This window comes from Amphiprion ocellaris, chromosome 7, assembly GCF_022539595.1.
Source record: "Amphiprion ocellaris isolate individual 3 ecotype Okinawa chromosome 7, ASM2253959v1, whole genome shotgun sequence".
Classification (NCBI taxonomy): domain Eukaryota; kingdom Metazoa; phylum Chordata; class Actinopteri; family Pomacentridae; genus Amphiprion; species Amphiprion ocellaris.
In genome coordinates this window covers 36280172-36342337 of record NC_072772.1, presented here as the reverse complement: position 1 = coordinate 36342337, position 62166 = coordinate 36280172, and the positions used below count along the sequence as shown (strand labels likewise).

Genomic DNA, 62166 nt, shown 5'->3' with positions numbered 1-62166 from the left:
GAACGAAAATTGTAGAATTGTAAAACACACACTAAACACACACACACACACACACACACACACACACACACACACACACACACACACACACACACACACACACACACACACACGCACACACACACACACACTGTAACACACACTGATCTGATCTTTGTGTTTGAAAAGCTTTAATTGTTCACATGTGCGTGCGTGGAGTTTACCGTGTTTTAATGAAGTTTAATATTAATTTTTTTATCATTTATGTTGTCATATCTTAAATCTGTCTCTCAGTTTTGATAAAATCTCAGCACTACATGATGCAACAGCTGCAGAATTTCATTTATTATGCAAAAAAATGTTTTTAAGAGTTTAAACTGTATTTTAAATCATTTTGCAGATTTTCCTTGTTTTCTTTTGGTAAAATCAGTCAAAAAAGGTGTTTATTTATACATTAACCGTAAAATATTAATAATTTCTGTTTTGCAAGTGATTTTTCTCACATTTTTTCAGATGTTCTATCTTAATTTTATTGTTATTTCTATATTAAAAGGATTTTATTCTGTGAAATTACAGTTTTTCCTATTTTTAATGTGAATTGCAGATTTTTTGCTATTTTTTATTGTAAATTTGAATATTTACTGTATTTTAGTTGAGACTTTGTCATAATATGTGAGCTTTAATTATATTTCTGTTATTTAAAAGTGTTTAAATTAGAAGCAATAAGATCAGATTATTTTGGATATTTTCTATCTGTGTTGATGTTTAAAGCAGAAAGCTGTAAATTTAAAGCGACTTTTAGTGTGTTCATTTGTATTTTTGTGGCGTAAAATGTTCAGATTTCTGCACTTTTATGTACTTTTTTGACATTTTAAGCTGTAAATGCTGCAAAATCCTATAAAAGTCCATTAATTTGGGTGAATGCGTGTTTCTTACAGAGAATTCTGTTGGATTTTACAACAGAAATTGGACTTTGTCGTGTAAATGTGGGTTAAATCTGAACTGGTTGTGTTTTCCAGGTGTGTTTGACGTGTTTTGGAGTCGCTGGTCGGCCGGTGTGAGTCAGTGTGTGTCGGTGTGGCCGTGGGGAGGCAGTAAAAGGAGCGTTTGGCCGCAGCTCCTGTCGCCTGACAGTTTGTTCTATTGCCCCGCTCTAATTGCCCCCTCGGCGGTGAAAGCGAATCAAAGCGGGGCCCCTGTTACCCTTCCGTGCCCTCCACCTCCCCCTCCCGCCCCGCTGAGGCTCCACGCTGTAAGAAATGTCTCGTTTTCCTCCGCAGCCCCCGGTTCTCAAACCGTTTTTCTTCGTGTCTGAACTCGTTCCTGCGGACGAACCGTCGGCTTTAAACTCTTTGATCTCTTTCGGTTTGAGCTGCAGCAGGAACCCTGGAGGAGGAGGAGGTTCTTCAGGTTGATATTTCTTGCAGCGCCCCCTCCCCTCCCCTCCACTCCCCTCCTCCTCCTCCTCCCTCTCCCTCTTCCGCGCCTCCCCCTCCTCCTCCTCCCGGTATAAAGCGGTGTGACCGCAGCTGCAGCAGTCCAGACTTCAGCGGCTGAGCGGAGTTTTCCTCCCTGTTGGTTCATTTTTCTGATCGGCAGAGCGCTGACACACGCACGCACACACACACCGATCTCACTCCTCTCCAGGGGCGTTATTTTCCTCCCCTCATTTCTTCAGGTGTCGCCCTCCGTTTCCTTTTTGGATCCGTTTGGATTTTACGCACAGATCCGGACCCGCGGCGCACCGAGCCCTGGACGCTCCGACATGGCGCGTTTGTTCCTGCCGTGTCTCCTGCTGCTCGTAGCGGCGCAGACGGTGAGTAGCTCCGCCAGCAGCGGAGTCCCTTCATCTGTTCACTCCAGAAGCGCGCTGGTTTATTCTAATGTGGTGGGTTACGGGGGGACGCGTGCGTAAAAGCGCACGACTTTTACGCACGGCTCCAAATCTTTCCGTGTCCTCGTAAACCAAATAAATGTCTCTTTTTATGCTTTTACTGCATCTATATGGCCTCTAAATACATATTTTAATTTTTTTTAACTTTCTCAGATATCTGGTAAAACATGCAGACTAGAGATTTATAAATCAGAATTCTGTTTGTAAAATAAACCGTTTTCCAGGAATAAACGGACTATTTTTATTATTATCGTGCGTATTTGTGCACGTTCTTCACCACCTCCGTGTACTCAGCTTCCCTCCCGGTGTCTCACCCCCCCCTCAGGCCCTCTCCTCCGGGGTGTTCGAGCTGAAGATCGACTCCTTCACCAGCTCGCGCGGCATCTGTCGCTTCCAGTCGCAGGACTGCCAGATCTTTTTCCGCGTGTGCCTCAAGCACTCGCAGCACGTCATCAACCCGGAGCCGCCGTGCACGTACGGCACTGCGCTCACGGAGATCTTCGGCGCGGACTCCAACTCCATCTCCGGGAGCGCGCCCATCAGGGTGCCCTTTCACTTCAAGTGGCCGGTAAGTGGCGGAAATCACACGGAGGGTTTAACGGCGCGCTTCACATTAACGTGACAAAAGCGCGTGGGTTTCCTTTAAGTTCCTCAATCAGTCAACAAAAGTCAGTCTGACTATTCACCTGCGGCACATCTGTCCATGAAATATGCAGCGGTTCCTGCGTGCTGTTGATTCTTGACGCATAAATAAGTCAAATAAAACCAAAACGTGTCTTTAAACGCGTCTCTCTGGTTCCTTTCAGGGCACTTTCTCTCTGATCATTGAAGCCTGGAACGCCGAGTCTTCAGGTCTGGAGTCTACAGGTAAAAGTGCTGCAGTTCTGCTGCTTCACCGCCAGGCGGCGACAGCAGGAACACATGGACACTGAGGTCACTGAGCTTCATGCTGGGCTTCACACATGTGGACGTGGAGGCTCAGTTCTGAACTTTAGGAACATTTCAGCCCAAAATAATTAAAAACTTGTCATTTATCTTTATTCTAACAGTCCTTGTTGAGCTCCACAGGTGAATACGATGCAGGAAAATGATCAAATCTCTGCGTTTTTTCAGATTCTTCACCCATCTTTCCCTTCCTCTCTCCTCCAGAGAACCAGAACAACCTGATCAGCCGCCTGGCGACCCGCCGGAAGCTCATGGTGGGGGAGGAGTGGTCCCAGGATGTGGGCTTTGGGAACCAGAGCGAGCTGCGCTACTCCTACCATGTGGTGTGCAACGAGTTCTACCACGGGGAGGCGTGTTCGGCCTACTGCCGGCCCCGAAACGACACCTTCGGACACTACACTTGTGACGACGACGGGAACCGGCACTGTCTGGAGGGCTGGAGGGGCGAGTACTGCTCGGACCGTGAGTTCTGAACCCGACACTGCAGAACAAATGCTTGAATGTTCAAATAAAGTCAAAGCTCAAGCATTTTACTGAACAAAAACGCACCATGGTGCTTCTTTAATGTCATTTTATGGAGTTAATTACTGTTTCCTGCAGTATTCCTTTAATATTTCTATAACAGTTTCATCTGGGGAGGATTTTAGGCTAAAATCAGTGTACAAAAGTGCAGGTTATTCTGTTAAAAATGTGGCCCAAACGTCTCCAAAACAGGAGCTCCCAGTGTTTTCTTACAGTCGTCTCCTCCTCCTCCTCTGTTCTCCCTCCATTTTTTATCCCAACGTTTCTTCAGATTGAGGAGGAGGAGGTGAAGAAAAGCAACCTTTGGCGCTTCTTTTTTTTTTGTCCTTGAAATTGTTAAGTCAAGCAGTTGTCAACGCCACCACGGCCCCCCCAGCCCCAATAAAAAGAAAAGATCTCAGAGCTTATGTCGTTTCCAGCTTCCAGAGTGTGTGTTGGCTCCAAGGGCTGCTCTCCTTTTGTTTTGAGCCCCAACAATGGGCCCCTGGTGGCCCCCGGGCCGCCTGCTTTAACAGGGACACGCGCTGCAGCTTAATGTGCGCTGCGTTGCGTGAAAGGAGACGGCATGTGTTGCTTTTGTTGTGCGGACCAGCTGCTTCGTCCTGCACTTAACAAGCACTTGTAGGGGAGGAGTGTGTGTGTGTGTGTGTGTGTGTGTGTGTGGTTGTAAAACTATCCTTGTGAGAGCCACTGTGGGGGTTTAGACCATTGGATTGAGGATATTTTGGACCAATTTTGACTTTTTCACCATTTTAGAGACACATTTGAGGATTCAGATTGGATATAAGGGTCCAAGTTTGGGTTCGGGTTGATGGCTGATGTTGCAAAAAACAGAAACTGACTTTGTGAGACCCGACAGCTTTTTCTGGGTGCCAAAATCCTGCAAACATCAGATTGAGGACATTTTGGACATTTTGGGTCGATTTTGACTTTTTCACCATTTTAGCGACACAGTTGCCACGTTTACATGAGACCTTTAATTCCTCTTTAATTCGGAATTAAACTTAATTCCACTTTAAAATCTCCTTGTAAACACTTAATTCTGAATTAAAAAGTTAATTTTGAATAAACTAAACTCCGAATAAACTACCTGGTTTATTCCGATGTTAATTCCGAATAAACTAATTCCTGTGTACGTTCTATTCATGTATACAGTTAATTCCGCTTTAGTTAATCCCGGTCATTCTGCGCATGCTTGGCTCCTCACGTAGCGATGACGTAGCGATGACGTAGCGATGACGTAGCGATGACGTAGCGATGACGTAGCGATGACGTAGCGATGACGTAGTGACGTACACAGCTTGGTCGTCTGCCTCCTTCTCCGGTATTCTCTCTTATCCTTCTCAAGTGACGCAACAGAAGTAGTACGCCATTGTCGAGTTGCTGTTTCAAAACGACAATAAAAAGCAAAGCGTAAAGCGTGCTTATTAGTTGTTCCTCCATGTTGTTGGGGAAAAGAAATGCCGCGGCAAATGGAGTTTGTTTTCTTCCGGTAAACAGGGATACGTCACGTCCACTCCCTGTCCAATCAGAATCCTTTCCAACGCTGAAGCGTTAAAGCGGAATTACGGAAGGGGATAAATGTGCGGTCCATGTAAACCTTAATTCAGAATTAATATTTCCATGTAAACGCAATGCACAAAACTTTAATTCCGAATGAGGTAATTCTGAATTAATAATTCTGAATTAAAAAACTTCAAGTAAACGTGGCCATTTAATGGTCCAGATTAGATTTAGGGCTCTAGGTTTGGGTTTGGGGTCCAGGTTTGGGTTCAGGTTGATCGTTGATGTTGCAAAAAAAGAAGAAGCAGAAACTGACTCTATGAGGTCTGACAGCTTTTTCTAAGAGCTATCGGATTGAGGACATTTTGGGCTGAATTTGACTATTTCACCATTTTGGAGACACATTTAATCGTCTAGATTGTATTTAAGGGTCCAGACTTGGTTTTGGTTTTCCAGGTTTGGTTTCAGGTTGGTCATCAGTGATGGTTGATGTTGCAAAATGGCAGAGACTGACTCGACTTGTGAGGTTCAACAGCTTCTTCTGGGAACCAAATCCTGCAGACGAATGTTCCGGTTTGAGGTTCAGGACAGAAAATGCATCGTCCTGGTGGACGTCCTCACAAAGATAGAGGGTCAAGAAGACTGTGTGTGTGTGTGTGTGTGTGTGTGTGTGGTTGTAAAACTATCCTTGTGAGAGCCACTGTGGAGGTTTGGACCATTGGATTGAGGATATTATGCACCAATTTTGACTTTTTCACCATTTTAGAGACACATTTGAGGGTCCAGATTGGATTTGAGGGTCCAGGTTTGGGTTTGGGTTGGTCATCAGTGATGCTTGATGTTGCAAAAAAAAAAAACAGAAACTGACTCAACTTGTGAGGTTCAACAGCTTCTTCTGGGAACCAAAATCCTGCAGACGAATGTTCAGGTTTGAGGTTCAGGACAGAAAATGCATCGTCCTGGTGGACGTCCTCACAAAGATAGAGGGTCAAGAAGACTGTGTGTGTGTGTGTGGTTGTAAAACTATCCTTGTGAGAGTGACTGTGGGGGTTTAGACCATCAGAGAGAAGACATTTTGGACATTTTGGGCCGATTCTGAATTTTTCACCATTTGAGAGACACATTGAAGGCTTTAGATTGGATTTAAGGGTCCAGGTTTGGGTTCAGGGTCCAGGTTTGAGTTCAAGTTGAGGGTTGATGTTGCAAGAAACCAGACATTTTACTCTATTTCTGAGGTTCGACAGCTTTTTCTAGGACCCATTGGATTGAGGACATTTTGGGCTGATTCTGAATTTTTCATCATTGTAGAGACACATTTAAGGGTCTAGATTGGATTTATGGCTCCAGGTTTGGGTTCAGGATCCAGCTTTGGGTTCAGGGTCTAGGTTTGGGTTCAGGTTGATGCTTGATGTTGCAGAAGAACAGACACTCTACTGTACTTGTGAAGTCCAACAGCTTCTTCTGGGAACCAAAATCCTGCAGATGAATGTTCAGGTTTTTAGGTTCAGGACAGAAAATGCATCGTCCTGGTGGACGTCCTCACAAAGATAGGAGTTCAAGAAGAGTGTGTGTGCATGTGTCCGTACACGTGCATGCCTGTGTGTGTGTGTGTGTGTGTGTGTGTGTGTGTGTGTGTGTGTGTGTGTGTGTGTGTCTGGCCCACAGTGGGGGGAGGAGGAGGTTTGTATTGTGATTCGAATGAAGAACTTGAGACTCCCTCGGACTAATATCCTCCTCTCTCTCCTCCTCCCCCCTCCTCCCCCCTCCTCCCCCTCCTCCCATCAGCCATCTGTGCGGTGGGCTGCAGCGAGGAGCACGGCTACTGCGAGTCGCCCGGCGAGTGCGCATGTCGGCAGGGCTGGCAGGGCGAGCACTGCGAAGAATGCGCCCGCCACCCAGGCTGCCTGCACGGAACCTGCCAGCAGCCCTGGCAGTGCCACTGCAAGGAGGGCTGGGGAGGCCTGTACTGCGACCAAGGTGGGTCACACCTGAGGGTCACACACCTGGAGGGCCGGACAGGTGACCCGCCGGGTCGTTCACGGCTTCACCTGCTGGATTTCTGCCACAGTTTGCAGAAAAAAGAAGCTTACCAGTCCAAACGAACACACATGCTAATACCTGTTAGCATCCTCAGCTGCTGTGTGGAGCGACTGGCAGCATGAGATTAATTAAAATGTTAATTAGAAGCTTGATCACTGACTACAAGTAACCATCTGTTTATGCAGTCTGCTCATTTTCAGTTTATTTCAGTTAAAATCAACTTGCATTAATCTTTCACACTACGTTAATGCTGCACGGAAATCAAAATATATGCATAAACTAAGTAATAATTGTCAAAAAATTTGTCAAACTTTGTCCAAAATGATTTCAAAAATGTCCAAACTTACTAAAAAATGTCCAAAATTACAAGAAAATGTCAAAAATTACTAAAAAAATGTCAAAAATTACTAAAAATGTGTCCAAGATTATAAAAAATGTCCAAAATTACTTGAAATTTGTCTAAAAATGAGTAAAAATTGCCTTTTGTTTTTAAGTTTTTCATTCGTGAGCTCAATCTTACTCAACATCTCAGCAGTTAGAGCTTCAAACCAGCAAAGTTCTAGTCTGCAAATCTACTTTTAATGTAGATAATTCAACATTTAACCAATGTGGCATCAATTAGCAGCTAATAAACATCAGAATTCAGCACCTTCAGCTGCTCAGAAGGTATTTAAAGCTTTGACAATGTAGAAATTGGTTAATTTTGTCTTTCTAATGTGACCCCAAACCAGACTACATCCCCCCAGTGTTCCTCCTCTACCGGTAAAGTGTTTTTATTTAAATGCTCTAAGTTCTAACTTTATGAACAGTAGTAAAAGCAGGAGTCAAAATAAGGAAGTGAAAGGATAAAAGCAGAACTAAGGTCATGTGCAGGTCAAGACTTTTGCAGCTGCTTGGTGGAAGAAGAAAAGATTATGAACGGAACATGCAAAACTGAAATTTCTAGGTTTTTTGATTCAATTAATTCGGTGAATTTCACTTAAACGTAAAGTTGTTTATCATCTGCGTATATGGAAATATGATCAAACACCACCAGAAACGCTGCATATTGACTTTAATCACTGGGGTGATGTGCAGAACTTTAAAATATTAAATATAAATGCCACTTTCTAGACTCAGCAGACCCTCAGTGTCACCTTCACACTGATGTTTCTAGAATCAGGTGAGAATTTTATGCAACATTCGACCCAAAATCGAAGGAAGCAACTTTGACGATAATATAATTTTTGAAATGTTCCTGTCAGTTTTTGTCACTTTACATTAAGTGCCTTCTCCTTATTCTGGAGTCCTGAAAGAATCCTTAGCTGTTTCATTTCTAACATATAAAACCTAATAAACACATTATTTATCCTGCCAGATGTTCCGCGGTGTTCCTCAGGACTCTATACTCAGTCCTCTTACATTTTTCTTTTTTTCTTCCCTATTGACTTGAGGTATGTTTCTTCCATTGATTATGTTGTTTTTTGTTATTTTTTATTCTTTCTGGGGATTTTATTTGATAGTAACAGTGGAGAAGAACAAGGAATGTGATGTGAAAAGACCAAAGCAACAACTCAGTATGCATTTAACCATTCATCATATTAGTTAAGCAGAAATGTCAGTTTATATCATGGTTAGATTCAGTTGTGAACACAGTAGCAGCTGCTCAGAGCCTTTATATGATCTGGAAACAACCATTTGTGGACTTTTGCAATGTGAACAAACTCTTAAATGTCAGTCAGTTTCTTGTTCTGATTTACATCTTCTGTTTACTTACTCATGGAGGAAAGTTTGAAAGAGTCTCCAGATGTTAAAGGTGTTCTGTGTTTGCAGTTTGTTGGTTAAAAAATAAGCCTTTAACAGTTGGTAAATTACAATTCTACCATTTCACTACACAGATGCCTTTATCTGTGCATCTGAGAGTAGAAACAACTAATTATGATGTGAATCCTTACATTTTCCTTTCAGCTCAGTCACGGCAGCTTCATCTGCCACAAAAGCATTTTATACACTAAAACTATTTTATACACAAAATAGATCTGGGTTTAAATTCCCAGAGCCTTTTCCGTTTGTCTACATTACAAACGGTCTGAATAAAGGCAAAAAATATCCCCAAAAACAAAGAGACACACACAAGAAGCTTCCATATATGTTTAATTTGTTTTTTATGAACCTCCACCAAACTCAGTCTTTCATTTTTAGGTTCTTGTGACAGAATTTGATGTTTTTCAGCGTCGTATCTCTTCACTATTAAGATTTTTGCAAGAAAATTATTTCTAGCATCCAGTGAACTTTTCTTACCTGCAGAACATGTTTAATTATCAAGATTTCAACCTTGATGATCCAACACAAACCAGAACATGGCAGGAAGAAGCTGTAATATCTCAGAATCTGATTCTAACCTCCGTTCTCCTGTTTGCTCCTGCAGACCTGAACTACTGCACCAACCATAAGCCCTGCCAGAACGGGGCCTCCTGCACCAACACCGGTCAGGGCAGCTACACCTGCACCTGCCGGCCTGGGTTCACCGGCAAGAACTGCGAGATCGAGACCAACGAGTGCGACAGCAACCCCTGCAAGAACGGCGGCAGCTGCAAAGTGAGTACGGCAACGAATCGTCCTGCAGGACCTCGGAGCTCATCTCCAGGTGGTCGTTGAGCTGTAACTGGTGTTCCTCCTGCAGGATCTGGAGAACGACTACTCGTGCGCCTGTCCTCAAGGCTTCTACGGGAAGAACTGCGAGATCAGCGCCATGAAATGTGCAGACGGGCCATGTTTCAACAGAGGAACATGCGTGGAAAAGTCCACTGGTGGCTACACCTGCAGATGTCCGGCCACCTACACCGGATCCAACTGTGAGAAGAGGGTCGACAGATGCAGCAGCAACCCCTGCGCTAACGGTATAACAATGCTAAAATAACCATCTGCAGATTAGACTCAGGCTTCAGCTTCCTCACAGCATCACGCTTTATTACTATTAAGTGATAAAAAGTGTGAATATTAATTAACACAAGCTCATTTGAGGTGATTTTGTAGAACATTTATTCCATCTGCTGCAGCAAAACGACAAAACCTGCGTTGGGTTTGGTGCAGAATTAAGAGGAAATCTGTGAAATGTGTATGTTAGTGTGAGGGATAACCTCTTTAACCTCCTACGACCTGCCGTCTGCGTACGTCGGTAACACAGCTTTGGTTGTTTGCACCATAATACTTCATTCAAAGTGTGACCAACAGACAAAACAGACATTCCTACTGTGGAGGAGTAACACAAAACATGAAGCAAATTGTCAGAGTTTTTGGATATGCTGCATACTTTTTGCTAATTTTTCTTCCTCCATGTCCATTTTCAGAAGTTGAAACAGACAAAGTACCGTTCAAATTTTGGGATCACTCAGAAATGTCCTCATTTTTAAAAGAAAAGCAGTTTTTTTCCATCAAGATATCATTAAATGAATGATAAATCCAGTGTAGACATAGTTAATGTGGTAAATGACTATTGTAGCTGGAAACAGCTGATTTTTAATGGAATATCTCCATAGAGGTACAGAGGAACATTTCCAGCAACCATCACTCCTGTGTTCTAATGCTACATTGTGTTAGCTAATGGTGTTGAAAGGCTCATTGATGATTAGAAAACCCTTGTGCAGTTATGTTAGCACATGGATAAAAGTGGGAGTTTTCATGGAGAACATGGAATTGTCTGGATGACCCCAAACTTTTGAACTTTAGTGTAAATAAGCAAACAGCGACAATGAAAAATGTTGAGGCTGCAAATTAAAGGGACTTGCACTTGGTTCCACGATGATGTGTTGATTGTGTTCTGAGGGAACTCAGACCCAGTGGTCACATATGTGGATGTCATTGTTTAGATAATATCTGGTTGTTATATTTATTGGTTACTCCTTACCCCAAAGAAATAGAAGAACTCTAAAATTCCAGCCCAACCAAAGCTCAGGTCTCAGGAGGTTGAATCATCTTTGGTTGATATTCTGTCGCTGAAACAGGAAAAATAGTCTTTTAAGATGCATTTTTACAAGAACCTACTATCTTTTTTATCTAAATTTTTTTTACCCCTGCGGTTGTTGCTTTGGCCTAAAATGCCCCGAGGACAACATGAAGCAGGTTATTAAAATACCCTCCAGATTCCATTTGACTGCATTTTCACTTCAGTCTGATTTTTTTTTTGTGAATATTCAAAACAGAGACTCGTTCATGCGATCAGCTGTTGATGTGTCTGCAGCAGCTGCACTCGAGGCTTTTTTCCAGGAATGAGAAAACTAGATGCTTGATGACATGCTTCCGACCGCAGCTGACGTTTTAGTTTCTAGAATAGCAGCAGATTACCAGTGGAGGAAACACCGTTTTAGATGTGAGTTAACAGAAGGAGGAATGACGCAGCGTTTTCAGGTGTCTGGATTCTGTTATCTGAGCTTAAACGACCTCTACAGAGTCGAGGCTTTTGTTGCTGTTTGTTTGAAGTGTCTCTCCGCCTTCAGTCCATTCCACCTGCATATATTTGAAGTTTTTCTTGCTTCTTTTCTGTCCCCTGTCGGTTGTTTTCCTGCAGCCCAGTTTGCTCTGCGATGAACTTATCTGCACACCCAAAGGCTAGATCCTCCTGCAGTTAATCATTTATGTAAATGCTGGTGTAAAACCATCAAACTGTTTACAAGAACACAGCGAGATGATGATTAAATGATGCCACGGGAGAGTTTTATGACCTGACCTCACTGCAGCTCTCTAACCTGGATTCAGTCTTTCTTTTATGGCTCCTCAGATCATAGAAACCTCCAGAAAGGTTGCAGCTGTGTTTCTTTGGAGTCAGGTTTGCTATAAATGTTGAGGTTTACGTTGAATTAGCTGCATCAGATTGACGAATGAGTAGGTGTGTATCATCTGCATATATAGAAACATATTGAATCTCTTAAAGGAGATTCTGGTTAAAGAGGACAAACAGAATCGGATTTGTTTTTTGATGCTTTCGGACATTTTTAGCCTCAACTGGAGCAGCCGACCTTAAAAAAACACGACTTTTTAGTTTGACTCCTGACCTTCTAACTCATAATTAATTATTAAACGAAGCAGGCCTGCTGGTCACTTCTTATTCCATCTACAACATAAATATAAAAAGACAATGCTGGTGTTGGAGCAGATCCATGAGTTAATGGCCTTAATGTCAGCAAGCAGAAACTCAACTGTTTTCTCCAAAACAGTGGAAGTTTCCAGTAAAAGTTCATGTAGAGACACGACCGCGTTGTAGGTTTTCACAGCAGGTTTTTGTCTTTTTCAGACAATTTTAAAACAGTTTTAAGCCCCGTCTTTGAGATTCCTGTAGCACGTTTGTGTGCAACCAAACCATCTGGAAGCACTTTTAAAATCCAAACATGACAATGAAGAAGCTGAAGAATCCAGGTCACAAACATTTACAGTGTAGATATGATTCATTCGTTCGCTGCTGCTGCTGCACGAGTCGATTGTTTACAGGATTTAATAGCAATAAAAGGAGCTCGTAACTTCATCCTGCTTTAGTTTTCTTTCTGCATGCAGATTTAAACCTCAGAGGAAGCGTTTCAGATGTAATCAAACATGAATCCGACAGTCAGCTGTGACCTGGATCATCCTGTGAATCACTATTTGTTGTTTTCACCGTGTACACGAGTATTAAAGCAGCTGGAGTTTGTGTTGCAGGTGACAAAGTTTATCATTAAAGGGACATTACACCAGATTTGAGGTTATTATTCACATGTGAGCACAGATTTTGATGCAAAATGATGATGAGTGGTTTTAAGATAACAAAGCTGTATTTGGTGCTCATGATGTAAAGGTGAAGTCCTTCCAGTGATAACGCACAAAAGTCTTCTTGTGCTCTTTGTAGATTTAAGCCCTAAAAACTCATCTGTGTGTCAAACTGTCATATTTTGCCGTATTTTTCATGAAAATGCCTTAAAATGTGCAGATCTATGAATTTCTCTCCACGCACTTCTTCCAACTGGCTGCAGATCGAGCACACCAGCTCACCAAAACACTGACCAAAACTGATTCTGATGGATAATAATGACACTGAAAGCTCCTAACTGGAAGCAGATTGGCTCTTTAATTTGTTACAAGTCTGAATCTGTGTTTTTTGCAATTCTACGGCATGTTATTTGTTTTCTAGCATTAAAAAAAAACACACAAACATGATTTTTATAGTATTTGTGTGTCAGAAGGCAGATAAACTCCCGTATCGTCACGCAGCAGCTCCTGAACATGTCTTATCATATCTTCGTCCTGGTTGTGGTAAACAAACCTACCTGGTTGCCGTGGTCGGTTGGTCAGGAATCCGTTTCTGGCAGCGTCTCTGCTGGATGGAGCCGACAGCATTGCGTTGATCCACGGCTCATTTCTTTTTGGAAATGTGCACAACAAGAAGTTGCGAGACGATTGTAAAAGTGGCTCGTTGCACGCAAGTGTTTGCAAACCCCAGAGTGTGTTTGTGAAGCGTCAGACTGGACTTTCTTCACATTTAACTGGAAAACATGCAACAAACTCATCCCCAGTTTGTTGATTTTCCTGCTTTAGCTTTAAATTCGAAACTTGCTGCAGAGATAACTCGTCATAAAACAACAAATAAACAAAATGCTGTCCTTGATAATTCAGTGTTTGGCAGCAGCTCGTGAACGCACCATGCAGGACGGATAAAATGTTTACAGTTAGAAAGACTTCTGAAAAATGACCAAACGGAACTGTGTGAAGCTTGGTAGAGAAGTGAAGTGTGATTGAAGGTAGATCAGGTTAAATTCTGGTGCACATCTGCGATGACAGACCTTGGTTTGGAAATAAACCAGAGCGTGTTTGCTGTGTGTTTTTCTGCAGCCAGTTTCAAGTCTCTGCAAGTTGATTTTCACATCGCTGTGGCATGAAGTGCAAACACTCTCACAGGACGGAGGATAGAACTGATTTCAGTGAAGCTATTCTTAAAAATCTGGGATGTTTGTGACACCGTCGAGTTTGGAAACTCTGCTAATCAGCATCTGCAAATCTTATCGGGAAGTGACGATGCTTGTCGGGGGAAATAGGATATGCCAAGATTCTCAGGGTTTGTTGAGCAACAAGTGTTTCCCAGTCGGGTCGAACCGAGAGGAGACGCCTAATCAGGATCAGACGGCTCCACCGGCGCATCTGGCATTGCAAGACATCGCAAAACAAAACCCTATCTGCAAATATTACAATTAACTCCGGCGCTGCGGAGCCTTCAGTCCTCCCTCAGGTCCTCATTAGCGTGCAGAAACGGCTGCCGGCTTATCTTCAATCTGCCGTCATTCCTGAGCCTCAGTCAGCCTGACGGACGGGAAGCATCTCGGCTAAAGCGCCGCTCTGTTTGCGGTGTTGCAACATGAGCAGCCAAATATGGAGCTGTTTTCAGGAACCCTGAGTGAAGCCAGAGATCCAGTTTAAACGTCAGTCGCTGCAGCTCCCATCTCCTCTTCTTTCCAATAAACCTTTAGGCCGATTCGGTGCAGCAGCTTTAATAATCTTAACTAAGTGATCTGTTTTCTGAAGATTTCCACAGCTTTCATTTCAGAAAAATTCACCGTTCGTGTCGCACATATGGCTTCTTCTCTCCGGCGATGGAAAACAAGCATGTTTCTAATCACACCCACGACTCTGCTGATGAGTGGCATCTGTTGTGAGGTGATGCTGTAATAAACAAGTTTTTTGTTGTTTTTTTTCCCCTGCCGTCCAGATGGAGTCTTGTGCTGTGACCTCTTTCTTCTCTCGGCAAGATTAAAAAGTGTTCAAGAGCTGTTTGGTGTTTTTGTGACACATTTCAACCTCATTTTTTCTCCTTAATGTGATATTTAGCTTTTATTTTAGCTCATCTGGGTTTGAAAAACTCATTTTCAGCTCTTAATTTTGGTGTTTTCAGACTAAAAGCTCTGCATCTGATAGATTGATATGAGACTTTTTCAGGTTCTGGTGTCCCTCAGGGCTCTGTCCTGGGTCCTCTGTCTTTTAGTTAGTTTGTTTTTTCCATTTTTTTAGTGTTTCACCACAATATTAAGTATTTTCAGAGCCTCTTTAATGCATGTATGTTTTAAAAATACAGCAGTGTGTTATCTATGTTCTCATTTCAACACTTGTTTTGACATCGTTTCTCCTACTCAGTTCTTGAGTCCAGATTCTGAAGTTGCCTGTGAGGCAAAGCTGAGGGCATCATAAACCAAAGAAAAGCAAGATTTACTCAGATTACAAACTTTTCTACCCTCCTAAATGACATTTTCTTTTGCTTTCTACGATCCAGGTTATAGATTAGAGCTTAAATATGACACATCTTTTGTTCGTGTTAACTGTGTTATTGGCTAAAACCTTTCCTGTCTTTTCTCCTTGCAGGTGCTCAGTGTTTGGACCTCGGTAACCGGGTCATGTGCCGCTGCCAGCCGGGTTTCTCGGGTTCCCGTTGCGAGACCAACATCGACGACTGCTCCAGCAACCCGTGTCGCAACGCCGGCACCTGCGTGGACGGCGTCAATGACTTCAGCTGCACCTGCACCCTTGGCTTCACCAGCAAGGACTGCTCAGTGCGAACCAGCGCCTGCGACCAGTTCCCCTGCGACAACGGCGGGACCTGCTTCACCCACTTCACTGGGCCGGTGTGCCAGTGTCCGCCGGGCTTCATGGGCGCCCGCTGCGAGTACCCGGTCGCTGCATCGACGGCGAAACCGCCGAGGAGCGACGACTCCCCCCCTGCGCTGATCGCAGCCGTCGCTCTCGGTTTGGTGACGCTGTCGCTGCTGCTGTGCGCCGCCGTCCACATCCTGCGGCAGCTCCGGCGGAGTCGGGAGCTGGCGGCAATCGCCTCGTCAGTGAAGAACGACCTGGAGACGGTGAACAACCGCAACGCCGTGATTGGAGGAGGAGGGCCGAACAACGGTGGCTTACCTGGAGCGCCGCTGGGCAGCCTGAAGGAGAAGGAGGCGCTGCTCATCCCCGGAGGTCACCTCAAAGTGTCCAACAAGGATGCGGCGCTGGTGGACAAGGGCGGCGACAACGTGTCCATGTTTAAAAACAAAATGGCCGACTGCAACCTGGCAAAGGAGGAGCAGCGTCTGGACAAGAACAAGTTCGACCTGTAAGGATTTGATGGTGTGATGGTTATCTGTGTTTGTTTTCATGCTTTCTGAACTTCGCTTTTCCTTCTTGTGTAGTGTGAAGACGAGTCGTAGCAGGTTTGTCGTGTTACCCGAGCGGCCGGCGTCTTTCACAAACTGTTTCTGTCTCGGTGTTTGACGCTGCCATGACCGACCTTCTCTCTCTTCTCTCTAACAGTAAGAAATGTGACTCTTCCATCATCGTCCCTCCTCTCAGTTTTGCTAAGGACAGTCTGTATCACTCAGTGTTCATCATTCCGGAGCAGATGGAGCAGTGTGTGTTCGCTACTGAGGTGAGTCTTTATTAACTCACCAGAATCACCTGAAGCTAATCACAGTTTGTTATATCATCTTTTATTACTGTGTGGATGGAGGTTGCAGAGGTCGAAATATGTTCAAGGTCCAAAAGTCTGAACACATAAAAGGTTTCTTTAAACTCCTGTTGTGTGTTAAAGACACTGAATTTTTTGACTTTTTGACTTTTTTTCGTTAAACTTATTCAAGTTTTTCCCAATAAACAGCTTTGATGGCTGTAGGAACAGAGCTATTTCTGCACATCTATACCAAAGAACTGGATATCAGCACTTCTGAAGAACTTGAATCGGTGAAACTAAACACTTGAAATCACTTCGAAAGTACAATAATTTAAACGGATGCTGAATTGGTTTTTCAACCCTTTAAGACCAGACGCAACACGAGCATGTACAACATCCAACAGTAATAAAGCACTTAAATGTCAAATGATTCTGAATTACATCACAAGTCAACTGTTTTATTACTTGTAAGTTGAACAGAGGAATATTTGCTGTTTAGATTAGTAAAAATACAGACTCAACAGTGACTCAATGCAAAAAAAGTCCTTTCGTTTTGAGATTCAAATTAAATTCGTACATCTAAGTTTATATTTGATGACAGACTCAATCTACAAATTTCTAGACAAATGTTCTGTCATTCTTTAGAGACTATTGTTTGTAGCTGGATGAGTTATGTTGCTCTGCCTTTATCTTTAAAATACCACTAAGGTGTTCTGTTGGATTCAAGTCACGATACGTACATACGATACATACTTCGGTCGTTTCACTTTATTCTTTGTAATTATCATGTTGGAATATTCCTCTTCTTCCAGCTTCTGCACACTGGGACTCATCTTATCAGCCGGTATTTCATCCACAGATATTCACGGTGTATCTATAAATGTCATCAACACCTTTTACACTCATGCAGCCCCAGATCATCACATTCCCACCTTTGTTCTTCACTGTCAGGACTATGCATCCACTGTGGTAGTCCTGGTCAGGTTCTCACCAAACATCTGGACTCCATCTGAGCCCAACTCATTGATCTTCATCTGACCACAGAATGTTCTCCAGCATCCATCAGGCTTCTTCTCATGTTCTTCAGCAAACTTTCATCTGGAAGTTCTGAGCAGCAACCAGGTTTAGTTCTTGTCCTCCATCCATAGAGGTTGATGTTCTGAAGGATCCTTCACACTGTCTGAGCTTCACACTAACTCTGGTTTCCACTGAGAACTCCTGAGCCAAGTCTGAAGCAGCTGCCTTCTCTTTTTACAGCTAGCTTGTGAAAGTAGTTCTGTCCGTGGGGTCATTTGAGGAGCCCTGATTAGTGGTACTATGACTCCTTCTAGACCTCCTGATTAGTGGTACTATGACTCTTTCAATACCTCCTGATTAGTGGTACTATGACTCCTTCTAGACCTCCTGATTAGTGGTACTATGACTCCTTCTAGACCTCCTGATTAGTGGTACTATGACTCCTTCTAGACCTCCTGATTAGTGGTACTATGACTCCTTCTAGACCTCCTGATTAGTGGTACTATGACTCCTTCTATACCTACAGCTCTGAATAGTGGTACTATGACTCCTTCTATAACTGTAGCTCTGATTAGTGATACTATGACTCCTTCTATACCTGTAGCTCTGATTATTGGTACTATGACTCCTTCTATACACTACCATTCAAAAGTTTGGGGTCACCCATACCATTCCATGTTTTCTATGAAAACTCCCACTTTTATCCATGTGTTAACATAACTGCACAAGGGTTTTCTAATCATCAATGAGCCTTTCAACACCATTAGCTAACACAATGTAGCATTAGAACACAGGAGTGATGGTTACTGGAAATGTTCCTCTGTACCCCTATGGAGATATTCCATTAAAAATCAGCCGTTTCCAGCTACAATAGTCATTTACCACATTAACAATGTCTACACTGGATTTATCATTCATTTAATGTTATCTTCATGGAAAAAATGCTTTTCTTTTAAAAATAAGGACATTTCTAAGGGACCCCAAACTTTTGAACGGTGGTGTACCTGCAACTCTGATTAGTGGCACTATGGCTCCTTCTATACAAACAGTTCTGATTAGTGGTACTAAAGGCACTTTTCCACTAGCACCTACTCGGTTTGACTCAACTCGACTCGGTTTAGGTTGTTTTCCATTAGAACTGTGTACCACCTCATCGTGGGTGGAGTCGTCATAGCTACGGCGGCCCGGAAGTTCCTTAACGTCATTTGTGTGCGACGCAAACGCAACACAACAATGGAGGACATAGAGGCGATGGTATAATTGTTGCTCGGTCGATGGCTTTTTGTCATATTCAAAGTAAAAGAAGTTCCGTAAGAGCAATGTGCACCGTCGCTGTTGCCAGTTTTTTTTTTTAAAAATGGCGGGTTTATTTTTGTGAAGGAGTCGCTCTCGTGTGTCATCACTCCCTGTCCAATCAGTGGCCTGAACTCTGTAGACGTCACATTATCGGCTCCACTCAGCTCGCTTGGAACCCCGGCCGAGTAGGTACTAAAATAGTAGCTGGTACCAGGTACTACGTCCTAATGGAAAACATCACAAACCGAGTAGAGTCGAGCCGAGTAGATGCTAGTGGAAAAATACCATATGACTCCTCCAATACCTCCTGATTAGTGGTACTATGACTCCTTCTATACCTGCAGCTCTGATTAGTGGTACTATGACTCCTTCTATACCTGCAGCTCTGATTAGTGGTACTATGACTCCTTCTATACCTCCTGATTAGTGGTACTATGACTCCTTCTAGACCTCCTGATTAGTGGTACTATGACTCCTTTTATACTTCCTGATTAGTGCTACTATGACTCCCTCTAAACCTCCTGATTAGTGGTACTATGACTCCTTCTAGACCTCCCGATTAGTGCTACTATGACTCCTTCTAAACCTCCTGATTAGTGCTACTATGACTCCTTCTAAACCTCCTGATTAGTGGTACTATGACTCCTTCTAAACCTCCTGATTAGTGGTACTATGACTCCTTCTATACCTCCTGATTAGTGGTGCTATGACTCCTTCTTTGCCTCCTGATTAGTGGTACTATGACTCCTTCTATACCTCCTGATTAGTAGTACTATGACTCCTTCTAGACCTCCTGATTAGTGGTACTATGACTCCTTCTATACCTCCTGATTAGTGGTGCTATGACTCCTTCTTTGCCTCCTGATTAGTGGTACTATGACTCCTTCTATACCTCCTGGTTAGTAGTACTATGACTCCTTCTAGACCTCCTGATTAGTGGTACTATGACTCCTTCTATACCTCCTGATTAGTGGTGCTATGACGCCTTCTTTGCCTCCTGATTAGTGGTACTATGACTCCTTCTAGACCTCCTGGTTAGTAGTACTATGACTCCTTCTACACTTCCTGATTAGTGGTACTATGACTCCTTCTAGACCTCCTGATTCCTGCTGACTCTGTGCTTCACTGGTTTTTAGTTGCTCACTGATCTTCCTGGATCCTTTTCCATCTTTGTGAAGCTTCACACTTACACTTTTCACTTCCTCTGTTGAATTATTACTCCACCAAGGAATGGCGGAGTTATGTGACGATCGGCGTACGTTTGTCTGTGAGTCTGTGAATCTGTGAATCTGTGAATCTGTCTGTCTGTCTGTCTGTCTGTGTGAAACATTACTCAAAAACGGAGCAACAGATTTGGATGAAATTTTCAGCGAAGATCAGAAATGACACAAGGACCAAGTGATTAGATTTTGGCAGTGATGCAGCTTATAGTCTGGATCTACAGCTTTGTTAAAGATTTCCCGTTGGGAGATATAGCAGCCGGCACAATGTCGCTGTAACCATGAAGTGAACACTGTGTCAGTTACCTGCTGACGATCACATGATTGCATCCTACTACAAACTGACTGTGATTTATCAGCTGGAAATCATACAAGGAACAAATGATTAAACTGTGGGCTGTTTCTGAGTCCCATCAATTCCTGCCATCCGCTACATATTTAGGTCACGTATGTAGCAAACCCCAGCCAGACACGTTAAGTTCAGCCGTCAGCCTTATTTTGAACACAAAGCCACCTTCCTGTCCTTCACTCATTCCTTCACAGTAAGAGCTTGTCTCCATTCCAGCTGCTTCTAAGTTTAGACACATCCTTTGCTAGACAGCAACACCTGGAACCGTTTTCTTTCATCTTTATTTAAATTTTCTGACTTTTCGGCAGCGTCTTCGTCATCTCAAGAAACCGCTTCTTAGATAAACACTTCCCGTACTGCTGGAATGGTGACAAAATAAAAGCCCGCAACATTAAAAATATGCCTTCAAAATAAAAGCATGGAGGGAACGGTTATTTTAACAGCAGCAAAACAAAGGTTTGCCAAAAGTGATGAACTGATCAACAGACTTTTATAAGAGTAATTTACGCGCAATTTGGTATCCATACATAACATGCACATGCATAACACATGCCTGTGCTCAGCACAAGGTCATTTTTTATTAAAGATTTCATCCGTCGGAAATGATATGTTGACTGAGCAGCCTTGGAGGAGTACTGAGCTCTCTGAGTGCTTTTCTAGTTTTCCATTTGGAGCCATGGTGTAAGCATGCAGATAGACACAGTTCATAGGTGCAGAACTGAGAAAGCTCTGCTGTACACAGCTCATTTTAGAACCATATTCATGCTGTTAGGCTGATAGGAAATCACAAGTAAACTCAGTTTAGTTTCAGTATCACAGGTGCATTCACTTTTATTGCACCAAGTTTCTACTTTGGGGGCCTGAATACTCAATACTGTTGTTATCTAGTATTTGTTTGTGATTGTTCATACAAGGAAATACTCTACCGTTCAACATAGGAATAATGAAATTATTGGGAGGTGATTTTTTTGTGAATCATTTGACATTTATGTAATATTGCACAGGGTTGTACTCACTATTTCATAAAACACATGTATATGCCTTGAAGACTGCATGCAGCATATGTGTGTATACCTCTTTAGGACTGGGTACAACTACAATACATCCACGTATGCCGCTTCACCACTAGATGCACATATGTCTGTGTGTGTGTATCCCTTTAAGACCACGTGGAATAATATGTGTAGAAATCTTTTCAAGATACGAATGTGTAAAACTGGATATGTCTCTTTCAGACTGCAACACAGGTGTGAATATACACTAAGATTTAAAAGGTTGGAGTCACTTAGAACTGCTGTTATTTTTGAAAAAAAAAATTAAATTTGAGATAACATTAAATGAATCATAAATAAATTCTAGACATAGCTAATGTGGAAAATGACTATTCTAGTTGGAAACAGCTGATTTTTAATTAAATATCTCCATAGGGGTACAGAGGAACATTTCCAGCAACCATCACTCCTGTGTTCTAATGCTACATTGTGTTAGCTAATGGTGTTGAAAGGCTCATTGATGATTAGAAAACCCTTGTACAGTTATGTTAGCACATGGATAAAAGTGGGAGTTTTCATAGAACACATGGAATTATCTGGGTGACCCCACACTCTTGAACGGTAGTGTATCTTTAAGACAGGATGCAACTCGTGTCACTGCAACATGCGGCTGTACATCCTGATAAGACAAGGTGCTATGTATTTGTGTGTATCCCTTTAAGACTTGGTGAAACTGCAACATTTGCATGTATGTCCTTTTAAGAGGAGTTGCTTTATGTACATGTATATCCCTTTAAGACAAGCTGCAACATGTGTTCATGGCCTTTTAAGACTTGGTTCAACAGATACGTATCCCTTTAAAACTGGGTGCAACTGCAGCATATGGGCATATATCATTTTAAGACTAGGTGCAACATATGTGCAGATATCCCTTTAGGAATTGGGTGCAAGAAATGTATGTTTAGCAACACCTTATAAAGACTTGTGACAACACGTGCACATGTATTTAGACAGGATGTAACTGCAAAATGCCAATTTTGGATTGGACTCAGGGAATTTTGACCAAGCTATTCAATGAATCATGAAGGGAAGGGACTGTTGTTGCACAGTGGAAGAAACATTTCAGGGAGTTGTTAAACCTGATCAATGAATCCTGTGGAGGAGGTTCAGGTTTAGCCTTGGCTTTGTCCTTGGCAGTGACTGTTGAGGTACCCAAGAGGCTCCTTGGTGGCAAGGCGCCAGGTGTGGACGAGATCCGCCTTGAGATGCTGACGGCTCGGTTGAGACACTGTTAAGCCGTCTTGGTTGAAACATCTTTTCAGTGTTGCTCAGTGGTCAAGGACGGTGGTGGTTCCCATGTTTCAAAAAGTTATCGGATTCCAGAGGAGTAATTTGAATTCCATCCTGGCTGTGGAACAAGTCGGAGTTGCTAAGGAGGTGATGGGCGTTTGACCAGAGAGTTCAGAGGTGTTTTGTGGAAGGCCTGCAATCATGTTTCCCAAGGAACCCTGTGGAAGTATTTCGGTACCGGCGCCAATCCTGCAGTCTATCCAGTCTTTGTACTAATATTTGAGAGCTGATTGTATTCTCAGCACCAAGTCAAACACATTTCTGGTGGGTGTTGAACTCCATTAAGTTTGTCTCCAACGCTGTTTGTGATATTCATGGACGTATCTCCAGGTGCAGCTGGGGTGAGGACAGTGTCGGGTTTGGGAACCTAAGAGTCTCTGCTTTTTGCTATTGGCTTCATCAGACCGTCAGCAGATGTTTGCAGCTAAGGTCATGGATTTTGCCCTCTAGGTTGGAGGTGAGTTACTGACCCAAATAAAGGAGTTCAAATATCTTGAGACGGATTGGTGCAGCATCAGCAGCGATACATGCTGAAGAAGGAATTCAACTGGACCTGGAAGGCAAGGCTTTTTGTTTTTGTGGGTTTTTTTTATCCAGCAATCTACTTTCCAGCCATCACCTACGATCGTGGACCGGAAGAATGAGATACAAGCAGCCAAAATGAGTTTTCTTCATAAGGGGGCTGGGCTCAACCTTGAAGTTAGGTTGAGGAGCCTGAACGTCAGGAGGAAGGCTGGAGGTCCAGCTGATGTGGTTTGAGCATCTAATTACACTATATAGCTCATCTAGCCTGGGAACACATCAGGATCCTGCAGGGGATACTGGAAGACATTGCTGGAAGTCCTGTGGCCACCAAGACCCGATTCTGGATAAGTGGAAGAAAATGAATAGATATTGTAGTCGTACCCAGTTTTAAAGAGATATACATGCGTACAGTATGATGTATGGTGTTTAAAAGGCTTAAAGAGATGATATGTTAGTTAATGTGATGTCTTAACTGTAAGAAATTCTGCATTTCAGAAGATTTCATCTATATGGAAAACAGATCAAATGTTTGGAAATTTATCTCTCAGATGTAGTTTCTAGCTTTTTAATATGTAATATTCTTTATCATGTTAATGATTTCACTTTCAGACCTATTAGTGTTGTATATTTGACTACATACACTACCATTCAAAAGTTTGGGGTCACCCAGACAATTCCATGTTTTCCATGAAAACTCCCACTTTAATTCATGTGCTAACATAACTGCACAAGGGTTTTCTAATCATCAATGAGCCTTTCAACACCATTAGCTAACACAATGTAGCATTAGAACACAGGAGTGATGGTTGCTGGAAATGTTCCTCTGTACCTCTATGGAGATACTCCATTAAAAATCAGCTGTTTCCAGCTACAATAGTCATTTACCACATTAACAATGTCTACACTGGATTTATCATTCGTTTAATGTTATCGTCATGGCTGTTTATTGCATTGTCATGGATAAAACAGCTTTTCTTTCACAAATAAGGACATTTCTAAGTGACCCCAAACTTTTGAAAGGTAGTGTATCTACAGCTCTGATTAGTGGTGCTATGGCTTCTTCTATATCTCCTGTTCTGATTAGTGTACATGTAATTTCTCAGTGTTTTAAGAAACAATCAGTAATTCTTAACCAGTTCAGATTGTTTGGAGTAGCTTTAATGAAATGAGATGATGTTTGACAGCTCTTTTGTGTCTAAATGTATAAAAGTTGAATGAATGATAGATTTATTCATGAAAAGTGAACTTCGTATTTTTTTTCAAAATTACAGGAAATACACAATTCTCAGGGAGTAAAGGAGTGCATTATGATAAACAAAACTTTATACACATTTTACTTTAGAATTCACTGTTTTTGTTGACATTAATTCAGTTTTTTGACTCCATTTTGGTTTAAAGTTTAGCATTTGTTAATTACCAAACTTTCCAAATTTAAACTTTACACTACACATTAAACTTTGAAAAGTGCTGCTGAAACTCTTAAATTCTACTTTGATTAGGCTGTTTTCTCTATGAAATGTCTACATATGCTGACGATTAACTGCTGTTTCTCTGTGTCGTTCTCAGGTATAACCTCGAGTTTTCAGACCGCCAGCGGAGAAACTCTTTCGCTGGAGGCCTGAAACCTTTTCTCTCCAGGACAGAAGTCCCAGAGGATCTATTCTACACACATGTTTTTATTTAATATTTATTACTGCTGCTCAACGGAAAGAAACAAAAGAGAAATGACTTGTGTTTTTATTCTGCTTTGATACTGACAATGTTCAGATGACAATGAGGAGGAGGAAAGACTGAATGTCCGGCATCATTTGCACTATTTATCATTTTTTTAATACTTTAAATCTTAATATAATTTTCTGCCTGTCTGTCCTATTTTAACCTTCTTTGGATGAAACAAGACGTGAATTGTCCACCAATCGGAAAGACCGGTGCCTTAGCTACGCTCCCTAATCACCGTGGCAACGTTTTCACTATCAATTTCCCAACAAGACGTCAATCAGATCTCCAGAGGACCTGCCTATGGGAGACAGGAGTTTTTATTTTAGGTCAAACAACGTGAACTTTTTCTTGGATAATGTGTCGGAAAGCTGAACTGGATATTTCGTGAGTGACTTTTTATCATCTTGCCATCTGATTTGTTGTGTTTTTTTTGTTTTTTGTTTTTTTCACACTGTGGCCTGTAGGAAGAAGAACGTCAGCATTACAATCACCGTCCAAACCTACAAAACTCTGAAGTGCCTCTTTTTTATACGAATCAGCAGAAAGACCTAAAGCATCAGCATTCAGAACTTCTACTGGAAGAAAGGGAGACTTTTTATTTGTAGAATTTCGAGCCTAGAAATCCAATTTAAAACCAGGAAGGAGCCTTTCTCCAGGAGTTTAAATCCCCCATTTACCTTTTGTGGTCTTTCTTATTCCCAGATTTGAACCTAAATGAGGTTTCAGGTGAAACAGGAAGAACTTCCGTCAACAATCAGCTGTTTTCACTTCAGGAATCTGGATTTTTTTCTTCCTGCCACCGCCGCTTGTTGTACAAATCTATTTTTCTATGAATCACAAAGCTGCAGACTTGCTTCCTCTCCGCTGCCTTTATCAACCACTGCTGTCCCAGCAAGTAAACAGGTAAATAATAAATAATAAACACCCGTCGTGTTGTTCTGCGACTTTATCTGAGTCCGAACAACTCTGGGTGAGGAAAAAAAAAACATTTTAATACCCGCGAAGGACTCCAAAGAGAGTTTTTATTCTGTCTTTTCTTGTTTTTTTTTTACCCAATAATCCATTTTGATACCAAAAATAAGTTTTTTTTCCTGTGTAGTGGTGTCGTTGTGCTGTCTTCATTAATTTAAGAAAACAATGCAATGTGTACATATCCTCCAGAAGACAGTTTTCCTATTTAATTTTACCCTTTTGTACATAATTTTTTTGTATTTATGAAAGAGAATTGTATATATGTCTATGTCATTGTGCCTAATGTCTCAGTCAGAATCAAGAAATATATATTTTTCATAAATAAATTAGAAAAAAGTGTTGTTTTGCTGTTTTTACTTTTGACTTTTCACCTTTTAGCCGGACTTTTATCTCTCACGCGATCAGATCTGTAATCAGTGAGACGCTCAGATATGAGGAAGTGTTGAGCAAGGCGTTGTTTTATTTTCTTTATCAGTGCATCTGAAGGTTCATTATCTACTGTATTCCACTGTAAGGTGTCTCCTTTGCCGCTTATTGTGTTTTGGTTTCATTGTTTGCTGAAAGCTTTGGGGTTGAGGAGCTAAATTCGGGCTCCGATGTGATGCTAAATGGATCTTCCAGGTTTTTTTTAGTGCTTTTGGTTGAGGTTTGTGCAGCAAACATGGCTTCACTTTCAACAATTTCAACACTGTTTGACCTAGTTTCATTTTTCAGTTTTTCACCATTGCTGCTTGTTCCGTGAGTTAAAGAGACGACATTTAGTCATTCAGACGAAGGTCGTTTTTAGAATTCATCACAAAAGTCCATAAAAATCCCCCAGCGACTGTGACCTGCTGTTAGATTCTGACCCATCCTGTCTCTATGTTGAGGATTATTTAGAATTTTAGCTCATTTATAAGGTTAAATATGTGCAATTTTCCATCCTAAAGGATCCCACTGCAGGTTTTTAAAAAACTCAGAGGAAATAATCCTAAACAACTGGAAGCAACAAACCTGGATTACCTTCATTATTTTAGAGTCTCTTGCAGTGAGAAGTTTATTTTTATGGACGTTTTAGCTGTAAAATGAGTCAAAAAGGTGTTTTATGGTTTTCAAATGGTGTCTTTTGCTCTCTGTGATGTTTAATATTCGTGCTAAAGTCACTGTTTGGATTAAAATACATCTTTTTCATAACTTTAACTACTACTAGAAATCAAACTTGCGACCTAAAACCTATTTCCGCGGGTTTATTCGTCTATCAAACCGTCCTGCACGTTGAAAAATGGCCCATTTATTCAAATTGTCCTGACAAAGTAGTAAATGTTGGTTCACACACTTTGATCTCCACAGTTTAGCTTCTGTTTGATATTTAGTGAGTTAATAAGAAGCCAACGGGTGCATTTTATTTCTAGTCTTTATGCTAAGCTAAGCTAAGGTAACCAACATCTGACTCTCAGCAGTATTAAGCATAATTTCTCAAAGTAATATGTAGTAAATTATGTATTTAATAGTAACTTCTGACAATTCCCAACCCGCATGTTTGTTTAAAAACAATATTAATATTGATTTCTGATTATTTCATGATCAAGAAGGCTGATAATTGATATAACTTAACTGTCGTTTTACAGATTTTTCAGCTGTGTTCCATCATGGACAAATGTTTAAAAATGAATGTACATGTTGTTCATAGAAAAAATAATAAATAAATCAGTAAATCATAATAATAACATTAAAAATCTGTATTTTTGCACATTTTAATTTGCTCTTCTACAATGTTTGACTGTAAAAATGCCAATATTTTATACAAATATATGTAGAATTCAAGGATTAAGCATAGAAAAAATGTTAAATTCAGTTTAGACACTGTAAAATAAAGGTTTTTTAACTGTATTTTTTTTACATTAAAAATCTCTATTTCTATAAATAGTAATTTATTCTTTTACAACATTCATTCATGAAATTGTGCTTTTTTTTATTGTATTTAAATCTATAACAATATCATTAGTTTTAGATATTTACACTTATTTGGAAAAAACACAATTGTGTAAATAATTAGGATTTTTTTTCAGATAATTATCAGTAAAGTCCCAGAAAAATAATCTAATTTACATGTTGTTCAAAATAATTTTTGTGAGGAATTGTGTTGTGAATTTGGCGTTTTTGACTTTTTTCCCCCATAATTTTACAGCTTTAGTAGTGTCAAAATTATGTATATTTGCTAAATAATTGATTTAGAATAGGCTTTTTGAATTAAAAGTTATTCATAAATGCCCAGTACAACCAGTATATCCACTAAAATAATAAGTAAAACCAGTATATCCAGTATAGTAGCTAGTATATCCAGTATATTAACCAGTATATCCATTAAAATAACCAGTATATCCAGTATAATAACCAGTATATCCAGTATAATAACCAGTATATCCAGTATAAAAACCAGTATATCCATTAAAATAACCAGTATATCCAGTATAATAACGAGTATATCCAGTATAATACCCATTAAAGCCAGTATAATAACCAGTATATCCAGCATAATAACCAGTATATCCATTAAAATAACCAGTATATCCATTGTAATAACCAGTATCTCCATTAAAATAACCAGTATATCCAGTATAATAACCAGTATATCCAGCATAATAACCAGTATATCCATTAAAATAACCAGTATATCCATTATAATAACCAGTATATCCATTGTAATAACCAGTATCTCCATTAAAATAACCAGTATATCCAGTATAATAACCAGTATATCCATTACAATAACCAGTATATCCATTATAATAACCAGTATATCCATTAAAATAACCAGTATATCCATTAAAATAACCAGTATATCCAGTATAATAACCAGTATATCCATTAAAATAACCTGTATATCCATTAAAATAACCAGTATATCCATTAAAATAACCAGTATATCCAGTATAATAACCAGTATATCCAGTATAATAACCAGTATATCCAGTATAATAACGATTATATCCAGTATAATACCCATTAAAACCAGTATAATAACCAGTATATCCATTAAAATAACCAGTATATCCAGTATAATAACCAGTATATCCATTAAAATAACCAGTATATCCAGTATAATAACCAGTATATCCATTAAAATAACCAGTATATCCAGTATAATAACCAGTATATCCAGTATAATAACCACTATATCCATTAAAATAACCAGTATATCCATTATAATAACCAGTATATCCATTAAAATAACCAGTATATCCAGTATAATAACCACTATATCCATTAAAATAACCAGTATATCCATTATAATAACCAGTATATCCAGTATAATAACCAGTATATCCATTAAAATAACCAGTATATCCATTAAAATAACCAGTATATCCAGTATAATAACCAGTATATCCATTAAAATAACCTTTATATCCATTAAAATAACCAGTATATCCATTAAAATAACCAGTATATCCAGTATAATAACCAGTATATCCATTACAATAACCAGTACATCCATTAAAATAACCAGTATATCCAGTATAATAACAAGTATATCCATTAAAATAACCAGTATATCCATTAAAATAGCCAGTATATCCATTAAAATAACCAGTATATCCAGTATAATAACCAGTATATCCAGTATAATAACCAGTATATCCAGTATAATAACCAGTATATCCAGTATAATAACCAGTATATCCATTAAAATAACCAGTATATCCAGTATAATAACCAGTATATCCATGAAAATAACCAGTATATCCAGTATAATAACCAGTATATCCATTAAAATAACCAGTATATCCATTATAATAACCAGTATATCCATTAAAATAACCAGTATATCCAGTATAATAACCAGTATATCCATGAAAATAACCAGTATATCCAGTATAATAACCAGTATATCCAGTATAATAACCAGTATATCCATTAAAATAACCAGTATATCCAGTATAATAACCAGTATATCCAGTATAATAACCAGTATATCCATTAAAATAACCAGTATATCCAGTATAATAATCAGTATATCCATTAGAATAACCAGTATATCCAGTATAATAACCAGTATATCCATTAAAATAACCAGTATATCCATTATAATAACCAGTATATCCATTAAAATAACCAGTATATCCAGTATAATAACCAGTATATCCATTAAAATAACCAGTATATCCATTAAAATAACCAGTATATCCATTAAAATAACCAGTATATCCAGTATAATAACCAGTATATCCATTAAAATAACCAGTATATCCAGTATAATAACCAGTATATCCATTAAAATAACCAGTATATCCATTAAAATAACCAGTATATCCATTAAAATAACCAGTATATCCATTAAAATAACCAGTATATCCAGTATAATAACCAGTATATCCATTATAATAACCAGTATATCCATTAAAATAACCAGTATATCCATTAAAATAACCAGTATATCCATTAAAATTACCAGTATATCCAGTATAATAACCAGTATATCCATTAAAATAACCAGTATATCCAGTATAATAACCAGTATATCCATTACAATAACCGGTATATCCAGTATAAAACCCAGCAAAACCAGAATAACTAGTGAATCCTCGGTGCAGCTGCTGCTTGTGTTGAGATTAAACTGGATTCAGGAAATTCTCGTTTATCTCCCAGAAACACACAAAGCTGATTATCAGTCCATCAGCTGTTTGGAATAAATTTAAATTTATTTCTACTAAATGAGCCTCAGAGCAGCGAGGTTCAGAATGAAGAACTGCTGGACACTTATTTATTTTTTCACATCTTTTTCTTTAATTGAAGATAATAAAATAAAATTCAAATTTAAAGATTTTTAAAAAACAAAACAGAAAACCCCAAACATCTTTGGATTTTACAGGTTATTCATGTATGATATTGTATAATAATATTGTAAAAATAATAATTAAATTAATTAGGTAAAGTTCTTTAATTAATAATCTTTATGGGTTTTAACCACAATATTTTAACTACATTTAATTTACACAATAAATAGTGTATTTTAAAAATAAATATAATTTTTTTTGATCAAATTAGTGCATTAATTTATAAATAATCATTAAATGAATCATGTAAATTTATGTAATTAATAAATATGGTCGGGTCTCAACCATAGTATTCAAATTACATTTAATTTATGTAATGAATGACATATTTTTAAAATGAAATTCATTTATTAATTCATTTTAATTTATAAATAATAATTTTAAAATTATGTAAATTTACGTAATTAATAATATTGAAGCGTCTCAACCACAGTATTCAAATTGCTTTCAGTTTACGGAATAAAAAATATATTTTTAAAATAGATTAATTTGTGAATTTATAAATGATATTTAAATTAATAATGACTATTCTAAAATGAGTGGAAACAGCATTCAAGAACTGCCCAAAGTGATGCTGAAATTGCCCAAACTGACTCAAAAATAGTCCATAGTGACTTAAAACTTGTCTGAAACTATTCAAAAGTCACCTGAGTTGATGCAAAAATGGTCCAAACTGAAACAAAAACTGTTAAAGTTGATTTAAAATGAGTCCAATTTTCAAAGGGACCATCAATATCATTCAAAAACTGCTCAATTTGACACTACAGTTGTCCAAATTGATGTTACAATAGTCCATGGTTACTGGAAATGTCGACAATTACTCAAAAGTTGACTGAGTTGATGCAAAAATGGTCCAAACTGATGGAGTTGTCGAAATTGACTGATAAATTCATTCAACAATTGTCCAAAGTGACAGAAGACATCCATAATCATTCAAAAACTGTCCAAATTGACACAAACATTATCTAAATTGACCCAAAAATTGTCCAAGGTGACTGAAAATATACCTAAAATTGCTTAAAAGTTGCCTGAGATTAAGCAAAAATTGCCCAGATTGACTGAAATTATACTAAAATGAATATAAAAATTGCCCAAATTGACCAAAAATCTCTAAATTGACTCAAAAAATGGTCCAAACTGACTGAGGAGATGTCTTCATTGACATAAATTCACTCACCGGTTGTCCAAAATGTCGGAAAACATGTACAATCACGAAAAAATTTTCCAAATTAACTGAGAAATGGTCCAAATTGACTCAAAAATAGTCCATGATAACTGAAAACATGTCTACAATTATGCAAAAGTTGCGTGAGTTGATGCAAAAATGGTCCAAATTGAAGGAAAAATGGTCCAAACTGATATAAATGTTGACATTAACTCATAAATTCACTCAGCAATATCCAAAGTGACAGAAAACATATCTAGAATTATTCAAAAATTGTCCAAATTAACTGAGAAATGGTCTAAATTGACTCAAAAATAGTCCAAGGTGACTGAAAACATGTCTACAATTATGCAAAAGTTGCCTGAGTTGATGCTAAAATTGTCCAGATTGATGCAAAAACTGTTGAAGTTGACTCAAAAATAGTCCAAATTCCAAAGGGACGATCGATATCTTTCAAAAATTGCTCAAATCGATGTTACAATTGTCCAAATTGATGCTAAAATAGTCCATAGTGACTGAAAATATCTAAAATTCTTCAATGTTGCCTGAGTTGATGCAAAAATGGTCCAAATTGAGGGAAAATTGTTCTAAGACAATGGTGTTTTATGTTATCCTGTGTTTAAATCAGCTGAGAAAATACAAATTTTACAGATATTAGCCGATATTTTAGACTGTTCTTGAACGTATTTCTTCTTCCAGATTTTCAACATTGATCTTTTAATGGAACCTAAAATCTCTTTTAGCTCCATTTTTGGTCTCCTCCACTTCGTCAGGACGCTCCACTGTGTTTACTTTACTGCAGAGAAACTTGATTATTGAACCAAAACAGTGAATTTACAGACGAAAGAAGCCGCAGATGAATCTTCTGGAGGTTTAAAACCACCAGAAACTCTTAAATGTTGTGTTTTGATGCATTTTTACTGTGAAATCTTCACCAAAGTCAGATTTAAAGTGTCTGAAACGCCATTAAAGCTCAGGTTTAGTGGCGTGAGACCCTGGAAGGAAGAAAGTTTGAGGTGAAAATGGAGAAAACACACATACATGCATGAAACACACATACACACACACACACACACACACACACACACACACACACACACACCTGTCATCACTCCATCACTGACTGACTCTTTCCCAGCTTGTTTTGGACACACAGAGTCTGTATTCAATCCTGCATGACAGTCAGAGAGAGAGAGAGAGAGAGAGAGTGTGTGTGTGTGTGTGTGTGTGTGTGTGTGTGTGTGTGTGTGTGTGTGTGTGTGTGTGTGTGTGTGTGTGTGTGTGTGTGTGTGAGGAGGAAACAGGAAGGATAAAAGACGAAGACATGAATCAAGTCGACGGCTTCCTGTTCGTCTTCCACGTCTTAATGGACGTTTCACACACACATTAACACCTAAAACACACTGACACACACTAATACACACACTAACAGACACTAACACGCACTAAAACACACACTAACACACACTCACAGCCACACGCTGTCCATGGGAACCACAAGAAGTTCCTTCCTGGTGGACAAAATAAAGGGAACAGGATCATCACATTTCACCAAAATCTTCTCATCTGACATTTTATCTCACAGATGTTTGAAACCTGAATTTTAAATAATAAAGCTTTTAAATAATAAGAAAAAATATAATATAATATAATATAATATAATATAATATAATATAATATAATATAATATAATATAATATAATATAATATAATATAATATAATAACAATATAATATAATTTGATATATATAATGTAATGACAAAATGTATAAAAGATATAAAAAATGCAAATCAATCCACACAAATAAAAATAAAATAAAACCAACTTAAATTAAATTAATAACAGGAATAAATAAATAAACAGTGCAAGGTTACCAAAAAATGTATTTAAAATATATAATAATTTAATACAAAAAACTGTGAAAATTACTAAAATATAGATTTTTCTTTTGGACTTTGTTTACACTTTGTGTCTGTTTTTTGTTTGTTTATTTGTTTTACGGTCAATACATGGATAAATACTTGTCCTGTTATTTTACACTTTATTAACTTTAATTAAACAAAATAGAAAAAATCTCTAAAATATCAAGAAAAGAATAATTAAATTGGAATAATGACAATGAAAATAGGGCTGCACAGTGGTGTAGTGGTTAGCACTTTCTCCTTGCAGCTAGAAGATCCCTGGTTCACGTCCCGGCTTTCCCGGGATCTTTCTGCATGGAGTTTGCATGTTCTCCCTGTGCATGCGTGGGTTTTCTCCGGGTACTCCGGCTTCCTCCCACAGTCCAAAAATATGCTGAGGTTAATTGATCATTCTAAATTGCCCGTAGGTGTGAATGTGAGAGTGATTGTTTGTCTCTGTATGTAGCCCTGTGACAGACTGGTGACCTGTCTAGGGTGTCCCCTGCCTTCACCTGAGTCAGCTGGGATAGACTCCAGCCCCCCATGACCCTAGTGAGGATTAAGTGGTGTATAGATAATGGATGGATGGATGGATGGATGGATGGATGGATGGATGGACAATGAAAATAATTTTTAGGTCAAATTACAGCAAATATGAGAATTTTTTATTCAGATTTAAATACGTAAGAAGCATTTTTAAATAGTTCATAATTTTACAGTGAAACGTTGTGAAAGAACTTTCAATATTTATATAATATTCTTATATAAGTAGTAGAAATACAGATTTTTAACGTTAACATTATTTACATTTTTTTTGCCTTTTTGGTGCAATTTTTATTATTATTTTAATTCGAATTTTTTGTTATCTATAATTTTTTTAAAAAACAGGAAAAATCAGTAAAATAACAATAAATAAAGTATTCACAAATTTTGAAAATCCTTTCTAAGCTTCATTTTTACATCAGAGAACAGCAAACATGGGATTTTTTTAAGACTAAAAAAAATTATAAAAACCTTTACAACATTCCAGGACCTGCTGCTGAGAAACATCATGATGCTGCCACCACCGTGCTTCACATCATGATGCTGCCACCTCCATGCTTCACATCATGATGCTGCCACCACCATGCTTCACATCATGATGCTGCCACCTCCATGCTTCACATCATGATGCTGCCACCTCCATGCTTCACATCATGATGCTGCCACCACCATGCTTCACATCATGATGCTGCCACCACCGTGCTTCACATCATGATGCTGCCACCACCGTGCTTCACATCATGATGCTGCCACCACCATGCTTCACATCATGATGCTGCCACCTCCATGCTTCACATCATGATGCTGCCACCACCATGCTTCACATCATGATGCTGCCACCACCGTGCTTCACATCATGATGCTGCCACCACCATGCTTCACATCATGATGCTGCCACCACCGTGCTTCACATCATGATGCTGCCACCTCCATGCTTCACATCATGATGCTGCCACCACCATGCTTCACATCATGATGCTGCCACCACCGTGTTTCACATCATGATGCTGCCACCACCATGCTTCACATCATGATGCTGCCACCACTGTGCTTCACATCATGATGCTGCCACCACCATGCTTCACATCATGATGCTGCCACCACCGTGCTTCACATCATGATGCTGCCACCTCCATGCTTCACATCATGATGCTGCCACCACCATGCTTCACATCATGATGCTGCCACCTCCATGCTTCACGTCATGATGCTGCCACCACCGTGTTTCACATCATGATGCTGCCACCACCATGCTTCACATCATGATGCTGCCACCACCGTGCTTCACTTCATGATGTTGTCACCACCATGCTTCACACCATGATGCTGCCACCACCATGCTTCACATCATGATGCTGCCACCAACGTGCTTCACACCATGATGCTGCCACCACCATGCTTCTCAGTGGGGACGATGTGCTTGTGATGATGTCAAACATATCATCTAGTCTGATGGACATAAAGCTCCTTCCTGGTCTCCTCAGACCAAAGAACCTTCTTCCAGGTGACTTCAGAGTCTCCACATGTCTTCTGGTGAACTCTAGTCCAGATTTAATTGGAGCTTTTTCCATCAGAGTCTTTGTCTCCATGAAGCTTTGACTGGTGAAGAACAGACAACAGTTGTTGGATGAACAGTCTGAAGCTGGCACTCCTTCAGAGGAGTCATAGGAGTCTTGGTGGCCTCCCTCTCTAGTCTCTTTCTCCTTCAGAGGAATCATAGTTGTCTTGGTGGCCTCCCTCTCTAGTCTCTTTCTCCTTCAGAGGAGTCATAGGAGTCTTGGTGGCCTCCCTCTCTAGTCTCTCAGATCTTGAGGACGTCTTGCTCTAGTCAGATTTATTCATGTTCCATCTTCCTTCCATTTCTTAATGATGGATTTAACTGGACTCCGGAGACCTTCAGGAACTTTAAATGTTCTTGTATCATCCTGACTGATGCTTTTCAACAACCTTTTCTCAGAGTTTCTTGGTTCTTTATTCTTCATGGTGTAGTTCTATCCAGGAGTTCTGATCCACCAGGGACTGGACCTTCCAGATCCAGGAGTCTTTATGCTACAATCACTGACCTCAAACCATCTTTTTTCTACTAACTGTTGACTTCTAGAGCCAGCTGGGGCTCAGTCAGTCTCTTCTGCAGTCATTTTCTCCATAAATAGATGCATTAAAGGAACATAAAGTTCAGAGGAGGGTTTTCTCAGAGTCTCAGACCTCCTCAGGGTTCAAACAGAACCTCCTAAAACTCCACTAGTGGTTGTAAACAGCAGGAGGGAACCTGAAGAGTTTAACCTCGAATCAGCTGCTGTGACCTGGAGGTTAGAGGTGGACCAGGGAGGAAACGGTGTGTGTTATTTTGTGTGTGTGTGTGTGTGTGTGTGTGTGTGTGTGTGTGTGTGTGTGTGTGTGTGTGTGTGTGTGTGTGTGTGTGTGTGTGTGTGTGTGTGTGTGTGTTATTGTGTGTCGGAGGTTAAGAAGGTGATGAGAACAGGAATGTGAGGTTTTCTTCTCCACAGGAACCAAACAAAGACTCGACTAGTCGAGTTAATGAGTAAAACCTTCACCTACACTGTAAGAAGTCTAGTTTTGACTCTCGTTTTCCACATATTTACTGTTATTTTTAGATGATCTGTCATTATAGATCATATAAAGTCTAAAACTGTAAATTCCTCTTCCAGACTTTGACAGCAAAATTACAAGAAAAATAAATAACATTCCAAAACTCTTTATTTAGAGTTTTGGAATGTTATTTTTTTTTTAATCAACTTTTTTTTATTTCATTGCGTGTTATTTTACTTTATCTTTTTTTAAAGGGATTTTTTTCTTTTAAAATAAGTTGAAATTTTACAGAGAATTTAATTAATTTAGTTTTATCTTTTTTTATTAAATAGAATTTACATGTAGCCTCCAAGAAAAACTAAGAAAAAACCCATTCCTCATTATTTTGAGTTTTAGAATGTGTTTTTTCTTAATTCACTTTTTTATATTATTGCATATTATTTTATTTAGTCTTTTTAAAGAGATTTTTTTCTTTCAAATTTAGTTTAAAGTTTTGAATGAATTTAATATAATTAAAATTTTTTTCATTAAATAGAATTTACATGAAAAAAAACTTTCCAGAACTCGAAATAATTTCCACATTAAAAATCTGTATTTTTGCAAATGATAATTCTTTTTTTAAAACAGGATTCACTTTTTATTTTATTGCATATTATTTTATTTTGTCTTTTTTTTAAGGATTAAAAAAAACAACATTCCAAAAATCAGAATAATGTCCACATTAAAAATCTATATTTTTCTTTTTTGCAAATTGTTAATTGTGCTTTTACAGGATCTTACAGATAGTTAAAAAAAAAAATTCTGGCATTTTCAACACATTTTTACGGTATTTTTTCACGTATTGTTTTCTGGGGCCTTTGCTGTCTGGGTTTTCTCAGTTATTATTTTCAGTTTATTTAAAAACACGAGGATGTCGGGACATTTTGTGAGCAGATTCCGGATGTTTCTGAGGTTTTTCTGAGCAGATTCTGGATGTTTCTGAGGTTTTCTGAGCAGATTCTGGATGTTTCTGAGGTTGTTCGACCTCCGACCTCGGCATCGTGGGAACGTCGTCAGGAGGAAGAGTCGGCGTGACGACCGGGAGGACATTTCCATGGCGATGATGATGAGTCTAGCAGACCCACAACACCTGTCCGACACACACACTGGAACACACAGAACAAGGAGGACGTTGTTGGTTTGTGAACTTTTCCTGATAAAATCCTGCAGAACATTCATAAAACACATGAAAAATGTGATTTATTCACTTCATTCCCCTTTAAAAGATGTTAAATCTGTCTGCATCTGTGTGTATTCGTGTGTTGTTTTTTTTTTTTTAAAGATAAAAAATCATTAAAACAAAAAAACATTTTTCAGGAGAAAATAAATTAGAAAATAAATAAAAAATATATGAAAATAAAACTCCAGAAAAGACAATAAAATATGAAAATGATGAAATAAATCCTTAAAAAAATACAATAAAACATTACAAAGCAAAAAACAACACATTTAAAATCACAGATTATTTACATTAAATCACAACATACAATAAAGTATAATTTTAAAAAGACACTAAAATGTTTTTATTTTATATTTATATGCACATATATGTAATGAAACACTAGAATGTGCAATAAAATATTTTTAAGAAAAATAAGAAATCATAAAGACAATAAAATATTTTAAAAATATCAAAAAATAAAATAAAATATAAAAAGAAAACTTTAGAAAAGACAATAAAATACCTAAAACATTCAAAGAGACAATAAAATATTATAAAAGATGAGAGATAAAATGTTTAAAAAGGACAATAAACACTAAATACATAAAATATTTATGAAAAAATATAATGGAAGTAATCATTATAAGGACAATAAAGACATTTAAAATAAAATAAAATAAAAGTACAACAGTACAACCTGACAAAAGATTAAAAATATTCATATTAAAAAAACAATAACACATTAAAAAGCTGATAAATCACTTACAAAGACAATATGTTTAATATAATAAAGATATTTAAAATAAAATATAAAAATAAAATTTTCCAATACAACAATACAACCTAAAAAAATATTTAAAATATTAATATTAAAAAGCCAAAAACATTAAAAAGCTAATAAATCATTTTACAGTATAATAAAATACTTCTAAAAAGACAACAGAACATGAATAAAAATAAAATATTTTTAGAAGATAAGAAGTCCTTAAAAAGAAAATTTAATAAAGACATTAAAGCAACAAAAACAATAAAAATAATAATAATGATGATAAAACATAAAGACCAGTCATGATAAAATGTGAAAAGAAGACAGTAAAATGTTTATTTAATGATAAAACACTGTTTAAATATCTGTCCAGGTTTAATAAAACATTAGCATAAGATAAAACCGAGAGTTTCCTCGTCCGCTGAGGAAGTTTGGGCTGAATGAGGAGGAAATTAAAGCTTCAGGGAGTTTTTCTTTTTTCTTTCTCAGGCTGAAACTCGACTCTGACACTCGTTCAGAGACGACGAGGAAAATTTACGGCATCAATAAATCAGCGGCTGTGGGAACCAAGAGACACAAACACAGAGACGGGGGGAAGGTTTACAGGGACGCACATGTCTGAACACAGAGCAGCAGGTTTCACTTTTATCAGGAATTATTTTAATTTTTATCATGTTTCACATCAAAAGCAGCAGCTCAGAGCGCTGCAACGGGAAAATAAAACATGTTTTATTATGAAATACACAATATCTTTTACTGTTTCAATGCTTTTATCAAAATGTTATTTAAAAAAATAAATTAATGTATTTTTCATATTTTTAAATATATTTAAAAATATTTTATTGTCTTTTTTAATGCTTTATTGTCTTTTTACATTTAAAAAAATGTTTATTCTCTTTTTAAATTTTTTTATTTTCTCTTTATTTTTTAAATGTTTTTTAAAAATGTTTTAGTCTTTTTATATTTTCAAATATATTTTCAAATGTTTTATGATCTTTTTTAGTGTTCTATTGTCTTTTTATACTTTTAAATATATTTTTAAAATGTTTTATTGCATTTTTAATTTTTTATTGTCTTTTTATATTTTCAAATATATTCTAAAAATGTTTCATTGTCTTTTTTAATGTTTGATTGACTTTTTATATTTTTTTAATATATTTTAAAAAGGTTTACTGTCTTTTTACATGTTTAAATGTCTATTTTAGATTTTTAAACGTTATTTAATATTTTCTCTTTTCCTCTTTTATTGTCTTATTGTATTTTTATATTTCATTGCCTTGTTTAATGTTTGATTGTCTTTTATAGATTTTTTAAACAATTGTATTATCTTTTAAACATATTCTATTGTCTTTTTGAAATGTTTTATTGCTTTTTATACACACACATCTATATATATATATATATATATATATATATATATATATATATATATATATATATATATATATATATATATACATTTTAATTTTGTCATTTTAATGTCTTTTCATATTTTTTTAAGTTTTATTGTCCTTTAAAATATTGTGTGTTTTGTTGACTTGCTAATTTTTTTGTTCTCTGTTTTAGATTTTTTAAAAAAAATTTTATGTCTTTTTTATTTGATTGTTTATTGTTTTTGAATGTTTTCTTGTCTTTTCCATATTTTTAAAAATACACTTTTTGTCTTTCACAATGTTTTATTGTCTGTCTATATGATTTATACTTCATTGCGTTGTTTAATGTTTTATGGTCTGTATCAGTTTTTATGGATTTTTTGGATTTTTAAATGCTTTATTATCTTTTTTCAATGTTTTAGTGCCTGCTGATATTTTTTTACATTTTATTTTCTTTTTAAATGTTTTATTATCTTTTTACATATTTTTACACTTTGTTTCCTTTTTTAATGTTTTATTTTCTTTTTTATGCGTTTTTTTCCATGTTTTATTGTTTCTTGAATATTCTTCTTCTTTACTGATGTAATAAAAGCTACAGCAAATATATAAAATCCTAAATTAAACACACTAAATAAAAGTAACGATAAAGGTCTCCGGGTTCCTGCATTTAGAGCAGATAAATCAGTAAATCTCCGTCTATTTTAACATTTCTACTGGTTAAATTAATGACATGAAACGTTTAAATCACTGATTGTAAAATGGGATTTTCCAGAAATCCAAACTTTGAGCTCTGAATGAATTCCTGTCATTGGATACTAAAGCGAATAGAAAGAATCAAATAAAAGGTGAAGTTCTTTGAGCTCCGTCGGCTCCGAGGTGTGAATCTGATTTATGACGTTTGTTTGTGGAGGAATGTTGGAGTTTATTCAGAAGCTGCAGCTGTTTGCATCTCCGCTTATTTTCTCACAGAAAAACACAGAATAGAAAAACGACTCTAACTTATTATTTATGTTGCTTTTTTTCCATCTCAGACCTTCAGCTCTTCTTTCCGTTTTACAATAAAAGATCAAATGCTTGTAATTATTGCAATAATTTTATTTGTTTATTTTTATGTAATTTTTGTAGATTTGCATTGTATTTATTTATTTTTAATTTTAATTTTATTTTTTTCAGATTTAAATGCAAAAAATAAAATACTTTGATTCATAAAACAACACAAATATTCAATGAGGAATTTCTGCATTTTATTTATTTATTCATTTATTTATTTAATAATTTGAAAAAAAATCTGGATATTATAATAGAATGAAAATTAATTGACTTTCTTTGACTTTCATTTTGCAGATTTTTGGCACAAAAAATAATGAACATAGATGTTTTTTAGCTGTTATTTTGCAGATTTTTCCTGGTTTGTTTAATTACAGCTATTCTTGGAAAATCCCAGGAAAAAATTTTAATATTTGAAGTTGACTGTAAAAAAATAAAATAAAATAAAGACTTAAAAAGTAAATAAATTCCTCAGTAAATATTTGTATTGTCAAATGAAAGCTATTTTAAGTCTATTTAAATCAGCAATAAATATAATTATATTTCAGATATTTTCAATTTTTTGAAAAAATGTGAATATTAATCCCTTAAAAATAGTCAATAAATAACAGAAAAAGTTTTAAATGTAAATAATGTTGACATCAAAATCTGTATTTTTAAAAATAATAATCCACTCTTTTTAAACATTTCACCATAAATTCAGACTGATTTACTGAATTTAAATCAGAAAAAAAAATCTTTTTTTTGACTGTGATTTTGGAAATTTTACAGTTTTTTTTAAGTTACTGATGACATCTTTTAAAATCATGAAAAAAGGACGATTTTAACTAAAAGAAATATTGATTCATATTAGTTTTGTTATTTTTTTTTACAGTTTATAGTTGTTATTTTGCAGATTTTTCTTGCTTTGTTTATTTACAAATATTCTCATAAAATCACAGAAAAAGTACAAATGTACATGCAAACTGTAAGAACAACAACAATAATAATAACAATAACAATAATAATAATAATAATAATAATAATAATAATAATAATAATAATAATAATAATAATAATAATAATAATAATAATAATAATAATAATAATAAGTATTTTAACTCTAATTTTGCTCTTAGAAATAGTCGAGAAAAATCACAGAAAAAATACAAAAATTGAGATACTGACTGTAATAAATAGAATAAATAAGTTCCACATTTAATATTTGTGTTTTTTTACTAATTCGAGTTTTATTTTTTACTGTATTAAAATAATTATTTTTCAGATATTTGCTGTAGTATTTTCACCATTTTTAATTATTATTATTTTTGCATTTTTTCACATTTTTTTCACATTTTTTTTAAAGTTACAGCTGCAGTTTTCATCTTTTCATATCTGTATATGTGACATGCCACACAGTGTATTTATGTTTTTAATTTTCTTTATATTTACAGTATTTTTTCATGTTTTCTTCTGTCTTTGAATCTTTCTGTTGCTGTGTTTTGAGGAATCGGTGAAGTTTCAGCTCCACTAAATCTGCTGATTCCAGCTGTTCTCCTGTTTTTAGGCATTAAAAAGGCATCAACGCGTTTTTCTGTGTTTTATATTTAGAAGAGAAGCGACTGCTTCCAGGAACTCAGCAGATCTGCAGATAAACTCTGACCTGAGATCAGCTCAGGAGGCCGGATGGAGGTTTGAGTCGATCTGGAGTCGATCCAGAAAAAGACAAGACTGGATTTATGTGACGGGATCAATACCAGATCAATAATCAATGAGAGGAAAGAGGAAGACGATGCCTTCAGGCTCCTCCTGTTTTTACTCCAAACAGTGAATTCCTCTTTTCTTGTTCCTGCCTTTTCAAGAGTCGGTTTCACCCAAAGCTAAAAAAACAAAACACTGGGAAAAAAAAATGCTCAGATGAAAACAAAAGCGGAGAAGTTTTGACTCAAAGCAACTTTATTTGGTTCATATGTCCTGCTGGAATTAAACAGAAGGCATCACCTGTAGAAATTCACTTTATTTTGAAAAGAATGATATCTGAATAGTACTTTTTAACATGTTTGAGCTCTTATTTTGAAAGTGCATCAATCAGCTGTGAGTCACTGACTAGTTGCCCGGAGAAGAGCAGGAATAGTATCATTATTATTATTATTATTATTATTATTATTATTATTATTATTATTATTATTATTATTATTATTATTATTATTATTATTATTATTATTATAAGGTCAAAATCTTGTAGCAAAAGTGTCAGAAAAATACTTGAATAAATGGTGGAATATTGTAAATTTAAAAAAAAATAAACTGAAAATTAATAGCAGGTATCTGTAAAATGATTCAAAATTATTACAAAATTATTATATATTTTAGCTGATTTAAATATAATATTCTTTGAAAATAAAATCCAAATTTTAAAGGTGACTGTAAAAAAAATCAAGATATAAAAATAGACGACAAAAATATAATTATTTTCTCGATATTTTCAGTTGTTTGAAAGAAAAAAATATGAATTTTAATGGCTCAAAATGACAAAAAAAATAACAGAAAAAAACAGACTAAAACTGTACAAGAAAAAATTTATGTACTTTAAAAATAAATATTTATGATTAACGAATCACAGTTGTGGTCTTTTGGTCTTAATAATGTTAATTCTTGTTCTTTTAAAAATAAATTTAATAAATAATAAAGCCATATAATTCATATTACAGCATGGTGTTTGCAGTGTAGCACTGAATAGATCAAATGTGCAGCGATTTTTATGATCTATTAAAGGGAAAGTGACGAAAATTACAAGTTTAATCTTTGGAAAATGTGAATTTGCAGCATTAATGTATTCTTAAATTAAATATACTTATGTTTGGGATGTTTTGTAGATGCTACATTGGTCCTGATATTTTTTTAAAATTAAACTATTATTGCATTAAATAATAAATAAACAAACATATCCTGCTGTTTGTCTGATTTTTTAGGAAGAAGCAGGAATTTCCCGTTTTCTGTTGGGACCTGAACGCATCAGCGACAGTTCTGTCTCCTGATTGGCCAGCTCAGGTCAGCTGTGCGTTTGAAACGTCCCGATACAGGAAATAGTTGCTGCTGCAGAAACTAGTGAAGGAAACTCACCTGTCCAGGTAAGAACAAACAAACAGTTTTACCAAACTGAACCTGGATATGTTGAACTCGTTTCTTCTCTCTGAACTTGTTTGTTTGTTTGTTTTCCTGCTCAGTTTGTAGAATTTTAATCCCAGCTGACTGAATTTTAGCTTTTTTAGAATTGTCTGCTGATAGAAAACAGCCTCAGGTGGAAAAACTCACCTGGTTTCAGGTAAATCTGACTTTAAAATCCTGGTTTCACTCTGAAGGAACCGATGGAGACTAGAAGCTTCTCTGTGCAAATAAATCCGACTGAAGGCTCAGATTAACGTTTTATTTAATGCTAAAAGAGAGTTTTTCATCTTCACTGACTAAATATCATCATTTCTGATTAAATGAATAAATTCTTGATCCTGTTGTGGAAATACAAGTTTAGAAAATATGTCAGGTTTTTAAAAGTTTACTATTAAAAAAATCACTATAATATGAAAACTGTAATAATAATAATAATAATAATAATAATAATAATAATAATAATAATAATAATAATAATAATAATAATACAGACAAGAAAATATTTGTTAAATAATACAGACTATTTTGCTGATTTAAATGAAGTATAAAATGTAATTTTATGGCACATTGTAAAAACACAAATTAGTATTTGTAAAAATATGGATTTTATATGTATTTACAGTTTAAATTTTTTCTACACTCAAAATACAAATGAATATTTTAAAAAAGAAAAAATCTGCCAAATTCAAATCTTTATCATATATATTATTATATTATATATTATATTATATTATATTATATTATATTATATTATATTATATTATATTATATTATATTATATTATATTATATTATATCAAGGAATTCAAAATTTAACAAAAAATCTTATATATTGGCTGTAAAAAGTGTAAATGATGTGAGCATAAAATCATAGCTTTATTTAAATGAGCTACTAACATCATTATTTTACTGATATTTGCTGTTATTTCAAAGTGAAATTACATATATTAAGAATTCAGATTTTATTTTTAAAGATATTCTCATTTTTGCTAAATTCCAGGTAATATCTAGAAAAAAATTTTGAAAATTTGTATAAAATAGAAACAAGAAATAGGAAAAATAATGATGATGATAATAATAATAATAATAATAATAATAATAATAATAATAATAATAATAATAATAATAATAATAATAATAATAATAATAATAATAATAATAATAATAATAATAATAATAACAAATAAATAATGTCAAATAAAATTAGCTATTTAATTTACAGCATGTGAGTTTAAAATTTAAATCAGATAGAAATAAAATTATTTTACAGATGTTTGCTATTTTTTTTATCAGTTATTATATTATATTATATTATATTATATTATATTATATTATATTATATTATATTATATTATATTATATTATATTATATTATATTATATTATATTATATTATATTATATTATGTTAAGGCATGTAAAAATAAAAAAATCTTAACTTATATGTTGGCTGTAAAAAAAGTAAATAATATCTGTATTTATTTATTAAATCACAGTTTTACTGCATTTAAATCAACTACAAACATCATTATTTTACAGATAATTGCTGTTATTTTAAAGAAAAAGTACATTTATTAAAGATTAAAATTTTATTTTTTTAAGATTTTCTGTTTTTTTTCTTTTAGAAAATTCCAGATAATATAAGATGACCACAAAAAGGTAGAAACAAAAGTAAAAAAAAAAACTGTAAATAATAATAAAATAAAAATAGTTGTTTGTTCTTTTTCAACATGTGAGGATAAAACCACAGTTTTACTTCATTTAAATCAACTAAAAATCTCATTATTTTAAAAATATTTGCTGTTATTTCAAAGAAAATTTACATGTATTAAATATTCAGATTTTATCTTTAAAGATTTTCTCATTTTCGTTAAATTCCAGATTATATCTAGCAAAAACTTGCCACAAAAATATAAAAAAAAAAAAAAAATAGCCCAGAACTGTGAATAATGTCAAATATAAATAGTTGCTTGTTCTTTTACAACATGCGAGGATAAAATCACAGTTTTACTGCATGTAAATCAGACAGAAATAGAATAATTATCCAGATGTTTGCTGTTATTTAGCTGTTTTACAGTTGTTGATCATTCTACCACCGTTGCTGAGAGATTTTCCCATTAAAACACAGATAGAAGAACGAATTAATGCTGAGATGAGCCGAATAAACCAGATGTGTTTATGGAGAAGCGCTCATCTGCAGATGTTTTCTCCTGGTTTCGAGTAAATGACGTTTTTTCTGGCCTGGATGACGAACAGAATCAGAATCAGGTTGTAAACGGAGACGATGATCATCATGTGTCACCAGAAATCCCCTTTATTCATCCTGTAGACCTTCATGTGTTTCCAATCATCATCTGGCTGCAGATCGATCCTCAGGTTCAAACATGACGTTAAATCTGAAAATCTGACCCGTCCCTCGCTCACTTTGTAGTTTTTTTTTTTACATTTTCAAGCCAATAATTATTCATTTTAGTCACTATTGATTCATTTCTCTTCAATTTTGACCAATTTTGAGACATTTTGGACCATTTTTATTGATTTTGGACAGATTTCAAGTCATATATGTACAATTACAGGAACTTTTGGGGACAGAATAGCTCACTCATTTATAAAATTTTGTAGTTTCTACTCATTTTGTACAAATTTCAAGTCAAAATTTGTCAAAATTAGAACCTTGTCTGGTCCAATTTTAACACATCAGATTCTACTGATGTTAGAACTTCAACAGTTGGAGAAATGTGGACCAAAGACTGGATTTTAGTAGAAACATGGATCCATCTATAGATAGACACTGACAGGAACTTTATGGAGACACTAGACCACCATAGTTTCAATACTTTGTAGTTTTTCTTTCCATTTTCAAGCCAATAACTATTCAATTTAGTCATTTTTGGCAATTTATTTGACTTATTGTGGACAACTCTCAAGTCATTTTTGACAGCTTTTGAGTCATTTTGCAAATCTTTCCAATAATTATTCAATATTGCCAATTTGGAAATTTTTTTCCAAATTTTTGATGAATTTTGCGTCATTATGGACCAATTTTGAGACATTTTTCCTAATTTTTTCTCATTTAGAACAGGTTTTGTGTCATTTAAATACACTAACAGGAACTTTCTGGGGCCAAAATACCACATTTATTGAGAAAATAATTAGTTCTTCTGTTAAGGAACAATCATTGCTTCGTATTGCCTATTTGGACATCTTTTTACTCATTTTTGACAAATTTCAAGTCATTGTCGACAATTTCTACTTATTTTGGACAAATTTTGAGATAGCAGTTTTACTCATTTTGGACAACTGTTCAGTCAAAATATCAAAACAACTGGAACCTTGTCATGCCTGTGGAAGTTCTGGAGATAATGAACCTTTAAAATGTAAAATGTTAAAATGACTTCAAGATTTTTGTTGACAGTGAAAGACCAAAAAAATCACAGGTCTGAAAACATAAAATTCTGCAAAATACATTTCACAGATCTTAGCTTTAGGTTGCAAATAACTAATAAATAAAGGCCAAACATCACAGTTTTCCAGTTAATCACAGAAGACTGAGAGAAGAAAAACACCAACAAACTTCCTGAACTTTTCACTCCGGATTTCTAAAATGTCAATGTCCTGAAATCTAAACTCTTCTTTGGAAAGAAAAACTACAAAATGTCCAATCCAGGCTGGTTCAAGGTTCAGGTTTTTAGATGTTTAGACTAAATGTTGATGTGGACTCACTGGTAGGAACCAGAACCTGGTGTTCATAGAGGTCTAGATGTTCATAGAGGTCTAGATGTTCATAGAGGTCTAGATGTTCATAGAGGTCTAGGTGTCCATAGAGGTCTAGATGTTCATAGAGGTCTAGATGTTCATAGAGGTCTAGGTGTCCATAGAGGTCTAGATGTTCATAGAGGTCTAGATGTTCATAGAGGTCTAGATGTTCACGGAGGTCTAGGTGTTCATAGAGGTCTAGATGTTCATAGAGGTCTAGATGTTCATAGAGGTCCAGGTGTTCATAGAGGTCTAGGTGTTCATAGAGGTCTAGATGTTCACAGAGGTCTAGATGTTCATAGAGGTCTAGATGTTCATAGAGGTCTAGATGTTCATAGAGGTCGAGATGTTCACGGAGGTCTAGATGTTCATGGAGGTCTAGATGTTCACGGAGGTCTAGATGTTCACAGAGGTCTAGATGTTCATAGAGGTCTAGATGTTCATAGAGGTCTAGATGTTCACAGAGGTCTAGATGTTCACAGAGGTCTAGATGTTCACAGAGGTCTAGATGTTCACAGAGGTCTAGGTGTTCATAGAGGTCTAGATGTTCACAGAGGTCTAGATGTTCACAGAGGTCTAGATGTTCACAGAGGTCTAGATGTTCACAGAGGTCTAGGTGTTCATAGAGGTCTAGGTGTTCATAGAGGTCTAGATGTTGGTGTTAGATGTGCAGAGTTACAATCTGCTTCATGTTAGAATTTAAAAACATATGAGGCTGATTTTGAACCACTAAAATCTCTGAAATGTTCATTTTTGTTGTATTTTAACGTTTGCAAAATGTAAAGTAAAGAACCTGTAACTCTGAAAACATTCATGGTTCATGAAGTATATTAAAGTTACTGTAGATAAAGAACCAGATGGTAGATTTTTCTTGGAACAAGGCGTGTTGAGGAAGTAAAATATCCCAGAATGTCACAATGAAGTGGTGCATTATCATTGCTGGAGGCTGTTCATGTTCTCTTAATGCAACCACTTCCTGCTTTTAGGGAAGTCATTGTTTCCTGATGCATAAATCTCAACAGCTGCACCAACAGACTGAATAAAAGGTCCTTTCTTCTGCCTTTATTTTGTCTGTGGTTGGAGAAAAGACACTTTACACAACAAAACCCACATGCTTGGCCTGAAACACTTCTTCTGTCTTTTTTAGTGGAAACCTTAAACTGTACCTCTTGACTGAGAATCAATCAAACTTGAGTTTTCCCTCCAGTGATTCATGCGACCGTTGGATTCGTTGGTTTCTCCGGAATGATGTTGTATCGGCTTCCTTCCACAGAAACTGATTGGAAGGACGCCAGCTTTAGCTTTAGAAACGCAGATCTGATGCAGTATGAAAGTTACTCAATCAGTTTGTGTTGGCAGAGCTGCTGTTTACAGAAAGCTTCACCTGATTCTGATTTATTCACACCTGAACAGAGGCTCCATGAGCCCTCTGCTACAGTCAAAAGTCTGGATACAACTTCTCATTCAGTGTTTTTTATTTAATTATTTTATAATCCTGAAGATGCCAGAACTATGAAGGAACATATATGGAATCATGAATAAATGAAAAAGTGTGAAATAAACCTGAATATGTTGCATATTTTAGATTCTTTGATGACATGTTTGCACACGTTTGGCCTTTTCTCAGTCAGCTTCATGACGTCTCCTGGATGGTTTTAGATTAACAGCTGTGCCTTATCAAGACTCAGTTTGTGGAATAACTTCCATTCTTAGTATTTTCCACATTCTGACTATTCTGTTAAACAACTTTAATTTCTGCATGTAGAAGAAACTGTACATCAAAAGTACTAATGTATGTGTATTATTTCTTATTGCTCACATTTATACTGTGTACAAAGACTAGTGCGGGAGGCCACCAAGACACTTATGACTCCCTGAAGGAGTTACTACAAAGAGACTAGTGCGGGAGGCCACCAAGACACCTATAACTCACAAATGTCTTGTTTTCCTAACTATCTAACTCTTGGCCACACTGACTGCATGCTGACTGCACATGTGCAGGAAAACCTGCTATTGGGAGACTCATGCTGACCCAGATCTTTGTAACCTTTTATTAACTGCTATTTGAAGTTGCTGCTGCAGAACTTTTGAGGAGCTTTGAATCTCTAAATTCTCCATACGTCTCCTGTTAGATCCAACCATTGTGCTCTTGATTGAAGGCAACAAACTGTGGCTCGGCACACTTCAGGAATAATCACATTTCCACTGTGTTGACTTCAGTCTGTAACCATCTGCTGGAAAAACAGCAAAGTTGCAGTTTTTCAGAAACATCCAGCCTCAGGTGTTTTTCTGTTGCTTGGATCTGAAGGTCGATGCAACACGTCTGTTTAATCTGATGAAGCTTGAAGGCATTTCCCCTCAGCTGTGGCCTCTTTCTTCCTTCTGATCCTCCTGCTGTTGTTCCACATGGAAACCGATTCTCCATAATCATGCTCAGTCCAGTTATTAATAGCCACATGTCATGCACAGATGTTGACAACATGTGGATGTAGGCAGAAACCCCAAACAATATTACAGTAACACATTAGTTAGTCTGTAAGAGCCTTTGATATTTGTTTTTCTCCTCATTTCATACAATTAGTGTAATTTTTTTCCATCCATTTGCAGACATTTACTGTTTCGAGAACATGTGAACATGTAGGCAACAAGAAAACCTCATTACATTTATCATAAAAACGACAATATATGACATATCTGCCTGGAACACTCATGGACTCTGCCAAAAGCTTGTGAAATGAACAGACTAGATGTACATACAGAGACTATAAAAAACATTCACCCTCTGGAAGTTTTCCTGCTTTTCAATATTGAATCATTGTTAATGTAATTTGGCTTTTCGGACAAAAATTTACAAAAAAGATCCTTTCGTGTCAAAGTGAAAATTGACTTCTGCAGAGTAATCCAACTGAGGATTAGAGTCTGGATCTGAAACGTTCTGTTGGCTCAGTTCCCAGAGTGTGAAAGGTTTAATAGAAGAATGAGGTGAAACTAAAGCATCCAGATGTTCAGACTGATGAAGACCAACAGGATCAGTGATGGAACTGCAGCCAAACATGAATCTACTAAACACTGACTGGAATATTTATGCAATCACCTGTTTAATATTTTTTATTTATTTTACATTACTTTGTAGAAATCACTTTTCACCTTGACATGAGTCATTTTTTCATGAATTCTTGAGAGAAAACCAAATTAAATTCAACATGATTTAATGGATTAAAGCAAAAAAGGGGGAAAACTTCCATGAGGGGATGAGTTTATTTCACCGTCGCTGGAGCAGTTTCAGTCTTTGTTGTGTTTACATGAGCATGAATCTGAGCGATTAATCCGTCATGTGAGTGTTAAATATTTACAGCCGGTTAGTCAGACTGAGGAAGCTGGATGCCACATTAGGGTGAACTCTTTGCTTACGTAAATACACCCACCACCTCGCTGCAGCAGCATCAGGAGCACCACTCTGGTCAGAAACTCATCTCTGAAGCATCATGGGGGGATTTTTAGGAGCATGAAGCGTTAAAGTGGAATTTCGGGAACAAGTTGTTTAGATGCTGCAGAAATCTGAGAGGATGTTACTCTTTACGTTTATTGCTCATTCGTCCTCGACGGCATCCAGCTGCTGGTCGGAGGAACAGCTGTGGGCCATTTAGTTCCACCATAGGACTGGAAGCTCTTCACTGAAAATTAAATCAGATTAGCTTCACATCATGATGCTGCCACCACCGTGCTTCACTTCATGATGCTGTCACCACCATGCTTCACTTCATGATGCTGCCACCACCATGCTTCACATCATGATGCTGCCACCACCATGCTTCATATATGATGCTGCCACCACCATGCTACACATCATGATGCTGCCACCACCATGCTTCACATCATGATGCTGCCACCACCATGCTTCATATATGATGCTGCCACCACCATGCTACACATCATGATGCTGCCACCACCATGCTTCATATATGATGCTGCCACCACCGTGCTTCACATCATGATGCTGCCACCACCATGCTTCATATATGATGCTGCCACCACCGTGCTTCACTTCATGATGCTGTCACCACCATGCTTCATATATGATGCTACCACCACCATGCTTCATATATGATGCTGCCACCACCGTGCTTCACATCATGATGCTGCCACCACCGTGCTTCACTTCATGATGCTGTCACCACCATGCTTCATATATGATGCTGCCACCACCGTGCTTCATGTCATGATGCTGCCACCACCGTGCTTCACTTCATGATGTTGTCACCACCATGCTTCACATCATGATGCTGCCACCACCATGCTTCACAGTGGGGATGGTGTGTTTGTGAGGATGTCAAACATATCATCTAGTCTGATGGTCATAAAGCTCCATCCTGGTCTCCTCAGACCAAAGAACCTTCTTCCAGGTGTCTTCAGAGTCTCCACATGTCTTCTGGTGAACTCTCGTCCAGATTTAATTGGAGCTTTTTCCATCAGAGTCTTTCTCTTTGTCTCCATAAAGCTTTGACTGGTGAAGAACAGACAACAGTTGTTGGATGAACAGTCTGAAGCTGGAACTCCTTCAGAGGAGTCATAGGAGTCTTGGTGGCCTCCCTCTCTAGTCTCTTTCGCCTTCAGAGGAGTCATAGGAGCATTGGTGGCCTCCCTCCCTAGTGTCTTTCTCCTTCAGAGGAGTCATAGGAGTCTTGGTGGCCTCCCTCTCTAGTCTCTTTCTCCTTCAGAGGAGTCATAGGAGTCTTGGTGGCCTCCCTCTCTAGTCTCTTTCTCCTTCAGAGGAGTCATAGGAGTCTTGGTGGCCTCCCTCTCTAGTCTCTTTCTCCTTCAGAGGAGTCATAGGAGTCTTGGTGGCCTCCCTCTCTAGTCTCTCAGGTCTTGAGGACGTCCTGCTCTAGTCAGATTTATTCATGTTCCATCATCTGGTGACTTCTAGAACCAAATGGCTGCAGCTGAGTTGAATTCCTTAGTAATAAAAAATACAGTGAATTTTGTAAGAGCAGCTTCTCACAAAATCAGATCAATCTGTTTATTATTATCATGAACTCACCATAAAGTTGTTGTAACTGGGAGCCTGAGGAAAGACAGATGCTACCTGTTAGAGCTTTAACAGAACGGCAGCATTCAGATCTTCTATTAAAGGTGCAGCAGTTTAAAAGCCAGGAATTAGTCCCGTCCATTCTGACTCCATGTCAGGGTGGGATGAACGTACAGATCAGGGAATGAATGAATACAAAGAAACATTAGACAACATGGTGGGTATAGAACACATTGGAAAACAGTTATTTAAAAACAAAAAAATACTTTAAAAGCCAATGGTAAACTTATGAAACTAAAAACAACAAACAACAGTGAAAATAACGGCAAATGCCTTTAAAATTCTGATATTTTTGCTGGTTTACATGCAGGAAACAATAGTATAGCTTAATAGTCAAAGGCTGCAAGAGAACAAGTTTGCAAAAACACTTCAAGAATACAGATTTTTGATTTCTTACATATTTTTGTAATTAACATGTAAATTCATGGTTGTTTTGTGTGATTTTACGTCTTATTATCTTTATTTTAATGGGGTAAAACTGTGGAATACTGTAAGGTTCAAAAATTAATAAATAACAGCCAATATCTGTAAAATAAAGAATATTTAAAAGTCGTGTAAACGTTGCGAAACAGCAAATCGATGTTACAAGTAATGGTCCATTTAAATATTGGGGTTAAAACCAAACAAAGTCATTTATTTACTTGAATAAGTCATATATAAAGGATTAAAACCATGCAAAAAAAAAGTACACAAAATACTACTTTCCTTGAGTATAATTAATTCTAAGTCTGAGATCCTACATTGTTATTAATTATATTGTAATTTAACTAAGACTATGTCTTTATAATTACACAAATATAAATATTGATTAATTTACAGCTAAAATTCTGACTCTACAAAAATATCAAGTTCTCTGTTTTCAAAGGAGATGCTAAAAATTTGACAAAAGCAGTAAAAATCTTGTCATATTTAAACCAAATCATGACTAAATAAACAACTTTTTTTGGCCTGTCCATCCACCCCAACCTCCTCCTTCAGTAATACAGCCACTAAAGGGCATTTTCATCTATATATAAGCATGTCATGTTGGATTTTTCCTGATATTTTAGCATCAGATGAATCCACCCTTGTGGATTTAGAGAGTATTTGCTGTGCTGTTGGTAGGACTGAGACGTCATTTGCAGAGCAGAGCAGCAGTGTTTCTCCCAGATGTGTTTTTAATCACCAACAAGAGACGATATGGGATATATCAGGCTTTGATGCACGCAGTATAGGATCAAATATGGTTGAATGCCTTTAGACGTTTAATGATCAATAACAACAAGCAGTGCATTGTTTAGTACATCTGTGAGCCAGAAAGTTTGACAGAAACTCAACCTTTCCTTTCTGTTTAATCTCCACTCAAACGTCCTCCGAACTTTATCTAGTTCATGGGAACAAACACTTTCTGCAGAAACCAAACCTCCGACGACGCTGTTTGGAATTTTCCCGGAATAAAATCAGATCTGTTTGTCGGGAAGTGGAGAGATGCTGCAGATTGTTGGTTTGAAAGCACTCCAGAGTATTTACAGATCATTTTCTGGCTTCCAGCTCCAGTTTAAATACACAACGCTGCTTATTGTAGGTCATCTAGACTTCAAAAGAGCGGCCGTGGTCAGAAGAAGGAGTCGTTTCCGCTCATTGATGACCACCAGGTTTCATTTCTGTGAACAACCGATTCAGACAGTGAATCTTTCCTGGTTCAGATTATTATCAGTAAACTGCTGCTGCTGTAGTTTCACATAATTCAGAGTAAAACTGCAAAAAACAACAAAGTAAATACAAATTTCAGTTCTGATTTCGCCCAGTGTACAAAATATCTAAACTGTGATTAGAACGTTTGTCTAGAACCTTCATTCCAGCCTGATGGAACCATTTCTTTACCACGTCTGATGTGTGTTTGGGCTCATTGTCTTGTTGAAACATCCAACTGTGTCCAAGATCAACCTTCTGCTGATGGTTTTAGGTTTTCCTGAAGAATATAGAGGCGATCCTCCTTCTTCATTATTCCATTTACTTTGTGTGAAGCTCCAGTTCCACAGAGAATGATACTGCCACCTCCATGCTTGGTGGTAGGTTGGTGTTCTTGGAGTTAAAAAAAGACCCGCCCAAGACAGTCTGAAACCAGTCCTAAAACAATTTAAAACCAGGACCAAAATCAAACCTAAACCAGTCCAAAAAGATGTTCCAAACCAGTCCAAAACCAAAACTGAAACGAGTTCTAAAAACAGTCAGAAACTGGTTTTGGACTTCTTTAGATTTCAGTTCTGCACAGAATATCTTTTAAACTGTGATTATTTTCTTTAAGGGGATATCTGACCACATCAGTGATGAAAACCAACATCTTCCTGCTTTGTATCCTGCAGCAGTTTTTTTTGTTAAAGGTGGATTTATGATCTCACAGATGTTATTTAACCCCAGCAGGAAGTTTACACACGTTAGTCGACTATAACTAAGGACATAATCAAACATTAGACTGACTTCCTGAATAGTTTCCTCATTTTAACAATAAAATCAGTCAAGCATCGAGCCGAGCAACAACAGAGTGGATGTAGGAGGTTGTAATTAGGTCTTATCTATTCATCTATTGACTATTTCACCAATTAATCATCGATCATTTTCAGCCAAAAGAAGCAAAAAGAAGTATTTCCTTTAAGTTCATTTTATTCTGACATCAGTGTCTAATGCAGCACAAAATGAAACAGAGGTTTAAATGTGTTTTTGACTGAAATAACAGCAAATATCTGGGAAATAACGATTCCTTAAACACAGATTGTCTGATTATTCCAACCTTTGCTAACTTGCTAAAAGGTTTCAGTTGTTTCTGCTGCAAAGAGGCTGAAAAAAAATCTGATTTTCCCAAACTTCAACAAACCCTCTTTAATAAAACAGACGCTGACTTTCTTACAGTCACCAAACACGTTAATGATTTCTGGATGTTTACTCTCCATCTTCATTCCTTTTGTCCTCGCTGTTTATTTATCACATTTCCTGTCTGACCTCTGACCTCACATCCTGTTTGTGTGTCGGATTATTAAGAAATAACACAGCGGAGCGTCTGCAGCCAACAGCAGCAGAAGAAGACGGATGGAAAGCCTTTAAAAGGCTTCAGTTTGACACCCCAACGCAGACATACTGTAAAAAATCATAATTTTAAAAAGTTTTCAAACATAATGCCAGTCATATTTGTGTATATTAAGTTTGTCTAGTGTTAAAAATGCAAAAATAGATCTGTTATGTAGAATTATAGGCCCTATAATGTTAATGATGAACATGCACTGTAAAAAAAAAAAAAAACATCATTAAAGCACAGTTTTGAAAAATGATAGCAAACTTCAACATTCACAAAATGTAAAAAAAAAGTTTAAAAAGTTTTAAAAAGTGAAAATACCAGCAAATATCAGTAAAACAGTGACATTTTTAGTGGATATAAAAAATGGCCAAAAAATTAATTTGGATTTTCCATTTATAGTTTGTAAAATAACAAATTACTGTTTTTAAGAAAATAAAATCCACATTTTGATGTGAATATTTTTCCCTTTTTAGTAATTTTACTAGTTATTGTAATTGATCAAAACTTTGTGAAATAATGGTTTCAATTTATTCAGTTCTTATTATCTATATTTCTTTCAAATAACTCATGAATCTGTAAAAAATGTTTTTATTGCTGATTGAAATACAGTATATATATATGTATATATATATAATATTATATATAATATAATATAATAAATAATGTAATACAATATAATATAATCTCTCTCTATCTATCTCTTCTTATCTATCTATCTATCTATCACACACATATATATATATATATATATATATATATATATATATATATATATATATATATATATATATAGTTAAAGGATGAATTAATATTTTTCAAAATGCAGCTTTTTGATGAGGACATCGACACAAATTTTGTAAATTAACCCAACAAAAATAACAATAGCTGTAAAATGAGAACTTTCTGCTGATTTAAGCACAATAAAAACAGTGCAGTTTTGCAGTAAATCATTGTAAAAGAATTAATCATTATTTGTAATAATATAGATTTTTGATGTGGCCAATATTTGCAGTTTTGGCCTGTATTTTTTTTTGTTATGTAAATATTACTGGATATTATTTGTAATTAACAAAAGAAAATCTGTAACAAAAAAACCCCAGTAAAATTGTCTAAAAATATTGCAGTTAAAATCATTTTTTACAGTGTAACTACTACAAATGCTAATAGACAATACAGCTTTCATAATTATGGAGAATAACCAAACAAAACCAATAAAAATATACATGAAAATACAACAAATCCAAGGATTCCCTGAGTGGTAATGATGTTTTATTATGCAATATTTGCATAACGTCACCTGGAGTAAAGATGGTGGCGACCGAAGCCTCAAAGTGAAACTAAGCTTTGAGTTGTGTTTTTAGACTTTAATTCCCCCTTCATTTACTGTAACACATTCTTTAAATAAATCTGTTTCTCAACTCAGTTTGGCAACACGTCAAAGAGCGTATCTATTAACATCTGCTGTGTGGGCGGGAATAACTGATAGCATTTAATACTGAGGCACGATTTTCTCAGAGGTCATTATGAATTCATCTTCACTTTATCGACTGTCTGTTGTTAGGACACAGTCTGGTTCAGGAGGCTGCAGAGCTTCACAGGATTCGGTTAAAATTGTCGTCTTGCTGACTTGGTTCTTCAGGTTCTTGATGGGTTTCAGTCAGGACTTTGGGGAGACCAGTCTAGAACCTTCATTCCACCCTGATGGAACCATTTGTTTACCACGTCTGATGTGTGTTTGGACTCATTGTCTTGTTGAAACATCCAACTGTGTCCAAGATCAACCTTCTGCTGATGATTTTAGGTTTTCCTGAAGAATGTGGAGGTGATTCTCCTTCTTCATTATTCCATTTACTTTGTGTAAAGCTCCAGTTCCACAGAGCATGATACTGCCACCACCATGCTTGGTGGTAGGTGTTGTTCTCTAAGGGTTAAAAAAAAAAAGACCCACCCAAGAGAGTCTGAAACCAGTCCTGAAACAAGAATTCAACCAGTTCTATAAACAGCCTAAGGTCACTCCAAAATTGAAACCAGTCTTGAACCAGTCTGAAATCAGTCCTAAAAAGGTTTAAAACCAGGACCAGAATCAAACCTAAACCGGTCCAAAAAAATGTTCAGAACCAGTCAGAATACAGTCTGAAACCAGTCCAGAAGCACTTCTAGAAAGTCCCAGAGCATGATACTGCTACCTCCATGCTTGATGGTAGGTTTGGTGTTGTTGGGGTTAAAGGCCTCATCTTCTGTCCTCCACAGATTTCTGCTCAAACATGATTGTTTTTGATGAATGTGTTTAAATGATACCAGAGTTCTAGGAGTCAGTGGAAACTAAAGACTGTCGTGATACAGACGGTCTGTACAGCTGGACAGAAACTTTGGTTGTTTTTCTCAGGTTGTCTACCCAATGTCTGGAATGTTTGATTTTAAATCACCGAGCCCAAATGTTCTTAAAAGAAATATTGCATTAGGAGCTCCAAATTGGCAACAAATCCTTCGTAAGTAGTCTTCTTTTCAGCTTCCTGAATGTCTGAATAGTCTTTTTTTCCTCTCTGAAAGGTTCCCTGAACCTGCAGGAGCCGTAAATCTCTCTGCCGACGTGATGATAAGTTTATCTGGTAGCACCAAGTTAGAGTCTGCAGATAAGTGAGGATGTTTTGGCTCCGACTCTCAGGTTTCAGCTCAGATTTATGGACCGCCGATGTCTTTACCATGTGTGCTTCCTGTCTGAAACACACACTGTAACACACACACTGCAACACACACACACTGTAACACACACACACACACACACACACACACACACACACACACACACACACACACACACACACACACACACACACACACACTGTAACACACAAACTGTAACACACACACACACTGCAAGACACACACTGCAACACAGACACACACACACACTGTAACACACAAACTGTAACACACACACTGCAACACACACTGCAACACACACACACACACACACACACACTCTGCAACACACACACACTGTAACACACACACATGATATTTTTGTGTTCCACATGATCAGCTGTTACGTTTTCAAACATAATGCCAGTCATATTTGTGTATATTAAGTTTGTCAAGTGTTAAAAATGCAAAAATAGATCTGTTATGTAGAATTATAGGCCCTATAATGTTAATGATGAACATGCACTGTAAAAAAAAAACATCATTAAAGCACAGTTTTGAAAAATGATAGCAAACTTCAACATTCACAACATGTAAAAAAAAAAGTTTAAAAAGTTTTAAAAAGTGAAAATACCAGCAAATATCAGTAAAACAGTGACATTTTTAGTGGATATAAAAAATGGCCAAAAAATTAATTTGGATTTTCCATTTATAGTTTGTAAAATAACAAATTACTGTTTTTAAGAAAATAAAATCCACATTTTGATGTGAATATTTTTCCCTTTTTAGTAATTTTACTAGTTATTGTAATTGATCAAAACTTTGTGAAATAATGGTTTCAATTTATTCAGTTCTTATTATCTATATTTCTTTCAAATAACTCATGAATCTGTAAAAAATGTTTTTATTGCTGATTGAAATACAGTATATATATATGTGTATATATATATAATATTATATATAATATAATATAATAAATAATGTAATACAATATAATATAATCTCTCTCTATCTATCTCTTCTTATCTATCTATCTATCTATCACACACATATATATATATATATATATATATATATATATATATATAAAAATTATATATATATATATATATATATACAAATTTTGTAAATTAACCCAACAAAAATAACAATAGCTGTAAAATGAGAACTTTCTGCTGATTTAAGCACAATAAAAACAGTGCAGTTTTGCAGTAAATCATTGTAAAAGAATTAATCATTATTTGTAATAATATATTGCACACACACTGCAACACACACTGCAACACACACACACACACTCTGCAACACACACACACTGTAACACACACACATGATATTTTTGTGTTCCACATGATCAGCTGTTACACAGTTACCATTTCTGAGTCTGTTTTGACAGTTTTGGTTGATTTGAACAACTTCTGCATCAACTCAGGCAACTTTTGAGTAATTTTAGACATATTTCAGGCCACTTTGGACCATTTTTGAGTCAGTTTGGACCATTTCTCAGTTAATTTGGACAATTCCAGTGTCAGTTTGGACAGTTTTTGAGTGATTCTTAGTGTTTTTAGTCAATCTGGACAGTTGTTGAGTGAATTTATGTCAATGTAGACATCTCCTCAGTCAGTTTGGACCATTTTTGCATCAACTCATACAACTTTTGAATATTTTAGACATATTTCCAGTCACCTTGGACTATTGAGGTCAATTTGGACAATTTTTTAAAAGTTAATTCAGACAATTTTAATGTCAATTTGGGCAGTTTTTGAATCATTATCGAAATGTTTTCAGTTACGTTGGAATATTTTGAGTAAATTTGGACACATTTTGAATTGACTAACAGTTTTTGCATCAATTTAGGCAAGTTTTAAATAATTTTATACACATTTTAATCACTTTGGACAAGTTTTGATTGAATTTATGAGCCAATGTAGACATCTCCTCAGTCAGTTTGGACCATTTTGAGTCAATTTTGACAGTTTTGGTCGATTTGGGCAATTTGTTATCCATGTCTTTACTATTTATTTCAATTTCTGCAATTTTTGAGCCATTAATGAGTATTGTTTTGTTATTTTTAACTATTTTTGAGACATTTTGCGACCGTCCTTGTAACACTCCATGAGCAGCTTCAGTAGAAAACTCCTATGGATCACAGACTGAGTTGTGTTTGGGAGGTTTTTGCTGTGAGATGAAGGTCAGGTGGTGTTTTATAGCAACTCAGGAGGAGGTGATGATTGGACATGGTCAGGTCACCTGTTTCACCTGTCCGTCAAAGCGTTAGCGGCTCGTAAAGAACTGAGAAGCAGAGTCCAGGGGAAGGTGGCGGGTCACGGTCCGATCCCCGTGGACCTCCTGCTTCGTCTGCAGGACAGAAAGCAGCCTGACGACGTGCTGGAGGTCATTTAACTGAACGCTCTGAGATCCGGCAGCACATTAGTCCTCAAACTCTGCAGTTCAGACGTGATTGTACAACTCTGGAAACTTGTGAAGTTCTCTGGAAGCTTTTCAGATGCAGCGTCGTGAGCTAACGCAGCAGGAATGTGTGTTTGATATCATGACAAATTGTACCATTAAAGAAAAGGTTGAGCAACGTGCAGCTGAAAGCATCTGCAGCAGATTCTGTAAAACACTGAAAATCTGCTTCCCTGGCTCAGCTGAGGCCGTTACATGAAAAACATATTCACTTTGGACAATTTTAAAACCTTTTGGGGCATATTTTGAGGTGTTTTGCACAATTTTTCAGCCGTGTTTGACAAGTTTTCAGTTGTTTTGGACACTTTTGAATCCTTTTGGACAGGTTTTAGTCCATTTTACACAGGTTTTGGACATTTGGACAATTTTCAAGTTATTTTGAACAACTTTCAGTTGTTTTGGACATTTTTTGAGGCATTTTGGACAAGTTTTGAATTGTGTTGGCCAATTTTTCAGCCAAGATTTTCTCTCATTGTGGACAGTTTTTAGTTTTTGGACAAATTTTGAACATTTTTGGACATATTTTGTGGTGTTGTGGACTATTTGTGAGTCATTTTGGAGACATTTTCAGGCATGTTTGACAAGTTTTTAGTTGCTTTGGACAATTTTATACAATTTCTGAGGTATTTTCAACAAATTTGAAACTATTTTGATCAAGTTTTCAGTTATTTTGAACACTTCTGAGTCATTTTAGACATTTTTAAGCCATATTAGACAGTTTTGGACCATTTCTGAGGCATTTTGAACAAGTTTTAAGCTGTTTTGGAAAGGTTTTCAATTGTTTTGGACAAATTTTTAGTTGTTTTGGATATTCTGGACAGTGTATTAGCCACTTTGTAAACGTCTTTTATTGTTTTTAGTCATTTTCAACAACTTTCAAGTTGTTTCAGACAATATGGATT

The 62166-nt window shown here is 36.5% G+C and overlaps 1 protein-coding gene across 1 annotated transcript; it reads left to right on the top strand.

The window, feature by feature from the left end:
• The first annotated feature begins 1508 nt into the window (after nucleotides 1-1508).
• dlc (deltaC) lies at nucleotides 1509-26088 on the top strand. Its single transcript, XM_023282877.3, has 10 exons — nucleotides 1509-1795; nucleotides 2199-2441; nucleotides 2680-2740; nucleotides 3023-3280; nucleotides 6629-6820; nucleotides 9291-9460; nucleotides 9546-9762; nucleotides 15236-15974; nucleotides 16172-16286; nucleotides 24623-26088. Exons 1-10 carry the CDS (start codon nucleotides 1745-1747, stop codon nucleotides 24626-24628), a joined length of 2052 nt encoding a protein of 683 aa, XP_023138645.1. The 5' UTR covers nucleotides 1509-1744; the 3' UTR covers nucleotides 24629-26088.
• Nucleotides 26089-62166: the final 36078 nt, after the last annotated feature.

Coding starts and splice junctions, on each gene's coding strand:
- dlc (XM_023282877.3), top strand. CDS start 1,745: ATGGCGCGTTTGTTCCTGCCGTGTCTCCTGCTGCTCGTAGCGGCGCAG. Junction 2,741..3,022: donor TTCAGGTCTGGAGTCTACAG/GTAAAAGTGCTG, acceptor TCTCTCCTCCAG/AGAACCAGAACAACCTGATC. Junction 9,763..15,235: donor CAGCAACCCCTGCGCTAACG/GTATAACAATGC, acceptor TTCTCCTTGCAG/GTGCTCAGTGTTTGGACCTC.